The sequence below is a fragment of the Watersipora subatra genome, chromosome 2 (assembly GCF_963576615.1).
Source record: "Watersipora subatra chromosome 2, tzWatSuba1.1, whole genome shotgun sequence".
NCBI lineage: Eukaryota > Metazoa > Bryozoa > Gymnolaemata > Cheilostomatida > Watersiporidae > Watersipora > Watersipora subatra.
In genome coordinates this window covers 40,581,578-40,653,666 of record NC_088709.1, presented here as the reverse complement: position 1 = coordinate 40,653,666, position 72,089 = coordinate 40,581,578, and the positions used below count along the sequence as shown (strand labels likewise).

Here is a 72,089-nt window from a genome sequence, read left to right as displayed (position 1 = left end):
GTACACATAGGTGTATAACAACTACAGTCCATCCTTCATTTATGATCATCTCTACGGTGGAATCTCTACGGTGAAATCTCTACGGTGGAATCTCTACGGTGGAATCTCTACGGTGGAATCTCTACGGTGGAATCTCTATGGTGGAATCTCTACGGTGGAATCTCTACGGTGGAATCTCTACGGTGGAATCTCTACGGTGGAATGTTAAAACATAACAGTGAAAAATGAGTCAATATTTGTTGACACGTTTGTTGTTGTTATTTAAAGCACCACTGACTTCATCTCCCTGTTTGTTCAGTTGTCTGTGTTGCCTGTCGATAAACTTTACCAGTATAAAACTCTTTTGATAAATCACTCAAAGTTTTATTCAAGTGATGACAAAACAAAAAAATATTCACACTATAACACCAGATTTCTAGAAAACAATCTACCATTTATATCACTTCAGGTCAAAAAAACAATTGAATACAGAGTACCAACACAATGGAACAGTCTTTCAATAAATTTACTCAAAACTTCTGCATTTACTAGTTTTAGAGTTAATGTTAAAAGCCATTCATTAAACTTAGATTAATTCAGACCTGCTGTTTGAGTTTGGCAAATCCTGCGGGTCCAGCGTCTCGACTAGCTGCAGTGCTACTGCGCATGTGAGCCTCATCATGCCTTAACAAGTAGGAACTAAGCTTTCATTTATTTTGTTTAACTTGATCAATATTATAACTATATCTTTATTTTGCTTGATGTTATATTTCTACTAATTGATACACATACACGCGGCGCACGTGTGAAGTAATATCCAACATATCTATTAAAATATCTCCGAGTCTTACAGTTTTGAAAGTAAAAAACAAATGGTAGAAAATGAAACTAAAATAATAACAATATTTAATATATTAATTACATCAAATCGCTGTACATATGTATTACATATGTACAGCTTACACTGTACATATGTACAGTGTAAGCTGTACATATGTATTACATATGTACAGCTTACACTGTACATATGTACAGTGTAAGGTGTACATATGTATTACATATGTACAGCTTACACTGTACATATGTACAGTGTAAGCTGTACATATGTACAGCTTACAATGTACATATGTACAGTGTAAGCTGTACATATGTAATACATATGTACACCTTACAATGTACATATGTACAGTGTAAGGTGTACATATGTATTACATATGTACACCTTACACTGTACATATGTATTACTTATGTACAGTGTAAGGGTACTATCCATGTACGAATATATCTTTTGGCCTACTGCCAGCCATTTTACTGAAAATTACTGATTTTGCAACGTGATACGCGCACACTTTTTTCAATTTCAAGCACTATCTAGAACATTTTTTTACATATTTTATTTTGCCAACATGTTAGCAAACAGAACCGTATGCAAAAAATTCAATGCAGCTATATATTGTATAGTAACTATTGTAAAGATATAGTTTTTCTAACATGGTAGGGGCTTGCGGAAGCCCCTTACAACTAAAAAGTTACGGAGCAAGAAAAAGATGTTTCTTTGCAAATCTCCAATCAAAGATTATAATTTGCTTTGTGAATATAGACTAGTTTTTGAAAGAACTATTCGACATCCCTGCCAATGCGATCCGATCGTTAGTTATGGTGTTGATAAAATTCACTTAATACACAGCCACCGTGAATTTCGCACAAATGGGTCCATGGCAGTTGATCAGAGACTTGGCATAAACTCAGTAGAGCCTTAAAGGGGTTAATTACAGTATATTTAGGTAGAAGGGGTTGGGTAGAAAATCTGGAAGCTTGTCATACATGAATGGGACTTAAGCAACTTTACTGTGTTGTTTAACCTGTTTATTCATAAGCATTGAACATACATTCAAATATCAACTGGAAAATCCTAGAAGACATCTAAACTTGGGTGCAGTCCACTAATAAAACTTACATTGCTCAAGTGGAAAATTTTGCGAACTGCTCCTTTCCCACAGTCCTAGCTCAACGGATCAGTTCATGCACGGACAGCTACACAATAGGCAAAAAAGATCAGTGCAATCAGGTCCTTAGGCAATTGAAACAAAAACTCCAAGTGTGGATGACCTCTGTATGTTTAAACACTTTGCGTTGGTCAACTCTATGGCTGTGGGAGGTTATGCAATTTATGGACCAATCAATGAGAGGAAGGATGAGAGAATCTGCAAGTGTGGTCAAAGACCTACTTGTGTATGTTAACGTTGCTTGTTCGCTCACTAATAAACTATGTCTCCATTGTGCGGGTGGGAGTTGTGTGCACGCTGAGTTACCGTGCAATAAGCGTTTCAATGGAAATTCGCATGTTGCGGATTAATGCGTGTGCATTAAATCGCAACTCTTTTAAATTTGTTAAAAAAGATAAGAAATTCTATGTCAGATGTCATAGTGGCACACACTTGAATGATTGAAGTGTGGAAAATGTTCAAAATGGAATAGTTTGCACAGCATTTTATTGCCCATCATTCGCAAGTGCTGTTTCCATTTTTTGCAATCATGAAACATTCGATGAAAGTTTGCTATTTGGGTTTTGCTATTTTCGTGGATGAGGCCAACTTGCAAGTTACACACATCATGAAAACATAGTGCTAGGTAAAGTGATTCTAGAACCTTCTAAAATGACTGCGCAGAATCCATCATTGCTCTATACTAGTGGCTAGTAGAAACATCCAATAGGATTGCGAAGGGAAATTACCTTGGCAGAAACGCAAAAATGTGATCAGGTATGGCAGGCACCTGTGGGATAGCCTGGCTGAGCCACCCTTCTCTAGCCATCACCCATCAGATGCTAAATATACTGAAAACGCTTTGGCAGCGAGTGCCAGCACTGCCTATCAGATCTTTCAAAAGCTGCCTACGCTGATGCTAGCTAAAATAGATTGGGCTGATTTCTGTGACACCCTATTTGCAATGCAAGCAATCACTTAGATCAATAACACATGATAAACCTTAAGTTATTTTTATCTGTTCTCATCCGTTTATGTTTTATGTCTGCGGGTGGGGGGGGGGGCAGCTGTAGCGGTGGTAACACCTGACCTGCACACAACAGGTTGGAGCTTATTTCCCAAAACGACTACTGATGACAAAGCGACATCCAACATACATTACTTACCAGCACATACATATAAATACCCAGTTGCTGGAAGTAATGACCGTTGTCAGATGAAAGGAAGCTATGCCCATTGTCAAGGTTTGCCTTTGAGGGAACATCGACGACTGGAGATATGCGCATCCTCGAGGGCAAACTTCGACGGGAGATAAGCCTGTCAGCAAAAAATTTTTTCTCAAACAGGTTTAGGCCTACATACGGCAGTAAAAGCTTGGCTCCTGATTGGTTTTAGTAATTGAGTTTTAGTAACCAAAACCTACATCATTACATTAAAAATTAAATAGTTATAATTAGAAAGGAACACAAAATTCTAAATGACGTAGTAAAATTATGTTATCATTCAAAAAGTGCTGTTAAAACGTAAAAGAGCGCTCACTTAAAACTCATTGATTTGAACCATTTTTAATAAAATTTTGAGGTTTTGTGTTTCTTTCTAGTTATAACTATTATATTCTTAATGTAATGTAGGTTTTGGTTACTAAAACTCAATTATTAAAACCAATCAGGAGCCAAGATTTTACTGGCATATGTAAATCTGTTTGGGAAAATTTTTCGCCGCCTGTCATCAAGGTTCACTGCACTCAGTCAGCAATCTAGCCAGTCAGGATCACAGAGCTATTGTTTGTACAATACTGACTCTTAAACTCACACAGTCTCCGCTTGCAGTAGGCTAAGCAGAGACCAGATTTGAACTTCAAGGGATTCTTCCCACATGTCTGCGATTCAAAGCAATAATTTCATTGCCTTGAATCACAGAAGTTGAATTGCATTGCCTTCAATTTGGAAGTCAAGAATAAATAGATCTATTCAAATATTTTTGGTAACCTATGTTGCTGTCATCACAAATGTTAATTTATTTAAATTTTTCATGGATACTGTGCCATTTTAAGCCAATCCAGAATGTGTTTCAATTTTTAAGCATTTTCAAGGTTGCTCTAGTTGCAGCAATACGAAAGACACTATTCCAGGTTTGAATAACAAATAATTTAATGCAATAAACATAAATGTTTGAAAGATCTGTGTTTTATATCGAGTGTTTTTAACTCAAACACTGTAGAATAACAACGAGAAAATGTGACAATAAAATGTTTTAGGTTCAGCGTTGAACAAATTAATAAATTTTGAACAGTTTTCTGTAGCTCGTACCTTATGTCAGTAGAAGTTGTATTATCATGTTTTTACTGACAAAATTTATTAGTTTTGATGCATGAAACTAACCAGACATTTCACGTTTTGTGTTTTTAGTTTTCCATTCTGTCAGTTTAACATTATTGTGGTAGTTCTTTAGCTCTGTTGTACTCTCCTGATAAAGTCAATGTTATACCGAAAATCGTAACTAGACATATTTAACATTGTTCAAAAATCACAATTTCAGTAAATGTTTGTAACAAAAGAGATCTAACACCTTTTATGACATCTCTGTTAGAAGGTTAGTACAGAAGTTGTTTGTTAATTAAACTGATCAAAAACTATTTCGTCTGAAAGTTGAACATTATAGGCCTATATATACCATATCTTTTACACCATCAGGTATACTTGAAAGCCTAAAAGTTTTATTTTTTTAAATTACACGTAGATTTATGCAAACAAATTTTTTTAGTGAGCCCCTTAATACGATACATACTGTATGGATTGAGTTCCAAAATCTGTTGCGTGTCTTTGCTGAGTGCACTCTCAGGGTTGATACTCTGCCCCAAAAAGCCCATTAGGCTCGGCCCAAATCAAGTTTTAGGGGGGTTTTCAAACCATGGGGCACTGTCAGTGAATTATTTTTATAGCTTCTGAATCATATTGGATGTTTAGCAGGGTGTGGAACCTGGGCGCCCCCTAGGGGACTCCCAGTGTTTAGGGGGTGTATTTCAAATTGACCAACCAAGTGATTGGGGGTACAATATCCCAGTCTGGGCCTAGCCAGATGGGTGTTTCTTTCAGAGTATCAAAGCAATGCCGGGTAGCACAGCTAGTATAAGTGTATATAGTATATACTATATATATACTATAAGTTCAAGTAAATCTGAAGCCATTACTGTTAATAATGTAGCAAGAATTAGAGGCATTTTAGATGAAACTAGTGTTGTTACTTCCGGAACCCGTAATGCTGCACAATTAATAGCTCGGCTGTTTAATCCGGACACCGAGGTCAAGAACCTTGAGGGTTTCTGGAAGAAGAGTGAATATTTTATACAATAAAGTCGACTAAGCTCCCTGTTCTGCCGTTGTTGTTTTTTATTATTGTTTTAAAAAGCTTACTATAATACGGTGGGTGCGCCTTGCATATTAGTGAAGTAGAGAAACAGCCCAAGGGGTTGCGACTTCGCCAAATGATCCGGTGCACCCGTTGGTGCAGAAAATACAGAAACTGCTTTTCAACTAATTGCTTAATGAGTTTAAGAGTGACAGATAATCGTAACCTCCTTTTAACAACATGTGGTCGATTATGAGTGATGCAAAACTTGCACAGGGAAACTGTAAGTTGAAGACAACCATGTTCTTTTTCAACTTTGTCTCGAGTTTCCTTCTCTCTCTCTCTCTCTGTTGATTTGCAATACTTGAGTAACATTGATTATTATTCGCTACAGGCAAGATTATTTAAGTCTAAAATCATAGTTTAGATTTTTGCTAATTGTTTTAAAAGCTGTTTTCATAATTCAAAGTAGTTTTTGCTACGGTAAAGCTCAAATCACTCTACTGCACACAAAAGCAATAGATTAGGAGCAGATGATGAAAAAAGTCCACAAGCACAACTCCAGCGATGTCTTAGTTCTGGTGTAAGTCCTGTTTATCACGGAATCGATAACAAACCCGGACAATAACAAACCCGGACGAGCTTTCAATATTCTATCTGGTAATGATGATGGCAAAACTATCAGGAAAATCTTTGCAATTCAGATGACGAAAATATCACTAGATGATTGGCTATCAGTTCTTTTTGCTGCCAATTATTTTTCATGCTGCCAGGTTTTGAGTGCAAAAATCTGATAGAAAATATTGACGCCTTGAAGATATGTTTATTATATACTTGCTAAATATATAATCAAGCCGTTTTTAAGATGAATCAAGTAAACAAACCCACATAAATGGCCTTTGTTATAATGAGCGCCATGTCAGTCTGTCTGAAACCACCATTGAAGATTGAGAAAAAAGATCCCACTCTACAGGAGTTCAACTCGACACCACCGGCTTCACTGCCGGCACCCTACCACCTGCTCGAATAATTCACCTTCTAAGTTTTAGAATTATACTATCACTCTGTGCTTAAAGCCTAGTTCACACTATATCGCCATTTGTCGGCATTTTCCTTTCGGCGTTCATCGTCGATTATGCGAACCGTGAACCGATAGCATCGATGAAGTGATTTATTCATATCCATTTATGATAGTCGCTGCAGGGCTAGTATTTGATTCCAGCATGCAAAAACAAAGAGGTTTCTTCGCGAAAATTTAAAAAGAGAAATGGGAACACTACATCACGGAGTATTTCCTGCTGCAAGCGGGATAGGTTTGTGATAGCGTGAACATCGTTATCATCGACAATATAGTGTGAACCAGCCTTTATTGACACACCTGGTGAACTCTCACAGCACACTAGACTGCCAGGTGCTAGTAATAATGTATTTTGTACTGACAGCTTATGCCTCAGGATTGCACTAGTACCCAATTGACTAATAAAAACACTAAAATAAACTTACAACAAAAGTTTAACTTTAAATTAAATCCAATAAAATGTTTATTAGGTGTACAGCATGTCCGATTTTTCATGATGCTGCACTTAGACTGTAACTAGGAACCAGGAACCTCATGTAACCGATAGTAACTTGCCAACAACCAAGAATTTCAAGAAGCAACTGAGACTGCCATCATTCCTAGAGCCCCTAAACACTATCCGCCCGCCCGCCCGATGGTCATGCTGTGTTTTGCTGTTAACAGAAGCAATATAACGTACATTGCAAAACACTGATCCCATGACCTTTTGACCTTTTATATTCGAGCTTGAATTCATACTTAAATTCATACTTCATAATACTCACACTTAAATGTCTAGAATTTTAACTATAATTCACAGTCAAACCTTGACATACAAAGTTAATATATCTCAGAACTGCCAGAGTTGTAAAAATCATCCATGGTGTACCAAATATTCTTGAGGTAAGACACATTGATCAAAGATTAGCTGTGTCGAAATACTATAGCTACAGCAATATTGGCATGCCAGAAACTACAAACTAAATTTTGTATGCAATATTCAACCAATCATAACGAAGCACCAAAATAGTTAGTAAATTCTGCTGAAAGTGAAACTAACTAATATAACCGATTAACCAATAAAGCAGCTAAGACCAAATTAACCCGCATCAACACCCGACCTCCAACACTCTTGCTGCCAGGAAAGAAACTGCTGCTGTTGTTCAGTTAGCAAATGCCTATAAGAGGATGACAGATATTTTTGTTGAAATTAATGTCGCATCTTGCTAGCATGTTTACATACAATAAATTGATCTCATTTCAGTATTAGTTGTATTGACTGATGCTTAATAGTTGGCATATTGTTAGATGCCTAACTAGATCTTTTCTCAAGATCTTTTTTAGTTGGCATCTGTTCTAATGGCATTAGCAGTATGTATGTCTAGCTTGTTGGTCGTTGTTCAAAGTTCTTGTACAACTACCGAATCTTATTGGTTAAGTTTTTACCTTTTTGTAAGTTGTTAGAAATGCGAAGACTGCGGCTTTAATGATAATAATAATACAAATAAAACAAGATCATTAATAAAATAGCTCTCTTCGATCTTCCTTGGACCACATACCACCAATAACAATCCCCTTGTAATTTTATTAAACCTCCAATAGCCTTCATCTCATATTATCATTAGACATTACATCATCAATAGCCTTTTCCTTATAACTTCATTGAGCCATATACGTACGACCAATAGCTATACTTGGTGTACAGAGCCCCTCAGAATAACCCTTGCTGAACATTTATCCGTGAACCATGTCATACAGCCATCTTTTATTATCAATAACAATAAATAGTGCACTAACCTTACGGTTGAAAAACTCAGTTTTTAATCATGAGAAATTTATCCATAAGCTCAACCGCACACAGTAACAAGTGGCAAATCATTACGAAATGTTTAAAAACAGCTTTAACCCAACTGGTTTCTTTTGTCATATGTTAGTTATGACCACATTATGAGTCTAGACAAAAAAAAACATTATTTTATGTTTATAATAACAGTTGCTATGGAAACGATTATATAGGCTCAGTAAGAGCTGTAAATATGTACATTATGTAAATTCCTTCTCCGATTGAGAACGATAATCAAAACATTTTTGTATAAAACTCATCATGAACTGCGCAACGGAATTACTAATCGTACTAATAATACATCAATACTAATCATCGACATAGAAATGACTCGTTGTTAAATTCCGTTAAAATCAATTTTCTAGCCAAAAGTTTTAGTTTAAATATTAGGATGAACATTGCTTCCAACTTTTTAGATGTCATCTAATTAGATTACTGGTTAGTTTCAATAAAAACACTGACTTCAGAGCATTCATGGCCACTGTATCTAATTCCATATCATAAATGGACAAATTGTTTACAATTGTTTTAAGATAGATTTTTCTACCGTTGTAACAATATTATAGCAGGTTTGCTACCACTCGTTTTTTAACAAGAGTTAATTCACATCAAACTGTTATTTATCCATTAGAGTCAGCCGGTTACATCGGTTGAACAAGAATGATTCTTGTTCAGATACCAATTGGTAGCAGTGAACCAAAATCTAACTTCCTAGTTCTTTCAAACATCAACAACTTCTGCTACAAAAATTGAGATTGAAATCGACAATTTTTTTGCATCAAAATAAGCAAAAATCTAGAATGATGTGTTAACCACAGGTTTTTGTCATTTTATTGGGCAAGTACATTTTGGCGTTGCTACATAACTATAATAATATAAAAATCTAGAAAAAACGCCGTCTCTTGTTTCATAATCAGTTGTTATGACGGAGAGAAGGCGCCTTGCTAAGCTCTAGGATACATTCTGAGTAATATCTATGGTATGCCTCCCAGCAACACCATGGCAATGGCAGCGAATAATTCTTGTCTCGTTTATCATACACAGTTGAAGGTCTATTTACCTTAGAGAAAATTGTTTGTAAGGTATACAACGCCTGACCTCATAATAAGTGTTTATTGCGCCTAGCAGCAATGCAGGAAAATATGGTTTGACAGGACCAACCTAGACCAACTGCAGAATAACAAATATTCAATTATAAATATCAAAAAATAGTTTATTAAAAATTCAAATTGTCAAATACTGCCTTTCCAACATTAATCCTATTGATATCTGACAAAAAATTCAACATACACAAAAATTCGCCAAAAACAAAAACTGAAATTGTGTTACGGAATGTTCTAGAAGCTAATCTATTGTGACAAAAGATCATATAAACTTTAAAACTTGAAAAAAATTTTAATTCACAGAAGTTCCAGGTGAGCGATACTTTTCTTATCATTACGGATAAAAATTACTGTCAATGGGCACTTACACTCAAATAGCTATATACACCTACCTGTAAGTATAAGAAGGTAGAGCGTCAAAAAAGACAATATAACCTCCATCTTGCTGAGTCAGCTAACTCTTCTAATACTCGCTAGAAGTGCCGGCAGCTGCCGCCAACCTTAGTACTAGTTGTGCTGCTACGATCAACAGACAGTATTAGATCTCCAATGAGAAGTTATGACAAGTGGTGCCAAATCAAAAACAAATGCAAGAAATGAAAACATTTCACTTGGTGACAGCATGAAGAGCGCCTTTCAACGATTGTCTAAACGGTTATAGGCTGCCAATAGAATTGCATGTCTTCAGCCAATCGAAGTGAGTAATCTTCAAATCATCCATAGGGTTACGAGGTATGTATGGGTGTGGGGGGACTGAATGGTATATTATCACTCAGTAATGTCAGATTAACGGCAATCGCAAGACAGCCATTTGTTTTATGTACCATTCATGTGGCCTTTGTTTATCATTGACAGGAAGGCCTTGCAGTCTTCCTTACCTATTGTCTTATGCCAATTTGCCTATTTAGGGTTTTATGATTCAAAAGCCTTATAAGAGCAAAAATCTGTTCAGCACTTTACCGTTGACCCGGTCTTGATCCTGAACAAGTAACCCGGCAACACCAGACATTTTGGTTTAAATGTCTCGCCATTTACTTAATTTGGGAATCCCTGATAGTGCCATTCTACAATTTTGCAAAATAATCGATAGCGCTTTTACCAATCATATCCTGTATTATAATGACTCAAGTTCACTCTTTTCTGACAAAAGCTAAAGGTACATTGACTTAGATTTTTTCAAACCTGGAAGGTCGTGTAGTGAGAGTGAACTTGCCCCTCTGATAGCCTGTTTAACGCTGACAGACAAAAAGACGTCATGCCATTTTATTCTTATTATTTAGGTCAAAAGGCAGTTTTGTTGTTGCCTAAATGTCCGTTCCCATCCATAATCAAACTAAGCACCTGGATTTTTAGTTGCTTAAAAAAATAAATCGAGCAAAACTCTTTACACAACTTAATTGCATTTAAAGACAAGCTACGTGTCTCATCATATAATGCTAGTGTTTATGTCAGGAATACATACATGTCACTCACTTGGCTCACTAAAAGTGGAGTAGTCCAAGCCACATAAGATTAGTAGCACATTAACGACAATGTTAGCATAGTTACCAATGTTAACATAGTTACCAATGTTAACATAGTTACCATAGTTACCAATGTTAAAACTGTTAAAATTGCTGTTAACAATGTTAAGAGCATTATGAAAATTATTGTTAAGTTCTCAATTTGTTAGTTATATATGTGAGTATTCATTAGCAAGCTCTCTTGAGTTTTATATACAATACATGCATCCTTATAAACTTGTGTAATTAAGTAGATGTACACTTAAATACATGTGTACTATACGTACATATGTGTAGTAGATGTACACTTAAATAGAAGTATACTATCCTTATATATGTGTACACGAGCAGAAATCAGCTGTAGGTTGTCATATGTTAATAATCCTGGACATAATATACTATATATAGGCCCTATATACATATATACATGTATTTAGGCTATATATATATATATATAAATTGATTCCTCACCCCGGTTAACCCCTATGGGTGGTAGTTTCTGCTCTAACTAGGGTCTCCTACCAGAGACCTGGGAGTTTGAGCACTCGCCTCAAGATCTTAGCTGTTCCCAGTAGCGCACTTTTCTGCAACTCACCTGAGTTGATCGTTGTTGGTATTTGGGCAAGCCACATTTTATGCGCCGGTGTTATTGCGCCCAGTGCCCCAATGACTACTGGGATTACAGTTGTTCTTACATCCCAGCATTTTTCAATCTCTTCTCCAAGAGGGAGATATTTCTCTACCTTTTCTTTTTCTTTGCTGGCTATATTGTAGTCATTGGGTACTGCTATATCTGTTATAGTAGCCCTCTTGTTCTCCTTGTCCACCACCACTATATCTGGTTGGTTTGCTAGGACATGCTTGTCAGTCCGGATGTAGAAGTCCCAGAGGATCTTAGCGCGATCTATATATAGTATATATATACATATATCTATATATAGATATATCTATATAAAATTTATTCATGTAAAACCTTAGATAAAAAATAACTTCATTACTATTAGTTTTATGTCTGTTACGCAGACAATCATCAGATTGTCAGCGTATTAGTTGGATTTGGCAGCTTTAACACACTACTTTGGAATAGATATATCTATATATAGATATGTAGATATGTGTGTGTGTGCGTGTGTGCGTGTGGTCATAACGCATGACAAAGGCGTCCTTTGTCATATGTTATGACCACATTATGATTCTAGACCAAAAAACCTTATGTTATGTGTTACACTTCAAGCATGTGAATTCACATCCTATACTATAAATATATATGTATCTATATATATTATATATATGTATATATTATAGGCCTACATATATATATATGTAATATATGTATATATTATGCATATATATATACCCATATTATGGCAAGAGATAGGCCTATACAGTATATAATATATATAAATATGTGATATATAGTAACATACTATTATATTATATACACTAACATATATTATATATATATATATATATGTGTGTGACTAACTAGAATGTTGGAATAGGTTAACTGTACTTATCATTTTGCTGCTTGATGTACTTATCTGGAGTTACTACAGTACTATTTCATGCCTCTGCACTCTTCAGGTAGCTGGTAGTAAGTTACCTGAAGAGTTAACATATAGACCTACTACAAGTTACCTGAAGAGTGCGGAAACATGAAACAGAACTGTAGTGACTCCAGAGAAAAACACTAAGCTGAAAAAAGATAAGTAACATTAATCTATTCCAACACTTTAGTTATTTATAATACTCCACACTTTTTAGAGCCTAGAGCTCTGTCAACAGTAGGTCTGACTAATTATCCATTATATGTATTATGTATATATTACTTTATTGGAAATATTTTCATTTCAAACCAAAATATTTTTTCAAATTTTATCATACAAGAAGAATTCTTCCACGCTGTTATCACTTGGGTGGCTACTACCAAAAGCCAAAGACAGGTAGAGCATCCATTGTTTATGGAGGTATGAAAGGTCATAATGTGGATTGTGCAATGTCACAGAGCCAGTGATTTATAAAACATGGAGATACACAAACATCTGCAGGCTATCCAACTTAATTGCATGCAATGTGGTGCCCTGCACGCCACTGAATGTATACACATGGCCAATGTACCCTTGAAAGTACGAGCTGTACTTTTATTGAATTAGTTGTATTTTTATGCTGAGAATAGTGTTTTTATTTGAAGCGCCCTTACTGGATGAAATCCCCTTGAATGCTTCCTTTATTTCATTAAAACTGTTGATTGATGTAAGAGAAAATTGATGCCATGCAATGGAAATATTTATATTATGGCAAGGAGATATATTACAAAGTTGAGAATTTGACTCCCTGCAGATATTTAAATTGACAAATATTTCTTTGTGGATCATTGCCAATTTCATTTGGTTGTCTGCTCAACTATCAACTGATACAGTATGATATTTAAATTTTAGTCATCTATTGCTGCGTTTTCATGCTTCGGATAGGTTCGGAGTTGCCCGCTACCGGCGAATTCATATCCTACCGTTTCAGCAATTCAGAGTTGCCCTAGAGGCATATAACAATACAGCAAGATATGCAATGTATCCCTCAAAGCGAAACTTGTTAAGTAGGTTCGCTTTCGGGTCAAGGTCACTTTTCAATTCATGCGTAGTCAACTAGTTGCACTAACCAGGCCAGGATCCCTGATCACGACGCTGAAATATTTTCACGACGCTAAATCAATATAGATCACGACGCTGAATTTTTTTCCCACCACTGGGAGAGCTAAGCTGAGTATTGCCGATTTGGATCCATTAGCAGTGAACGTTTCTATGATGCCAAATAGTACTCTTACACCGAATGCCCTCACACAAATTTGGCGAAACAAAATGATGTCGAATGCATTCAGATTTCACAGTTTCTATGATTTGGAGTGGAAGCAACTCCAACTCATTCAAAGCATGGAAATTCAGTGATTATAGCATTTTCTGTGATATTTATGGGAGATGATGAGACATGACTATAGAATCATCGCCCTCAATGATACAAGATCTCCATAAGTAGTAAGTATTCTGACCAATCACTCTATAACAGACACGCTTGGTGAATAGTAAAATGCTAGAAAAGGAGTTGACCATGAGACTTCAACCATACCATAGGGTTATGGATCTATATGCAATCGCTCACTGTTTTAGATACAGTAGTAAGGATAACTCCGGTGTTTTAATATGTTCATCGCAGAAGTTCAGTCAAATACAGGGTGTTCTCACTCATAATTAAGAGATATACACACAATTTGAATGCAACCTATTAAGCCTAATTTCCATATATGTCGCAAAGCACCCACGACAGCACCTCAGGCTATTAGAGGTGAAATGGGAACTTATGCGCTGGGTACCGCCGATGACCTGGTAGCTGGGTACCGCCGGTAGCTGCCGGCGACAAGGGAAGAGTTTAGCGCTGTTCAAATTTCCTCGGAGAGTCGCAGGCAAAACCTTCCCGAAATGCACTGTACAAGTGACGGTCAGCATTATCGAAACGGCATGGCGGGCGAACATTTTTATGCTGTTATTAGCGATGCAGCTTTATGTGAATATAAGCCGCCGAGCCTAGCGTTGCACGCGTTTTGCTGCGCAATATTACCGCCAAAGTCTCGCAATAGATATGGGAGCCAGCCTATAAGCTTACATGAAAGTAATTATGTCATAATATCCTGAACATCCTTTCATTAAAGACTTCTGATAGTGAGCTCTTTACTAAGGCTTTGCGTGATTTTTCTTAGCCCAAGCTGACCAAGAAATGTAAGGTTCACCATTTTTGCAAAAAAGCAAAGAACTATAAAAAACACTTGTGGCCAACATCATCATTTTATTGCTAGAAATATTGCGAGTTGCACAATTTTATGACAGCCTTATGCGGGAACTACTAGGCAGCAAATATTACTAATACATAAATTCCATCATCGTAACAAATCAAAACATGACTATGTAGTGTGAGGTACTGCACCCTGGTATGCAAGCTTATGCAGGTGTACGTTTGACGTGAAGCGCAATAGCGATGAAATTGCAAGATAATGCAAATAAATCACGGCGCACACTCCCCAAAAGCTTTGTCATACGTAGCCGCGCGAGGGCACAGTGCCTTGCATCATACATACGACATTGACCTGAACCAGGCATTGATGTGTGTCAACACCAGGATGATTGTGCCAGAGTTGCATCAACCTTGAGTGAGTTAGAATGGCTTTTAGTCTATGATCTGAAATACATTTTACCAAAGACTTCATACAAACTTTTTTTAACCAATGAAATACAACATCGATATCCATTCCATTTTGACCTCTTATCACCAGATCTCTATCTCCATATCATATATATGCTAATTCTTATAGTAATTAGTAATAATAATGTTCCTCTGACGCAGGTTTTTGCAATTATTGAACAAGACAAATGACCCGGATGTGTGTGGTTTCAGATAAAAAATTGTGGCTGCACCTCAGTAATTAGTTGATCCGTATTTATCGATTTTAATGCTATTTTCAACTAATCCATTGCGGGAACAGGATATACCGCCATCTTTCTATGCTTGTATTTTTGGCGCTATTGCGAGATATGGTTGGCCAATTTATTGTTGCAGTCTTGCGATAACGGCCTTAAAAACGGACAAACATAGTATGCAGCATTTCACCGATATTGTGTCTGTGAATGGACAAAGTTTTTACAAACGATTTGCTTTTTACATCAAACAGACTTTAATGGCGTTAAAGCAACTTGACAAATCTTTCCTGTGTAAACGCACCAACTCAAGAATATCAAAGGAAGTTCAAGAGACTAAAATATGGAGAAAGAAGAAAGTAGGCACAACTCCAACCAATAACAATAAGATTACAGACTCAAGAGAAGTGCAACTCTACAAATTGTAGCAGCAGGAAGGTGTGGTAATTTGTCAAGTTCCAAAATAGTTGTAATCTATCAAAACTTTACGAGGCCACTGCAGTAGGGACAGAGATCTCTGTAGCGTCTCTGTCCCTTCTGCATTGGCCTCATAGTTTTGACAGATTACAACTATTTTGGAACTTGAAAAAGTTCAAAAAGGTTTCTTGACAAAAACAAAGAAGCTGGAAAACAAGGAGGTTAGTGAAAATACATCTTTTATTTTATTCTGGATTTTCCTGAAGCAGAAATCAATGTTAACAAATGAAGAAAAAACTCTATTTTGTAGGCTCCAAAGTTCCATGAGCATGCAATTCACAAATCAGTCCACCTGCTCACAAAACAAATATTATAACGCATAAATATTAAAATGTGTAATACTGTAAATGCAATGTGTAAATACAAAGTATGAAACTAGGAACAGAGGAGAACATACATACGTAAAATGCAATTAAAGTAGAACATATGCCATAAAATAAGAACAAACAATAATATAGTACAACTAAACATTTATATACTGTTTATGCATTTATGTATATAATCAGTACATGTGGAGATTACTTCAAGATCATTCTTTTCAAATAATGCAGTACAGTCAAACATGGATAACTCGTCCACGGATAGCTCGAACACATGGTTAATTCGAACGGTTTCTTTGGTCCGTTCCCACGTAATGATAAATTGCTATAGATAACTCGAACTCAACACTGTTAATTCGAACTGTTTTTTTGCCCAACGGCTACCGAAACGGTTGTTATCGCTTTAGAAAATCACTTTATTCAAAGCCATAGAGGTAAACCTCATCTTTTCGTAATTCATAAGCGTTGTTATTACCACCATCGGCAAAATAATTTTGTCAACGACTTTTCTAAAGGTTTGGTCAAATTTGATTTATACTGCTATACGATTAATAGCACGGGCTTGCCGGGTCACGCGCGCAAGGATTTTTGCCACGCACATACAAAACAAAAACAGCATGTTGTTTTGTATGTGTGTGGCGAAAATCCTTGAGTGCGTGACCCGGCTAGCCCGTGACGAATAGTTTTCCGACGTTGATTCCGTGTTGAATCAACGTCGGAATGTTGAAAACGTCTTAAAAATTGTTTTTATTAAACGTATACGTTGCCTTAGCTAAAAAAAACTATTCATCGTTTGACCTAAACACAGAATACGTGTGTACATTCAATAAGTATCCATTCAAAAAGCGTGAGTGATATACAATGTACCGTTAAACCTCGTAAAACTTTTAATTGAACTGCCTCGGAGTGTTGCTTTTAACGAATCTCAGGTAAAGTAAGGGATTTTTCTTTGGTAAGTTTTTCTTGAAGTTGCATAAACTTCAAGAAAAATTGGCAAAATTGATCGTGGGTAAAACGCTCAAAAGAAAAAGATGTCTTTTCTTTTGAGCATTTCAACAACGATCAAGTTTTGCCAATGTCAATCTAAAAAAACGTCCTGGCAATAACATCACCTCAAACAACAAACCAATCTCAAGTGATAGAAAAATCTATACTTTTTGATAAAAATGTTTTAAACTTTACATTAGAAGCATTTAATTTGAAACAAGCCATTTGTGCTTTTGATTTATATTATAGTTTGCATATGTACATGTATCTACTAATAAATAAGTAAATACATGGACTTGTGACAGTGCTCTGATAACTTGAACGCTCTGATAATTCGAACACTTTTGCTCAGTCCCTTGAAGTTCGAGTTATCCATGTTTGACTGTATATTAAATTGGATGCAATGCTGCAAGTATACGAGCAGGAATAATGCAGTATATTAAATTGGATGCGATGCTGCAAGTATACGAGCAGGAATAATGCAGTATATTAAATTGGATGCGATGCTGCAAGTATACGAGCAGGAATAATGCAGTATATTAAATTGGATGCGATGCTGCAAGTATACGAGCAGGAATAATGCAGTATATTAAATTGGATGCGATGCTGCAAGTATACGAGCAGGAATAATGCAGTATATTAAATTGGATGCAATGCTGCAAGTATACGAGCAGGAATAATGCAGTATATTAAATTGGATGCAATGCTGCAAGTATACGAGCAGGAATAATGCAGTATATTAAATTGGATGCGATGCTGCAAGTATACGAGCAGGAATAATGCAGCATATTAAATTGGATGCAATGCTGCAAGTATACGAGCAGGAATAATGCGGTATATTAAATTGGATGCAATGCTGCAAGTATACGAGCAGGAATAATGCGGTATATTAAATTGGATGCAATGCTGCAAGTATACGAGCAGGAATAATGCAGTATATTAAATTGGATGCAATGCTGCAAGTATACGAGCAGGAATAATGCAGTATATTAAATTGGATGCGATGCTGCAAGTATACGAGCAGGAATAATGCAGTATATTAAATTGGATGCAATGCTGCAAGTATACGAGCAGGAATAATGCAGTATATTAAATTGGATGCAATGCTGTAAGTATACGAGCATCAGGAATAATGCAGTATATTAAATTGGATACAATGCTGTAAGCATTGTAACGAGCATCAGGAATAATGCAGTATATTAAATTGGATGCAATGCTGTAAGTATACGAGCATCAGGAATAATGCAGTATATTAAATTGGATGCAATGCTGTAAGTATACGAGCAGGAATAATGCAGTATATTAAATTGGATGCAATGCTGTAAGTATACGAGCAGGAATAATGCTGTATATTAAATTGGATGCAATGCTGCAAGTATACGAGCAGGAATAATGCGGTATATTAAATTGGATGCAATGCTGCAAGTATACGAGCAGGAATAATGCAGTATATTAAATTGGATGCAATGCTGCAAGTATACGAGCAGGAATAATGCAGTATATTAAATTGGATGCAATGCTGCAAGTATACGAGCAGGAATAATGCTGTATATTAAATTGGATGCAATGCTGCAAGTATACGAGCAGGAATAATGCTGTATATTAAATTGGATGCAATGCTGCAAGTATACGAGCAGGAATAATGCTGTATATTAAATTGGATGCAATGCTGCAAGTATACGAGCAGGAATAATGCTGTATATTAAATTGGATGCAATGCTGCAAGTATACGAGCAGGAATAATGCAGTATATTAAATTGGATGCAATGCTGCAAGTATACGAGCAGGAATAATGCTGTATATTAAATTGGATGCAATGCTGCAAGTATACGAGCAGGAATAATGCAGTATATTAAATTGGATGCGATGCTGCAAGTATACGAGCAGGAATAATGCAGTATATTAAATTGGATGCAATGCTGCAAGTATACGAGCAGGAATAATGCTGTATATTAAATTGGATGCGATGCTGCAAGTATACGAGCAGGAATAATGCAGTATATTAAATTGGATGCGATGCTGCAAGTATACGAGCAGGAATAATGCAGTATATTAAATTGGATGCAATGCTGCAAGTATACGAGCAGGAATAATGCAGTATATTAAATTGGATGCGATGCTGCAAGTATACGAGCAGGAATAATGCAGTATATTAAATTGGATGCAATGCTGCAAGTATACGAGCAGGAATAATGCGGTATATTAAATTGGATGCAATGCTGCAAGTATACGAGCAGGAATAATGCGGTATATTAAATTGGATGCAATGCTGCAAGTATACGAGCAGGAATAATGCAGTATATTAAATTGGATGCAATGCTGCAAGTATACGAGCATCAGGAATAATGCAGTATATTAAATTGGATGCAATGCTGCAAGTATACGAGCATCAGGAATAATGCAGTATATTAAATTGGATGCAATGCTGCAAGTATACGAGCATCAGGAATAATGCAGTATATTAAATTGGATGCAATGCTGCAAGTATACGAGCATCAGGAATAATGCAGTATATTAAATTGGATGCAATGCTGCAAGTATACGAGCATCAGGAATAATGCAGTATATTAAATTGGATGCAATGCTGCAAGTATACGAGCATCAGGAATAATGCAGTATATTAAATTGGATGCAATGCTGCAAGTATACGAGCATCAGGAATAATGCAGTATATTAAATTGGATGCAATGCTGCAAGTATACGAGCATCAGGAATGGTTGGCGATCTTAAAGATGAACTTAAATAAAACTTGAGTAGATTTTATCAGAAAGTATCAGTATTTTTCTATCATTTGCGATTGTTTTTGATGTTTGAGGTGATCTGGCCGTCAGGATGTTTCAAGATTAAAATCGATAGAACTTGATTGTGGTTAAAATGCTATACTCAGATCAAATAAAAAAATACTCAGATCAAGCGAAAGCGCGATTATGACATTTATAGTTGCCAAGAGACTGACAGAATAGAGACGCATAACACTGCAACTTGAATGGAATAACTGATATCAATCACTGTTTCCATGAAGTGCATCATAGGAATTTGGAGTTGTGTGTAAGTTGTGTTATCGTGTAAATTAAGTGTTTCTATGGACATTAGCATGATGCGGATTGGCTCCGGTGCCTTGATGAAAAAAGGTAAGAAACTATATGTTATAACTTAATAATTAGCGGTGCATGTGTTACCAACGGAAGTATTGAAAATGTTTAAAATTGAATAGCTAGCATAGTACTTTAATGCCCATCATTCGCATTTGCTGTTTCAATTATTCGCAAGCATGATGGATTCGTCAAAGTTTTCCAAATCTCAAAACTCGCTTAGCTTGCGGACTTATGCCATTTTCATGATGCTGTTAACTCGCAGATTGGCTCAAATTTGCGCATCATGGAAAAATAGTGAATAATGAGAGAGTCAAGAGTCAGGTCAGCACGCATTTTTTTCCTGAGCAATTTTAACTGTAATCAAGTTTTGTCGATTTTAATCTTGAAACATTCTGACAGTCAGATCACCTCAAGCATCAAAAATAATAGCAAATGATAGAAAAATACCACTACTTTCTGATAAAATGTACTAACATCTTGTGAAAGTTTAGTTTTAACCTGGCAAAAAGTAAGGCTATTTTAACCTGCTCAAAGCTCTAAACAACATCACTATAGCAATGTCTATAAACCTTCAACGTAACAAGGAGCAACTATGTAGATAGGAAAAGCCTTACCTCAGCCATATATAAGGCCCAGTTAGAGTTCCACATAGGCCTACATTTATTTGACTGGTACTTTCTGGTTACATATGCACAGTGCTGTGAGCGATAAACTAGTCTCAACAAATCAAGTACAAAATCGTTTTTATGACTTTCTACGCTGCCAATGATAAACCTCGTGTTTGATTGACTCGGCACGCGAACTAAAAATGTTAATTTTAATATTCTTCACCAACTCACTGTAGCTGCACAAATATTTTTAAATCTTTCTCTTGCAGTCGGTCGTTGCAACAATGACTCTTATAGTTTATCACAGACTTTAATGTTTACTTCTCTTACCATGAAGTTTAGTTTCCTCAACTTGATGTTACACTTAGCTACATTTTTGGTTGTTTGTTTGACTGACTCAGAATGCTAAGCAAAAGTGTTAATTTTATTATTTTTTGCTATACAACTGTTACTGTACGAATATTTTCAAATGAAGTATAATATTTGTATATATTACGAATACATTACAAGAATATAAGAAAACTTTGTGAGTCTTTTTAACATAATATGGCTGATCATAAAAAATAGCCACCTTAGTGATGATAGCTTTAACATCTTTGGATAGACCGAATTTTAAAATATACATGCATATTAAAGGAATAATTAAAATTGTAAAGTTTATAAAACCAACTGGCATATAACGATATATTAACAAATATGAAAAGATCTTGATTATAGCTTGTGTGGCCACAAATGCATATTATCAGCAGATTGATAAGGCTCTAATCAACAAATCAATTAGAGAACTGACCCCCTTATAAATACTTTATTAACCAGTTGAAACTAGGTTGTGACCAATTTACAAATAGTTTGTGGCCCGTTAAAACCAGGTTGCGTTCCACTTAGAAATAGGTTGTGACCTTGTTAGAACCATTTTGTGAACCAGTTAAAAATAACTTGCGACTTAGTTAGAAAGTTTGTGACCCTGTCAAAAATAATTTGCGGCTTTGTCAAAAATAATTTGTGACCTTGTTAAAAATTATTTGTGACCATGCAAGTAGTTTGTGAGACAGGTACAAATAGTTGGTGACCCAGTAAAAATATTTGGTGGATCAGTTAGACCTAGTTTGTGGCTCACTTAAGAGTTTGTGACCTTGTAAGAAATAGTTGTGACCCAGTTAGGAATAGTTTGCAGCTCTATAAGAGGTAGTTTGTGGCTTTGTTAAAAATAATTTTTGACCTTGTTAGAAATTATTTGTGACCGAGTCAAAACTAGTTTGTGACCCAGCTACAGATTGTTTGTGACTCAGTTGAAACAGTTTGTGGGACAGTTAGAAATAGTTTATGACCCAGTTAGAAAGAGTTGGTGGCCCAGTTGGAGTTGAATAAATTTTGAAAAAGTTGCTGGCATTGAAATTTATATCAGTTTGCATGAATATCATTTTGGTTCATTTGTCATGTTAAGTGGTCCAAGGGGTCATGAAATTATACATAAACTAAATTTGTAATAGAATTGCGCCTTCAAAAGTCTCCTACTACATTAGCAACCATGCATGTTGGAAATCTGAGCCGAATTAGGCCATCCAGAATGTACCATATGGTGCCAGCCACTTTTCGAACCAAACCATTACATAGAGGTCAGTCTATCTCCCGTAGATCTACCATTAGATCTGTATGTAAACAAATGAAACAACAGAGAATAAATAAGACATATAACTAGCGCAATCATTTATTCATTTGTTTAAAGGAGAAATCAGACAGAGCAAGAAAATATGAGTAACATAAGACTACACAGCTAAGTTTTGGACTATGTACTTGCTTGCAACCTCATCAGGTTGTACATTCTAAATTCTTGTATGAGACAGAAAGCATACAGCCATGAATTGGTACTTTTAGTGTATCCACAAGGTAGGATTCCTAGCCTAAGAGTCTCATCTACCAACCGGAGTGTAAGAGAAACGTAGAGCACAGTCTAATGCCTCTTTCTTTTGCCGGGTGTTGCGGAGGGAGTATGAGCGACAGCGTGAGTCGCATACTTTTCATTTGATGCCGCATTTAGATAGTAGAGGGCGAGAAGAGAGAAGAGCAAGCTGTCAAACAAGATAGGAAAGAGTTATTGACAGAACAAACAGCTAAAGAACACAGGATGCGGCTGTGAAAGTCACAACAACCAGCTTGTGGTTAGATGATAAACAAATGATGTTGCCGAGTAGTATTCTCCCCCTATTGATATTTTGAATGTAATTATTTCAGATAACTGAGACATCCCCTTTAACAGATTGCTTCCTAGTCCTGTACACACAAGCGGTTTACCTGCCTAGTCCTGTATACACAAGCAGGATACCCTGATCCTAGACAGCTTTCCATCGACTATGAAACATTTCAGTATAAATAACAAAGTATATAGTACTATAGTAACAAAGAGTTGACAATGTAAACAGACTACGATGAATAACTGGAGAAGGTAAATCATGTCTCCAACAGTGCATTAGTTTAATGTAAGTTTATCAGCTCATGAGCCTAATATTATAATCGATTAGAATTGATGAAATGTCTATCTTGACTACAATAGGAGTAGTGTCATTTCGTATGCCCATATGTCCGAAGACATACTAAGAGCGTTAGGAAAAAAGATTGCATGACACAGGAATCAAACCCAGAACATCAGATTGAAATCCGAGCCTGCTACCATTTGAGACACAGGACCACATTTCCACATTTAAGAATAATTACGCACATAGTTACTACATATGATGATCTCTCACGGTGTATAGGACTGTCACCATACTAGTCTTTGCTATAATAAGAGTCGCGTCAATCCATCTGTTCAAAGTCAAGGTTGGAAATTGGGAAAAAGATTGTATCGTACAGGATTTGAACTCGTGACTTTCGGCTTGGCAGGCCGACACTCCAACTCCTGCCTCAATCAACCACTGGCGATGATTTTAAAATAATTGTGGGGATAGGTATTCGCCACGCTTTCGTGGCACACCTGGCTATCTCTCACAGCAAACTTGATTGCCAGGATACTAGTAGCATATAACATTCCGCAACTGTATAAAACTGCAATTATGTCTTTAAATTATTGAAACTCCTAGCAGAAACATTCAAAGCGTGGAAACCCAAGCCATTTTTGTGATAAAAACATTTATCTGGAACTTTCCTGGAGAGAACTGACACACTAACTCTCTCCCAAACAGATGCACAGCTAGTAGGCCACTCTCCCTCCTCTCTCCCCTCCCTCCCCTCCCTCCCTCCCTCTCCCCCTCTCTCTCTCTCTCCCCTCCCTCTCTCCCTCCCCTCCCCTCCCCTCCCCTCCCCTCCCCTCCCCTCCCCTCCCCTCCCCTCCCCTCCCCTCCCCTCCCCTCCCCTCCCCTCCCCTCCCCTCCCTCTCTCTCCCTCCCCCTCTCTCTATGTGAGAAAAGAAGTGGTACAAGCCATTGCACTTTGGTTTTTGAGGGTTTTTGACAACCACGTGAAATTTCTATCAATAAACATAACCAAAAAACTGATTTTTGTAGTAACTTAAAAAACAACTACGCTATACAATTACGATATAAATCTACCTGAACACTAAACTCTTACAAGTCCCATGTCTAGCTTGAAATATTAATGATGGACCACATCTTGTGCAGACTAAGTTAATTAGAGAGTCGGCCAAGGATTACCAGTGGAAGCTCTGGTTGCGCCTGATATCAGTAGTGCAAATGGGGAACACAGCACAGGGGAGACAATGACAACTGTGGCCAATTTAGCTAAGCCGCTTCAGGCGACGACCTTGAGCAAATCTCCAGATTGTCACTTGTACGTTATTTTTTGCCAAAGATAAATAAATGGAGAGAGCTATTAGACAACCTACTAACTTACATTCTATTGGTCAAGGTTGTACGGATACACAGATGTCACTTTTCTAATATATTTCTAATCAAGATTTCATAGCTGAAAGAGTAAACCTCACAAACACAACATTCGACTACCTCAAGAATGTCTTGGCTACACTAAAACTTTATGTTACACCGGAGAAATTACTAAACAGACAGCACCTGGGCCACAATTTGGCAATTTGAGCATGTGAGGGCAATTCTTTTTAAATTTCAAACCAGAGATCGGCAGCGACAGCACTAGATGTTTACGGTGCTTTCGGATGGATGCGCTGAAGATTACATGCGAGACGACAATCTATCATTTGATGAAAACAGCAATAAGAAATCACTTACACTTAGTAACGAAAAATTTGGAGTTACCCTCTACATGCCGCTAGCGATGACATGCATTACATGCTAGCATTACTCTATTGATTAGAGAATTATAGCCATCAGACGAATGACAGAAAAACATTTGTAACATTGACTGAGCCCATTTGTTAGACAACAGGCATGCAATCGCTTATCATACCCTATAAATGTCTGCTAATCATGAAGTCAAGAGCGAAACTGTTCATTGACCCACTGAGAGATGTAGCCTTATCTACTACCAACTAGGACTACCTGATTTAGTAATCTTTGTAGCATTTTGTATCTCATTGAAAACTACCATGAATCCTCGATAAATTGTTATTAGAATCAGACCATCAGGGGTATGTGTATCCCTATACGTATACCCCTTACACACAGGAAATCCCCTGTCTTGTAGTAATACCTCAATTGTACAGCGGCACCCATCATTCAATTCAGTATGAGGAGAAAATTCTTGGTAATGTTTAGTTTATGTTCTACTGGCTACAGCAGGTACGAACTTCAGAGGCGATTAAAAGGCTAAACGCAAAACGATGAGCTAGCTAGAAGTTCTGTGTTTACTTGAAGAATCAACCGCGATCTGGACACTTGGAGGAGAGTACAAGATGGTTTATGACACGCTAAGCTTACTAACAGACAGACTCCTCAGTAGGCTCAAAAGTTGCGTTCAAACTAGAGTGGAAAACGTCCAAAATTTGAAAAGCCAGCGCTATTGACAACGCGAGCATCATTAATTGTCAGTGTAGACAGCCAATGTCGTTGTGTTAGCATAAAATGTGGCAGGTCATAATGTCTGAAACAAGAAATGCAACAGTGTCTCATTTTGAGGTCTAAACCCAGTATGGTGGTCAATCAGAGCTCACATTATCACTGTATTGATAACAACTCCAATAAACTCAGTTCAGATTATTTGTGCGATTTGTTTCCACAGTTGTAGCCCACTTGTATAATCTATATATGTATATAATCTATTTCAAATATTTATTACATTCTATATATTTGTGTGTTCAGTTATAGCAATAAAGTTTTAGGAATGAAAAATCCACTTCACACTGGATTTGAACTCAGATCCTCCAGGTCTACAGACTGGCGTACTTAACCACTAGGCCATACGGCTACATTGCTATACAATGCAATAACTGTGGTCATATTCATTACATCAGTTAAAATGCCACGCTTGAAGCCATTACGCAAACTGGCTTCATGGCTTATATTATAGTAAAGATTTAGACAAGCTTAAAGTACTCGCTTAAGTTACTCAAATTAGCCATTTTGCTAATTTTGCCATTGACTAATTAGTCAACTTGGATAGTGGCAACTACATTACCTGCCACTGTTTATAAGCTGTTTTTTATTTCCCCTGCAATCCGGCATTTATCTGGTTTAATATAAATGACGGAATCGACAACACCAATGTAGAAGAATTGTTTAAGAGAGAGTAGGTTTGGAATAATGAATGTAGACAGCATTTTGTGCAAAAGGAGAAACAGTTGAAGGAGTTTGTCACAATTGACGCACAATACAGCATCTCTTTATATTCTGAAAACTCTTAGTACTCCTGTAGCACGACCTATTGACTAACTTAAACGTAAAAACATTGTGCACAGTGATGTATTGATAGTCTTCCACAGTGTTACTACATGCTAGTGTAAATGTGGCTTTATTTGAGTAACAAGCAGCCTTAATATTTGAATGTAAATTCCCTTTTCACTTTTCACATTTGGTCATGTCTCTATTCAAACTGCACACCAGTGAAGTGAGAGACTGCATTTTAGTCCACAGTAAAATATCTTCTAAAGAATACATAACTACAAGGAACAGTGAACAATCTCTGTGTTCTTATAATTGTTGTGGTAATAAAACAACTGTGAATGAAAAATAATTTCTTGAATAGAGTAAATTGTACACTTTTTGGCTAATAAAACAAACCATTTTCGATTTTTGGTGCCTGTAACCCTCAGGCTTGTGAGTGGTGTCAGAAAATCAATGTGTTTTGTTCCCAACTGACGAAGCCTAAAAGCACTCATTTGGTCGCTTTACGATTTGTGAAACGGCACTTTGAGGCATCGTGTTTTGCCGAACGTACTTCCAGTAGGTAAGCTGTCAAAGAGCCTGCACAAAAACCATTGGATAATTAGAGCCATCTTCAGCAAATCAGACAACAGCAACTGCCAGTACTTACTAATGTACAACCAGCACCCTTAACTTTCGATTAAAAAATCATTACAAAAATTTATAAGTAGTGCTCTAATACATTAATTGAAACAATAGTGCAGTGAAGAGGTCCAGACTGCACCCAAGCACTCAGATAATGCCCTACTCTCATACCATCTAATGTGTCTCTCTAGTACAAAAGGAATTGGTTTACAACCAGAGTATACACGTTATGTAGAAGTTGCAACGCCAGCGCTTAATGTACTATGTCCTTGTCTGCTTGTACTTGTAGTACAGTGATACTAGCAGCATGCCGAACTATTCACCCCATTGTAATAAACTCTTGTTTTCATATGAGGCAGACAAACGGCTATTAATCAGGTAAAAAAACAAACAATATCCTCAATCGCTTACCAAGTCGTGACGCATACTCTGTGTACTAAACTACAGGAGAACATCGCCAGAGCCAGGGAGAACACGACTACAAAAGTCAGACAGAATTTATCAATCATCAACAACAAAACTTGACCTCTACTGCGGCTATCTTCAAAGTTAAAAACACAATGAAGTAAAAATACAAGCAACAGAAGCAGCATCATACACAACACATAGTAGACAATACTAAAACATAGATGTAGATGTTGTAATTATAAATACAACATGATGAAACTAAACGCTATCACTCTGAACACAACTACAGGCCTAGCAACTAAGTACATACAATGCAATTGATGTTATAGACAAGGTGTATATTTCTAAGACAATAAGAATAAAAGGCCAGATAATTCAACAAATAGGGTAGATAACTCCTATAACAAGGTAGATAAATCAATATAAAATCAAACCTCTACATGTGAATTTAATTCACTCCGAAACCTGCTTCGTATAATAAAACCATCAATTGTTGAGGCAATTATTCCTATAAGAATGTACTGTAGTTCATTTAATTCGTTCCACAGATCAAATACCTATATTCAGTGTTGGCACAAAAGACTTGCTTCCTATGTTAAAACCATCAAACGTTGAGGCAAATATTCCCATAAGAATACACTGTAAATCATTTAATTCGTTCCACAGCACAATCACCTAAGATGACTCCTCAATAGATACTGTAGGTAATTATATATACACATAGCAATATCAATACATTATGAGAAATATAACAAATAAACTGATAAAACAGTAATCAATAAAAATAAGTTGATATTATTATTTTACCTGAGGGGCAGGCAAACACAACTATAGGCTTGGTGATGCACAGCTAGAGGTAGTGATAGAGATATGCAGGGTAACTTACTTTAACCTAGCTTAGGTGAAGTATAAACTAGCCCAGCTTGCATATTTTTATGCCTTTGCATTTTCAACCTTCTTACTTTTACTAAAGATACTGCGGTGCTTCGAGACATTTCGAACACCTAATGTGGGAAACAATTTTAGGTGTCAAGTCAAATGTTTAATTGAATTTGGCGTCACATGTAGGAAAATTTCTATACTACTGCATTTGTAAGCAGAGGTTCAACTGTAATAGAGTAGACAACTCCTACAACTGGGTAGACAACTCCATATAACAAGATATATATAATTTTTATACGTGTAAGGATATACTCGCAAATAACTCCTATGGGCAGACAAATCTTAAAAAAGACCTTAATCTACTTATACACTTATGCTACAATGATATGCTGCTAGCTCCTATACCTGAAATCTACATACAGCTGATATAACGTAAAACTTCTATTTGAATGCAACCCTTCCCTGTAGTGGGATTATATTAGAGGTAACGGTTCAAACAGAGGCTGACGTATTTTTCAAACGGCTCATCAGAATTTTTAGGAAAATAAATTTAACCCTTTTACAGGGAAAGCGAACGTCGCCTATGTTTTGCACTCCCCTTCGGGTGGAGCGATTATTAACACTTTTGGGTGCAATAAATCTGCTGTAACTTCTTGTCTCCAACTTGTCTAAAATCTCTAAATAAATATGCATTGTAGAGCTAAAAATATCTGTCAATTGATATCTATTGCTTTCAACTACCTTACGATGATCTAATAGCCTGCATTAAAATTTGATGAAGCTTTTAATTTTTTATTTCATTCTAAATGTGAAGGCATATTTTCACTGCACTCATCGATTTGTTTGTTACAGTTTGCAGCCAAAACTGGCTTCTTATATGCAATAGCAGAGGAGTTATAAGCGTCAATCCATTGTAAGCCAAGTTATGATAACCGCTATGATGCTATCAAATAATATGCTATAAGTCTGAAATTTGTAAGTGGTATAATAACAAACTATCAAATGGAACATTCATATGTTCAAGAAAAACTGACATAAACAAACCGTAGTTATAATACATGTATGCAGAAACAAAAATTAAAATTTTTGAAACAAAAATATCGTTAGCTCGACAGGCTGCGTTCTGATTTTTGTATAGAATCATTTCACCTTCTTCTGTCTGTTCAATACCTTCCAGTGTCTGCTAACCTCAACTCTTCTTCTGCACTGCTGAACTAGTCGATGTTAGCGTCCAAACAATTTTTTTCGGCAGAGCAAAACATTTATGCATTGTTATTTGAGAAACCTTTCGCGAAAATAATGCAAAACTTTTAGACGCGTGCACACATGGCACAAGTTATTGTCTGAAAATAGTAGTACAGATTCCATTGAAATTGTAAACCGTTTTTCATATACGTCGAAGTATCAAGACTGCATTACACAAGGAACTACTATTAGTCTTATGTAGTTATTATATATTTCTATGGTGTTGTTTTCATTGTTTAAACTAAAACAACGAAAAGATTTGGAGTTGGAAAATGAACTTCGATATGAACAGAAACAACTAAAGATTTGATAGTTATTGATGTCATGTAACAGAGTCATTTTGTGGACACTTCTACTGATCAATTTCTATTAGGGGTTCGTGAAAATCAAAGAATATCAAAGTGGCGGTCAAATAGAGATGGTATGGTGTTCAATTAAATGGTGGAGCTCTATTTTTCAATCCTTCTATAATGGCAGTCAAATGACGGTGCCTTTCGAATAGCGGTCTTGCGGTATATAACGTGAATACAGTCATATACGGTCGTATACATGTGGGCATATATTTTACCTTTTTGATAATAATTGAATTTCTAACAGAAATATTTTTCAAATTATGCCATACAAGAATCATAAAAAACCAAAAAAATAAAAAAGGCAAATAAAATAAAAAAACGTAAATTGTTTAACATTTAGCGTTTAAAATACTTTTTTGCTAAGAGAATGGATATTAGGCGGAAGATAGTTAAAGCAGCTAGTGATGATACTTTCAAAATAATTATTAGACGTTGTATGCAATTTGTTTCTATCATATAAGTTGAAATGAATTAAAAACCTGTAATTGATATGTGAAAAAAAGACACAAACTAGGAAAGATCGTGAAGCCTATAATTGACGCATTATCACTGCCATAATATAGTATATGAGTTTTACACATATACATACACTATTATATAATCTTCATTGTTACTTGTTGGAGGTCATAACTTAACTTTGGTGGCAATACGGGGACAAAGAGGAGAAACACCAAAAGGTCGTTCACTGGCCAATGAGTGAATGAGCAATAACAAAAGAACAAGAAGGATAACTCACCATCTGGAAAGAGCTGCGCCTGGAAACCTTGCTCAAATAAAGTGCTCTCCAGGTTGTTGATTGCCTGTAAAACAGCTGCATTTAAATATGCTTAGAATTTATAAAGATATATTTGACAAAATAGTGGTGGGCAGTTGATATGCAGCTTGATAACAAAACATTGTTTAAACCATATCAACTAGGGTTGCAGAATACTGGCTATCAATAGACAGAATACTGACTATCAATAGACAGAATACTGACTATCAATAGACAGAATACTGGCTATCAATAGACAGAATACTGACTATCAATAGACAGAATACTGGCTATCAATAGACAGAATACTGGCTATCAATAGACAGAATACTGGCTATCAATAGACAGAATACTGGCTATCAATAGACAGAATACTGGCTATCAATAGACAGAATACTGGCTATCAATAGACAGAATACTGGCTATCAATAGACAGAATACTGGCTATCAATAGACAGAATACTGGCTATCAATAGACAGAATACTGGCTATCAATAGACAGAATACTGACTATCAATAGACATAGTAACAAATGGAGGAGACAGCCACTACGCATGACCTCGCACACCTGAAAACAACTTTCCTCAATAGGTTATTTCTAGCTGGCAACGGAGTACATTTCTACTGCCATCTGACTACTGTTGACGTAAATGTTGCTAAAATTGGGCTGAGGCCACATTTCTAGTACTGAAAATTGGACTTTTGCACACAGTGGACCCTCGCCATACGAGTTTAATTTGTTCCAATGTTGTCATCGTAGGACGAAAACTTCGTATAGCTTAGAGCTTCTGTTAGCATAGTTTAAGTGCAATCACAATCATAATAATATTATTTATCAAGCAAAATAATTTCACATTACTATTACTAGAGAGAATAATTCTGAATTAATTTGAAATTGCCTATCTAGTAACCTATTTTACACAATCGATAGCTAACTTTGCTGATGTTATGCTCTCTTCAACAGTAAAGATGAGTGTTACTACAGCAGATGCCATGATTAGATGGGACAGACTAAAATGTGCTGTAGCGAGGTTCTCATATTCCAACATCTTTCTATCTTTCTATCTGTCTTACGGTAGTACAGTAATACTTCAACTTACGAGTGCTCCAACGTACGAGAAACTTGAGATACGAGCCAGCTTTTAAGCAAGTTTTAGCACCAACATATGAGCCATGTTTGAGATGCGAGCACGTGAGTCAGTTGCCAAGTATGCCGGAGGTGTTTTATGAGAACAGCATCACTCTGTATTTTTCAACTGCTCAGGTTATACTTTTGTACCGTGCTTTTTGTGCAATTTTCAGTGCAGAATTATGTGAATTAAAAGTACTCTGCGTTGACCGAAAGTTTGCCAGTAAAATGAAAGATGAAATGCAAAACAAGCAAATAATAACAATTGATATTAAACGGAAAATTATTGAAAAATATGCAAAATGTGTATGCGTGATTGAACTAGCTCAACAATATGACAGAAATACATCCACAATTATCAAACCGAAGGATTATATTCAGGGCATTTAATTCGCAAAAGGACTGGCCATAGTTTCTAAACGGCGTAGCGATCTTCACGACCGCTGATGGAGAGACCGCTCAGGCATTGGATAAACAATTGGCCGGTGACAGCGTAACTAAAACGATGCTATATGAAAAGGCCGGTGCTATCTATCAAAACTATAAAAATAGACATTCGGACGAGTTGGCTAGTGGTCGTGCATTAACCTTTTGTGACTACACCGGCGTTCGCCCTAATTGCAACATGTTGAAAGGGCGAAAAAGGCAAACGTCTTTAGATATGATTATCTTAAAACGGCCGGTTAGTCGTGAAAGCGAAACAAAGTAAAAAATAGCTAACCAGCGAGAAACTTCAAACTACGAACGCCGAAGAGATTTTAAATACGTTAAGTTAAAAATGAAAGTTTGCTTTTAAGTTTGCTTCTACGTTTGTCTTTTAAGACATTGATAAAATCCGAATTTATCAAAGTCAACTGTTGTAATGAAGGATAACTTATATCTCCCTCTCTGGCAAATGCTAGCGTTAGCTGCTATTGTATGTATTTAATTTTACATTTTAATTAATCACATTTCCTTGCATTATTTTTTAATTGTTGCTTTTTGAAAGCATTTGGTAAATTAGGACAATAACCAACATGTTCTTTCTGTTAAAATACTTTGTTTTGAGTGTTTTATTTGCATTTTTAGAGTATGGAAACCAATCAATATATATTTAATGGTTCTATATATAAATAAATTGCACCAACATGCGAGTAAATTAACATACGAGGTCAGTCTCGGAACGCATTAAGCTCGTAAGTCGATGTATGACTAAGTATTTTCCTATTTCTTCCTTTTCCATGCTAGCTACATTCTAGTAATTTAAAACCACGATGTCCAGTATTTAAGCATGCTGATCTTCTTTGGTTGACCGATGGATGTGTGCCACTTGACATCATCTCCATATGTTAATGGTCTCTTCATAAGCAACATAGTGGAATTCAGTTAACTACTTATCCAAACTTGCCATCAAAGTCATACGATTTCTGCCTTTAGTCTTCACTTCCCAAAACTTCTCCCCACACTTTTGAGGCGCTTTTTCTCCATTTTCAGAGCAGACATAGTCAAGTAGTACACGACTTTGGGTGAAATTCCCCATGCAAGCAAAGTAGTTTTCTAGTTGCTTTATCTGATACATTGATGGCACCTTCCTTTCATTTTATGATGCCAGCTATCCTACCACAGAAATGGTCCACAAGCTATGACCTGATTATTGGTTTAGACTGCCATAGTTTAGATTCCCTTTCCAAAACGGCTCAAATGTGATGTAGTTGTGAGAGATGGTTTCTGTTTACACTTTCTTGCAACCTTATTCGTCGAAATATTTTCACAAATATACTTCACGCATTCAATAAAACCATGTCTATTGTTCTTACGCGTCTGTTTTATCGTCATCGTAATGCTGTCACTTTTAGCAGTGATATCTTATAACTTACCATAAAAATTCGTTTAATTTTTTAGCTTGAAGGAGACATATCATTGTCTGATAATCATGACGAGCCTGTTGGTCACTTGTGATAATCAAAAAGTGCTGCAGAAATTATTTGCGAAGTATTGAGTCACATGATCAGATTACGACTTGCCGATTAGACCAGGCCGAAACAAAACTGTAAAGTAGCGAGCATCTATATTTGATACGGGGTCTTCGGTAAAACCCAAAGTGTTTGTCATAAACTAGTACTATGATAAGTTTTATATTGAGCTTTGTATTGGCCTTTCAGTTCACGTGAGAAAATACGTGACAAGACGATAACCAAATTTTGTGGTTACGTCATCGAAATAAAGAGATTCCAATCTACGACGGCTTTTCGTTTTTGAGCTTTTAAGAGCTTGTAACCACATTTCCATATATTTGGCACTTACAACACAACAGAGACATGGTGAATCTTTTGATACCAAATAACTGTAATGTGAATTTTGTTGCAAGTCAACCTTTAAGTTTTGCCAATTTTAACCTGAAAACGTTCTGGCAGTCACATCACCTAAAACAGACAAATCTCAAGTGATAGAAAAATCTCTAGACTTTCTGATAAAAATTTTTAAAACTTTACATTAGAAGCCTTTTAATTTGCAACAATTGCAACAATTTGCCATCTATGCTAGTAAATACATGCACTTGCGAGAGTGCTCTGATAACTTGAACGCTCTGATAACTCGTCCCTTTCGCTCGATCCCATGAAGTTTGAGTTATCCATATTTGAATGTATTTGTTAATACTATGATGTAGTAAAGAGATAAGCAACATTAATTTGTAAAAACCAGCTTAAGCGATCGAACTTAAAATAGTTTACAGACAATTCAAGATATCAATACGCATAAGATTTCTTGAAGAATGAGTCCTTTTATAACTCTATACAATCACAAGGTGCCGACTTTACTGAGAGTTGTGTTGGCTTGTGTTGAGCTGTTTTCGATGATCCTTAGCATAACATAACTGACTATTGCTATGTTAAACACCACATATGACAGCTAATATATTTCAGTATGTGATTAACTGAATTAACTCTTATCATGTTGGCTCAGTGCAATCTTTACTATAATAAGAGTCGTGTCCGTCCATCTGTAATAAGCCTTGATTGGAGGTTGGGAAAAAGATTGCATTGTACTGGATTCAAACTCATGACATTCAGCTCGCTAGACCAACACTAACACCTGCACCAATCAACTGCCTTACAGCACTTTAAAGTACTTGTACGTTTAGTTATCACACCTAGCACTCTCTCACGGCACACTAGACTGCCAGGATACTCGAACTAAATGATTACATGGTAGTGCTGAAATGAGTTTACTCACTGTAAGACAAAATATGAAGAGCCATGATCCGATGAATCCACCTCCGATTGTTCTCCACTCATTAGCCGCTATTTCAGTTTTGAACATCTGCATAGCCCCGAATATGAGCACGCATAAGGATAGGCTTATGACCAAGGATACAGAACTCGCTACAGCTGCAAGTGAGAATGAAGGCGTCATGAATTGTTTCACGTTCAACACAACCAGCTGCGATTTTGATTCATCTTGAAATATTTTGTGACTAATTTAAAGAAATGCCCATCTTGTTAGACCATTTCTGAGCATTTATACATTATGTAAGCGCTTATACGCTTCACAAATTATCATTTTTATTACTTTAAAGTGTGGTTATTTATTTATTTAAAGTGTTTTAGTAGTGCTTAAAACACAAATTTCCTATTGGCACAACCTTCTTTTGTTTATACAATTGCAGATAAAAGGGTGCTCTGATATACAGCTATATTTGTTAGATTTGCCTGATCTCTTAATTTTAGCTCTCTTTAAAAGAATTTATACCTTTTTAGAGGAATATCTATTGTGAATTGTCAGTGCTATGGCTATAATATACATACTGTAAAACTTCTAATTGAACATCACCTCTATTTGAACGCCACCTCTATTTGAACACCACTGTGAGAGAAGGGTTGATAAATAGAGCGCTAATCTCTAATTGAACGCAATCTACATTTGACTGCCACTTTGACAATATTTGATCTTTAAAATACTATAATATCAATTGATCAATGAAAAAGTGTCCACAAAATCTTATTAATAATGAATCATTTACAGCAATAGCAATTATTTCTCTCGCTGTCCAACTACAAAGATTTTTGTTGTTTTTTTCTCGTTAAAACTTGGAAAGCAACGCCATAAAAATAAGTAATAACTGTCTCAGGCTAATAGTAGTTCCTTGTTTAACGTGGTCTTGCTACTTCGAAGCACACATATAAAAAAGCGGTTTACATTTACGATGGTAGGTGAGCGACCAATTTTAGACTAAAGGTTGCGTTTAGCGAGCAAAATTTTACACATTTTAGCATTTGTGCTAAATGTAATGCGTAAAAGTATAGCTCTGCCAAAAAATTGTTTGGAAACTAATGGCGACTAGTCCATCAGTGCAGAAAAAGAATTGAAGACAGAAGACATTGTGGAAGGTATTGGACAACCAGGAGATGTTCGTTCCATCAAAACCAACAATCAGAACGCAGCTATCCGAGCAAACAATGTAAACATTGTTGTTTTAAAAATGTTAATGTTTGTCTTTGCATGTAATATAAGTATGATTCGTTTATGTCACCTGTTCATGAATATATATATTTGTAGCATTTTATCGATTTATAGCATATTATTTAATAGCATATTTGAGATCATCTTAACACAGCTTACAATGGATCGACGCTCATAACTTTTCTTCTATTGCACATTAAAAGCTAAGCTGGGTTGCAAACTGTAGCAAACATATCAATGAGTGCAATGATATTTTATTCAACATTGTTAAATATAGATATAAAGTAGAAATGTTTTTAAATTTCGACTAAAATAAAAATTGAAAGCTCCAGCAAAGTGCAAAGCAGTACACAGGCTATAATATCATCGCAGGTCAAATGCAAGCAATACATTTCAACTGGTAAAGATATTTCTCGGCTTGTCAATTCATATTTATTAAGAGATCTTTGGCAAGTTGGAGTTATGTTAGCAGATTTATTGCATCCAAAAGGTTTAATATCGCTCCACCGGAAAGAGAGGGCAAAACATAGGTGGCATTCGCTTCGCCCATAAAAGGGCTACATTCATCTTCCTAAAATTCTGATGAGCCATTTGAAAAATACAACCCCAGCCTCTATTTGAACGCCACCTCCAATTGACTGCCACTACAGAAGAATGGTTAAAACTAGAGTGCCATGGCATTCAATTTGAGGTTTTACGGAATGTAGGCCTACTATATTTATATTTGTGAGATTCATGGCCGCGTCAAAAAAAGGAGAGCAGTGACATAAAACGGTGAGCTGTGACAGTAGGCCAAATGCTGAATGTGACAGTAGGCCAAGCATAACCAAAACTACATTATTGAATTTAGATTACAGAAAGGACAGTTCTTCGCTGCTATATTTAACTAGGTAGTTTAAGCTCAGCCTTGCTCGATCTACTAAGCTTAGCTACAAGAAAAATGCTCGGTTTAAAAAACTGTTCTTTTGTAATCTGTAGCTGCTAGCTACCATCCAAGGCCCATGAGCGGGTTGTGCAAGTTTGACAGCACTATTGAAATATGGTGAATACACTTTTATTTTTGCAAAAACCAGTCTTGTTGCATAAAATCGTAAATATCATGATCCAACATTGCTACACCGTATCAAATCTTAATAATCTATTTTACAACAGTCTGTTTTGCGGGTCTTATTTCAGCACTTAAAACCTGGACCGAAATACAAAATAAACTTCACATGGTAATCCTTCTACACATATGTATTATTTTATCACGCAAAATTGGCGTCACTACAACCAATGGGCTAATAAATCGTTTCTATTAAATCAAAGTTAAAGTTATTTTTTTTGTGTAATGATCAAGCAAATACTTACCCATATTTTAAAATTCTACTAAGCTAAATAAAAACTGGCAACGTCGATGTATAGCGGAAACGGAAATGTAGTTGCGCCGCAGAATGTCAGCATAAAGTGTCTATTGGGCAGTTCCAAATTCATAAACAATAAATAGATGCACGTGGAAACGTGCGTAATTTGTGCATTTTATGTAATTTGCGCAAGCGCTGCTGGTTTCTAGAAACGAAGCCTCTGATCCATCGGCTTTGCTAGCTATAAATGTTAGAATACAAAATATAAACACCATCTCGTGGAATGCACGCCGTTGATAAAACTCAACAAGGTTCGAGCGACTGACAAAGAAGGCATTCGTATGCTTGAAAACCAACAATCCTGCTCCATGAAGCTGTGAACTCGCCAAAAAGTTTTTTTTATTATCAGAATAAGATTATGAAACAAAATGTTAGAATTGGAAGTTACTCTCTCAAGTTTACTTAACAATAAGTTGGAGCTCAGCTTGGGTAATATTTTTATTTTTCTGGTGTTTTTATCGACCAATGTAGAGAATCTATTTGTTGCTAACTCAATGTGCTATTTTATCGATGCATTAGTCAATTATTTTTAAGTATTTAAAGCAGAGGTGGTTTTTAAATTAACGACCTTCAACTTATGACGCTTTTTATTTCCATAAAGTAATGCTTGAGAGAATAGAACTTCAATATGGGACGAGACTGTAGGCTTTTGCTTAAGGAGAGAATGATAAGTCTGAAATTTTTTGATATTTCAACTGAGCTATATTTGTGACTTGGAAAATTGGATTTCGATGAATCGTTGTTAATACAACTTTTGTCATGTACCCTGCACCTTGTGATGCACCCATATAATCCTGCCTTTATGTTAATGGTGTACATTAGTTCATGTGTTTTAGGGTGTCCATTTTGCCATTCTGTGTCTGTACTACAGCAATATGACAAAGAGATTACGCAAATTGAAGTCTGGTATAGTGATGAGGTGAGGTTATATGACCCTTTCATTTCAATTTAGTTGAGCTTTTGGTACATATTTGGTCACACCTTGCTTCTTTAGTCACTGGGCCATAGTTTCTATTTTGTTTGTCACTTATAATTATATGATAAATTCATATATAACCTGCAGCTATGATATTGGTAGATATAACTGCCAATTCCTAATCATTAAAAGATTGCCGCATACGGATCGGTGTCAATTGAAGCCCTTAAATTCATATAGCCATTGTTTGTTTGTTATAGAATCCGCTAGGAAATGATTTGGTGCTGAATCTGTCAAACGATGGAATCAAGCTAATATTTGACCCCTACAGTCAAAGAGTCAAGGTATAGTTATTCATAGTTTCTATTCTTTTACTCTTAGTGCATTAGCTATATTTTTCCAGCTCTGTTTGAGCTGATCTAACACAGACATTTTTCAGCTCTTCTTGGCACTCCAGGGCACTACTCACTATGCAACTTAATTCACTAATTGCTAGAGCAGAAAGCAAAAACTTTTCGGCTATGCATTATCTAGCCACTTGGTCTAGCTGCACAGGCCAACTTTATTTTTTACTATTCTAATGAAAGGAAAAGTGGATTTTTCAATTTCATTTTAAAGTATGGCTGACTAACTTTTAAACTTTCAACTCTGACTTCAACCTTGCGTAGTCCAGATTGATGTAGTACCTGGTTGTATTAATTTGTGTAACACAAATATTAATTGAACATCTGTGATTGAATATCTTTATACGATGGGACTACCTGCATACTTCCAACACCACCAGAAATAGACATGTACCAATAGGTTTGATCAAATCCCAGACCTCTGTAATGTTTACAACCGGAGTTACCTTAAATCCACATGTTCTACTTATCAATAGGGGCCTAGTTTATGACCAATCAGGAGCAGGGTACCTATTGCTAAGTTTAAAAACAGAAATTTTAGTTAGAGATCTGTTGCTAATCATGCATTTTCTAAAATTATCAATTTTCTGCATTATTTGAATTTTTGCATTATCAATTTGAAGATAGTTCTATTGTTTGGGTAAAGGATCTAACTTCTCCAAGTTTTAAAAGTGCTGATTATACTGAAACGCGTTGTTACTAAATATAATTCCGTGACATGTTTACTCAGCGTGATGCTGTAGAGAAGACCTCATGCACCTTTTATTTGAATGAATTCAGCTACTAGGTACAGACTTTGTGTCTGAGTCGCTTGAATTATAATTGGAGATATTGTTAATCCTTGCCCTTTGGATCACTTGGCAAGAGTAATAGCGAATTTTACTGTTCTCTACTGATATGTACCCTCAACTCTATAATGAAGTACTTTATAATAAAAACTTGGTTTTATCTTACATTCACTGTAAACATATCACTGCAGTTGTTCTGATTCAAGTGCAATAAGGATTTGGATGCTATAAAAAGCATCTAGCAGTAAAACAAAGCCTACTAAAGCATATAAATGTTTGTCTCAAAATGTTTCCATTAATCAAAAAGCCATAAGATTCCCTGCATAAATGGAACAATTCTTTCTACGAGTTTCACAAATACCTAAGCCTGAGTTGTTCTCATCAACATATTTGCTTCCATAAAATTGCTTTCAGTATGTAGATTGTGGTTTACTCTATTCTTTTTCAGTTACCTATTAAGATCAAACAAAGGTCGCTTTTATCTATTGGTGACATCTTTTTCTTGCAACTGCCGATGGTCTAACAGTAGTATCACTTTTTTCTGCTGTTAGGTGGTTGGTAGAAACGGTCACATCATGCTCTCGTTTGCTACCCCATCCTGGCCATGTAATATTTTAAAACATCTGATAATTGTAGCAATAGTATGCTGGCTCTCTCCACAGCTACTCATAGGCGCAAAATCTGATCAAGTTGCAAAATATATGTCTTATTCCTTTTGTAGATGATAGAAGTTTATGAAATGGACAAAGTTTCACTGCGATATCAGTAAGTCAAACATTAACATATGCAATTTTGATATTTAAAGTAATCTATGATAAATTTAATGCATAACTTGCTTACACAAACTGCTACCCTACTTACGTACATTCGTGTTGCACACGATGGTAGATACAAATGGTGTTGTGTGTACCTTACTGTTGGTACTGTACACACAACTGTATTTGGTACGCATTGTACTGTACCATACTGTTGAGCAACCTGTTGCTCAGCAGGTTGCGTTTTGATTATTGTTTTTGCATGGAACAGTTTTATCTTCTGGCTGTTCAATATCTTCCAAAGTGTCTGCTGACATCAACTCTTTTTTTGCACCGCTGAACTAGTCGATATTAGCCTTTAAACAGTTTTTGGCAGAGAAACACTTGTACGCTTTGCTATTTGAAAAACTTCTTCGCAAAACTAATGATAAACTTTTAGCCCATGCGCACTGTACAAGTTATAGTGCGACACAACCTATGGACAAATTTCCTTAACGCACGACTGCCAGAATGTACGTACCAGAACGTATCTTATTCGTAAGTGGGGAAGCATTTGTATAGCAAGTCATGCTATTCAGTCTTTTGTTTTTTGTTTTATTAATATTGTTATGCTGCTTGGTCCGCTGTGATTTTCAATCTGTTTTTTTTCCCATATGTTTCAATCATCAAAGAGAAGATTCAAAAGGAATATGGAACTATACAGAATTGTTAGTGGGTAAATCTAGCTGGGTTGAATCTTTTTAATGAAACTCTCAGTTGTTAAAGAACATAGACAATAGTAGATCATATATAATATTTATTGTGTTAACCTATTTTTCATTGGAAACGAATGTACAGTAATCTTTCCTACCATGCTGGGGTTACCTTGAAGACCCACTCGCGAATAGAAAGTATATTTTTTAAAAGTATGAATCATAATTTTAACACTTCCGAACACTTGAACTCATTTTTAAATTGTCACAATTACTACACATCTAGGTACATGTAAGTACAAGCACATTTCCTTGTGCATGTGGCATACTTGTGTGGGATATTGTGGATACAACTCTGAAATTCCAGGCCCGTATTCCCTGGGGCGGCTGGCCGGCTGAGCCGCCCCAACTTTCCGCAGCTAAGTACAGTCAAACTCGGATAACTCGCCCTTGGATAAAATGTAACATTTCATCTAAAACACAAGGTTAACTCGAACGGATTTGTTTGGTCCGTTCTTACACAATGATAAATTGCTTCAGATAACTCGACCTCAACATCATTTATTCGAAAAGTTATTTGCCCAACGGCTATGGAGACGGTTTTTATCGCTGTAGAACGAACATCACTTTATTCGAAGCCATAGAGACAAACATCATGTTTTAGTAGTTCTTAGGCGTCATTATTATCATCATCAGCGGCAAAATATTCTTGTTAACGACTATTGTAAAGGTTTGCAAAATATCAAGTTTCACCAAACATTCGCTTGGCCATGTCCCATCAAAAGCGTGGAAACCTCCGAATGAACTTAAAATAAAATCGGCTAAATTGATCTTTGTTGAAACTCTAAAAAAAGATGTCTTTTTTTCTGAGCGTTTTAATTGCGATCAAGTTTTGCCTATTTTAATTTAAAAACGTCTTGTCAGTCACATCACCTAAAACAAAACAAATCTCAAAAATAGAAAAATGTTGATACTTTCCGATAAAAATTTTTAAAACTTCACCCGGGAGTCCCGACTGTGGCCCTACATATGAGAAACCTGTTGGGGGCTTACACCACCCCTTCATACCACCAGGTGTTCATAACTAGTCGCTTCACATTAGCCGCCCCAACTTGCAACTAGTGAATACAGGCCTGTGAAATTCCATGAGAAATTAACCAGAACTGAACGGTGGAGCCATGGGGTGGAGCCATGGGGTGGAGCCATGGGGTGGAGCCATGGGGTGGAGCCATGGGGTGGAGCCATGGGGTGGAGCCATGGGGTGGAGCCATGGGGTGGAGCCATGGGGTGGAGCCATGGGGTGGAGCCATGGGGTGGAGCCATGGGGTGGAGCCATGGGGTGGAGCCATGGGGTGGAGCCATGGGGTGGAGCCATGGGGTGGAGCCATGGGGTGGAGCCATGGGGTGGAGCATGACTGAATCAAGGAGGCAAAGTCAACACTAAATATTATTGAACCAATCAGTGTTCAGATAAAAAAATGATGTAATTGATTTGTTAGGTTGTCCAATATCTTCGAATCAGTAAATTATTGTTGTTTGCAGAAAAATGTGACGCATTTCCGCTCTCATATTTGATAAATGTTAAAATGGTCTTACGCTTGCCGATTGACTAACGCATGAACACACATTTGTGAGGATTTAGATCTGACTCACTTGAAGGTCCTGCAGATGTGAGCCAAGATAATATCAGAAGTTAATTTGAACATTTACAGCTGGTTTGCTAGAAGCCTATAAATGTGAATGCATTTTTCATTTTAGAATGGGCATTGTCTTATCATCTATTCATACTGCCTCACATCTATGTTTGCAGTTTGTTTGTAGAAATATTTCATCTCATTTGCAGTGGGAAGCTTTTCAATTCCCCGTCAGTCTCTCCGACCATTCAACAAATCAGTCAGTCATTTGGTGCAACGATTCCATGCACCCCAGTTCTTGACGAGAACAGACAGATGTATGTTATGAATTTCAGGGGTCTAGCCTTCTATTTTGCTTCAGGTAAGGCTACCCCCATCTTAAATCATATAATTTCAGTCTCAGGCCATTTTCTATGACCTAAGATCACGTTATGCTACTTTGAACCACTTTATACTATCTCATGTTACTCAATACTATCTCATGTTACTCCATACTATTTCATGTTATTTCATACTATCTCATGTTACTCCATACTATTTCATGTTATTTCATACTATCTCATGTTACTCCATACTATCTCATGTTACTCCATACTATCTCATGTTACTCCATACTATCTCATGTTACTCCATACTATCTCATGTTACTTCATACTATCTCATGTTACTCCATACTATCTCATGTTACTTCATACTATCTCATGTTACTTCATACTATCTCATGTTACTCCATACTATCTCATGTTACTCCATACTATCTCATGTTACTCCATACTATCTCATGTTACTCCATACTATCTCATATTACTTCACACTATCTCATGTTACTTTATGCTCACATTCTGATGTAGCATCACGTCTCCTGTTCCTCAATCTATTAGTGGACAACTCCTATATTTTTTAGTAATTCTGATTGACAGCATCATCATTCTTTTTTTTGTAAAAGGCTTCAAAAACTTCAGTATTTTTTATAATTTATACTTTATAAAAATTATATTTATAAAATTTTTATTTTTTTATAATTTATCAGCCACTAACACTAAATAAGATGCTGTTGTCTGTCATTTCATTCACAAATACATATTAGCTTTTTGTTATTGCACATAAAAATTAACAAAGTGAAAATTGTCTTTCAATTTTCTTTTTTTTTCAAAAAATATATCAATGACTTTGAACATCGGGTGTTTTCAATTATTTGCAGTGAAAGTAGAAAATCATCCAATTGCAGTCTGTTTAATAAACACCAAAACCTTTGTTAATTTTGTTGTTTAACTCGTTTGTTGACTTATATTCACATTTCAAATCAACAGTAATAACATTGTTTACAAATCAGTTTTTACATTTTGTACACTTCACAAGAGGCCAACACACATGTAGTGTATTATTATTTTACGCGGCCAGTCGTATTCTACAGCTACTGAAATATTGGGCATTACAGAAAATGCAACGGCGAATGTTGGCTGGGATGAGGACACAGGACCTTCATATTGGGACATGAAAGTTATTAAGATGCAAATATATAGAGGTAGCAGTGCCAAGACAGCTCAGTAAGTCACAGGCTAGCTGCATATTTTATGTATGTCTTCAGCTCAAGACTCTAGGAAATGAGTCTAGTCTTTTTCAACTAATAAGACATTAACTTCGCTGAACGATGAAGTCTCTATTTCATTTTACACGCATTCCAACTTCTATATGTCAAGTTAATCTGTGCCAATATTTGCCTAGTATGTCACAACCGTCATATTTTGAAGTAAGTGATCCAAGAATACATAGTATTTTTTTATTCGTTCTAGAACCTAAGAAAGTAGGAATAATTGGTTTATATCCAGCATTAAAACAAATGCGCTATATATAGTTATGTACAAACTAAACATAAAAAACTAGATTATAAGTGAAAATGAACAGGGTAATCGATAAGAAGTCAGTTGTTACTTTAATGGCACATGGATGGTTACATGCGCAGCATGTAACCATCCATGTGTTATGACACATCTCAGTGTCTATCATCGTTCATCTGTCCAGTTATAACGATAGAGTTGTAGGAATGGTAAATGTGCTTTCTACCGATTTTGAACTCGACACCTCCTTTTCTAGAGACTGTGAGCTTACCTATTAGACTACATATCCAGTTGGCCCCAATTGAGCTTGGTAATTAATACCGTACAGGATGAAAATATCCGATGGATATAAAAATTCGCGATTTCGCGAGCAGTCAACTCCGCGAATTATTAAATTCCGTGAATAATTAGTTCTATTTCTTATCACAAGGGAGAATAACTACTGCATCAAATTGAAAACTAGTCGCTAGGCTAGTTTTTAATATAACTACTAAACGTAGGTGAGTTCCAAAACATTTTTAAAATCATTGCCTAGGCTTTGAGCTAACACCATTGCCAATGCATCACATTTATTTACAAAATTATTCAAGGTTGTCACAAGATAGGCAGAATGGCGTCATAGCGAAAATAGTCACTAGGCAGAAGTACTAAACGTAGCCGAGTTCCAAAACTTTAAAATCATTGCCGGGGTTCCGAGTTTTATTGCCATTGCAACAAACTTTACAAAATTATTCAAGGTTTTTACAAGTAGTTCGGCATGGCTTCATCATCGCAAAAAGCTCTCCTAGTCTTTATACATTGAAATCAACTTCATCAATCTCGAATACCGAAGTTGAGGACAATCATGATTCTGATCTGGACATTATGGTATGTATTTGATGTGCTGTGCAGATACGTTTTTCCATTATTAACTGCATTAGTTAATTCTTTTGTTTAAAAACTGATCGCTTTCATTAAATACTTCAGCTATTGTTTTTGTACTTTCTTGACACTTGTTAAGATTTCTTTCTTTTTTGTGTTTACTGCAGATTGAGAATAAAACAACCTACTCCGATTACGAAAACTAAAGACAAGTAGTAATATTCATCAAGGCAGGAATATTGGCAGAGAAGCAACCAGTCAACCTAGACCCCTTCATTGACAACAACTCCTTGATATCGCTGCAGCAAACATGATTAAATCATATATTTTATTTCATGTATAGATATATTATAATTTATTACAAACTTGAGTGTACAAATAAAATTTTACAAACGTTGAATGGAGTAAATATAAACAGTTTAGTCTATATTGCGGTTGTCTAGAGCAAAAAAATTAAACTGAGACTCTTGATAAGTGAATACTAGCGTGTAATGGCGCTCTCCGACTAGTTATTTTGGTAATAGCAGCTCTACATCGCTGTTACTGTCTTGGGTAGATGTTAAAGACGATTCTCTTGCTACTACATGGCTAGTAAGGAAGTTATCATCAGAACTCTCCTCGTAGCTTACTATTGCAAAGTTCTGCCGGCTGGCCAAAGATTTGTGCTCGTAAAGGCGTTTTTGCTCTTTTTTTAAATCAGATATATTCTCCTCGTAAGTAGCTGCGGTCACTTCTATCTGAATTTCCAGACTTCCCTGAATGATTCGTGATCTTCTAAAAATGACATACACCACCCTTGCAATCATTGTTCTTCCGTGTATGATGAAAAATCTCTCTCTCACACTAAAACAAATAATGAATTGGTAGGGATGGAAAACATGAATATTGCGTTTTACCGAAGAACCAAAGTAAGATTCAACTAATTAAGTAAATGTGAAAAACTCATTACTTACCACAAATTGTTGGTTCATCAAAGGCCTCCAAATCTGTGAATATTCGTGAAAACTTCTGAACGCAACAAAGAATTTATAGCTTAGTACGATCCACCCGTAGTTGTAAGCTAAATAGAAAACGGAACGCGCAATGCGCGCAGCCGCGCATGCGTAAGGTTAACTCTATTGCTAGACGTAATAGAGTTAACTTTTCCTAGAGAGAGGCAGTTTTCAGCCGCGAATAAATTCATCCGCGAATATGCATGAAAAGACAATTTTCGCGAAATATAACTCCGCGAATAAATTCATCCTGTACGGTATGATATCGAATATATTCATTACGATTGAAATACACGTAACGACGTTGCGTCCCACACAATGATTACCAGCTGGCCTCACTATATGAATGACCAGCATTGTACGAGTAGTAAAAACAGCCTATAGACAGATGCAAGTAACATAATGTTAAGGTAATGTAGTAGGCAATGTAAGGCAGGTAATGTAATGTCTATAAGCTGTGTTTTTATTACCCACGCAACTCAGGGTATTCATTTAGTATATCGTAAAGTTTGTGGATAGAAGGGGTCGTAAGACGAGTGTATTATTATATGGTTCCCGATAGTTTGTACTGTGATTCCTAGTTGCAGTCTTTTACACAAGTCGAGGCCATTATTTAACATAATAAATGTGTCTGTGCTTACGGTTTTCATTGTTTCCTGCATTCACAGCGGGACTCTAGGTTGGTCAGCAATGATTTTACAATGTTTTATGTGTTTTCATATCTATCAACTTGGTAAAAGCGTATTTGGCTTAAGTTTGTATCAGGCTATGACAGAGATTCCATAGATGTCTACATATGGTATAGCATGTCAGAAAGATAAAAATCTGTGAGATTATCAAAATTAAACATTTATTTGAAGTTTTAAAGGCCCTGTTTTGTGAGAACTTTTAATTAATGCTTTCATGTTATTGCTATTGTATATTTTTTATTATTTATTTCTTTTATGAGAATCCAAACGTTTTTTTTTTCAAATCACAACACTAATAGTTTTTACATTTTAGTGTTTGTTCGTTAAGGTGTTGCCTTTGTAAGTTTTCTTACACTTTAATTTAATTCCCAAGTTGCTTCAAATACAAGACTTGTTAAGACAAGTTGCTTCAAATACAAGACTTGTTAAGACAAGTTGCTTCAAATACAAGACTTGTTAAGACAAGTTGCTTCAAATACAAGACTTGTTAAGACAAGTTGCTTCAAATACAAGACTTGTTAAGACAAGTTGCTTCAAATATTGGCTCTTTCCCGTTGATGTTTTTATAGAGAAGACTGAATTTTTCTACTAAAATAACTAATAAAAAGCAAAACTTTATACAAGAGGCGTGTGTTGAACACTTCAGTGCACTTTAGCTTTTAAATCTTACTATTTGCTAGCAATACTGTAAATGGGTTTGTGAAAAATGTAGATTTATTAGCATAAGATGAGGATTATTAACAAAACTTGGCTGATGAGAGAGTAGGAAGGATGCATATTGCCAAACAATTTATAACACAGTTAAGACTGTTTGCTGTTATACTGTTTCTAAGAAAGTAAGTTAGTGCTACCATATAGTTGTGGTTCTCTTGTTCTGGGATATGAGTGAGTGCTCAAGGCTATATTAGACGTATAGAAGACAACATTCAATATTCTTAACAATAAAATTATTATTAAAGCCGAAGAAAGACATCCTGGCATTCATAGTTTTAATAGTAGAGAAAAAGATGAACAGCTGAGTGCAAGAATATCATACCAGGAGCCATTTTCAACTTGCACTTGTCGTCATACAGAACAGCGGTCTTTGTTGTCATGGAGGAAATATAATCATTAGCGTGATTATATCTCCTCCATGGTGTCACCAAAGTCAGCATGATAACCGCATGTGATGCTTGTAGAAACCCTTTATCTATTACTAAACATGCCAGCATCTTAGCTGACACATTTCTGCTAACAACTAATAGTGAAATGTCCTTCATGTTTCAAACTATATCTGGATTATACCTAATAACAGGCTGACCAACCAGTTCGTCTCAGTGTTCATTTTGGCCCTTCTATGAATCATGATCATCTATTAGTGTTCTCATTGATTATGTTATAGTTTAATTCAGCAATACGGGTTATCTACAGTATGTTTAGTGGATTGTACTTGTAAATATTTCATGCATGACAATATTACTCCGTGTAACCTGGTAACTGAATAGTATCACCCAGTGTTTTGTATAGTTCTGGACCTAAACCAGCATTCACTCTAAGTTTAGCAAACTGATAAAATTGCACTGTGATCTTTAGAAAGTTGTTTGCTCCTTTTTCAATACTGCGGAATAAAAAAGTTTTTTTAGTTATCAACAGCTGTTGCTCGTGATATAGTCACAACTCATTGAATAAATCATTGTATAACTCATTGAATAACTCATTGAATAACTCATTGAATAACTCATTGGATAACTCATTGGATAACTCATTGGATAACTCATTGAATAACTCATTGGATAACTCATTGGATAACTCGTTGAATAACTCGTTGAATAACTCGTTGGATAACTCATTGGATAACTCATTAAATAACTCATTGAATAACTCATTGAATAGCTCATTGAATAGCTCAACTAAATTCACTACTCATCACAACACATTTCACTATCAGCTAAATAAATCTACTTCTAGCAGTAGTTCTTTAAATATTCAGTGAATATGTCAAAGTTAATAGTTAAAGTTGAGTCGTCCCAACTAACAAGTAGTCAGTAGCATGGGTCACACAGAGCAATTGAACAATTTGTCAGAGAAATGGAGTCTATATGTGTGTTGCATATGTACGTTCTTGTAGCTTCTTTTCTTATTGGTAATTTGAATAATACGATTTGTTTGCAGAAAATAACTACATCTACATCAAATCAGTAATTGTACTAGCTATACTGCACAGTGCTGCTGAGCCAACTGCATGCTGTGACTATATATGTTATGACAAGCTTCTTGCTCCAACAAAGATACATCTTTGTTACGTTTACAATTTGTCTGTAGTCATCACATCTGTTATCTCTTCATAATACTCGCAGGGCTCCAGAGCTGCCCATCAACTTGTACACAGGTGTTGCCTTGCTCGAGAAGGCACAGGTGCAACGATCCAACAACCACTTCACTTCCTTAGATCTCACACTCAAGGTAGCCCCTGCCAGACTAGATGCCTCTGAATACACGATTCTAAGTCGACAGATTGTCTTTGGCTTGTCATGTCAAGTAAGTGTTTTCACTACTAGCAGCTGGCCCCCATATGAAACACTGCACGTGTCGTACAAGGCATGATTGAAAATAAAGCGCTTTATTTTGTCTTTTAACGATTGGACTTGGGCGCAAATGGAGGCTTGATGAGGCTCTGCAGCTGACACTGTTCTAACTAGAATATCACTTTCAGATATTTCCTTTCACTACCAATTAGTTAAGTAGCCTGAGCTCATTAGAAAACTAATGATTTACTGAAGGCCTGGCTCGCACGATGATGTAATGCATCACTGGCGTGTAATAATAATATGTATATGTTGTGGCTACACACACCGACCCTACTCAACAGTGCATCAGTGCTAGATATATAATATCCTTGCTTGGATTTTATAGTGAAGTATCACCAAGGTAGTTGTATTGCAACATGGATCATCAACAATTTGTGATAGCAACAGCATTTGTGCAGTCGTTTGCATTGCCTCATCGTGCTGAAAAAAAGGTTATAACGCTGAAGAAAGGACAATTACAAAGATATTTCAAGTTCATAATATAGATGGAACTAAACGAAAGAGGATTTTAACATAATCACGAGAAAGTTGTCGGAAAGGTTTTATAGGTAACCATTTCAAACTTGCATTAATGAGTTTCGTATAATTATATGTTAGAAATGAGATTATCAAGTCCACATATGAATAGCTGTCTGTGTTATGCCCTTTCCTCTTTTTGGTTTAAAACCAACATTACACACGACTAGCATGTGTTGCAAATGAATACAATTGATATGAGGTCGTAATAATAAGCTATTTCAACCAATCAAAAATGCTTTGGTGCTATGCTCAAAGCAACATGCTCGTTTTGACACGACTCATCAACAAGGCACTGGCCTCATAAAAAGGTGCATTTATTCCATCGTAGTCAGGCCTTCATATCTACATTTATATTACTGCTATAACTCTTATATAATAAAATATAGATTGCAAAACAATCGGCTGATTAAGGTATTAGCCTTTTTAAATAAGTCAATACATGAATAAACTAAACCCTCATTCTACCACTACGATGCAAGCATTAGTTTTTGACCATTTTCATTACGTAATTAGCAGTCCAGTAATACCTTGTCAAATAAGTGCACCAACATATGAAGCAATTTGATAGGTGAGAAAAGTTCAAGCAAATCTTTTGATTAAAATTTTGAGCAAAATTCGATCAAAATTGCTTCGAGATATGAGGCGATTTTGGGATACAAATGAGATGGCATTTTGCATGCTAGGTGGCCAAGTAAGCGAGAGGCCGCTTACGAAAACAGCATTGTTTTGCCTTTCTCGTCAGATCAGTTTGAAATAGTTTTAAAAAGACCAGCTAAATGTGAAGGCGAAGCGAGTCAAAAGAAGAAAAGTAAAAACTGAAAATTAAAACAAAATTAGAAGTAAGTTCTTATTTTAAGCGTGTTTATAGTAAGCTGAGTTTATTTAAGTTAAACATAAAGTTTACTTTGTTACGTAATGTCGCAAGTCTCTCTCACACTGCCGTTCGCTGCTTCCGTCTGTCTTGCAAGTAAGAGCTCCCTACAGTACTGTTTTAACTGTTACATTTTATTGCAGATCACTTTGTGAGCTTAATGTTGTGAATTGAAGCAATTGAAAAAACTTTTTATTGTATTATTATCAAAGGTTGTTTCCGAAGGGCGGGGAATGGATTACTTTATATTTGGTTATTTTATATAGGAAAAAATTGATTTGAGATATGAAAAAATTGACATAAGAACTTGGTTCCGAAATGCATTAAACTCTTATATCAAGGTATGGACTGTAGCTAAATTAGTATGTAAATTCAGAACAGGAAAATATTGTGTTGTTTCGTTGACTCAGAGCTCCGTATAAGAGCACACTTCTCAGGATAAAGGAGTCTGATATTCAGGAGGTTTTGTGTGTGCGCAGGTGTCTTTAACTAGAATGCAGTTAGGGTTGCATAGCCTGTGCACATATGTTCTTTTCATTACATAAATCTTCTGTGCACCTTTTCTCTGTTTCCAGCAGAATATATTTGTTGTTCCGTTTACTCTGCTAGCCAACCAATCAATTTTGCAGTTTAAACTGTCACTTGTGCCTGTTTCTTCTTGCTGTTTCTTCTTGCCTTTTGTATACAGATTTTGCTTTGTTTTGACTTGTACAGATGGTTTGAGTTTCCTTCTTATTTCCCAGTTGTAAAACATCATTGACATTGGATTATTGATAGGCGAGGGTTATCAGCCTAGCACCTGTCCAGGCTCTTCTATCCTAGCTAGCTTAAGCAACCTGACAGCCTCAATTGTCTTTCTGGTTAGTCTGAGAGCAAGCACCTATAATAACAGTTGTCTGCCCATGTCATAGACCATGGTAGCAAAAAACACCAGGGCTTTTGGTAGCAAATCACTACAATAAAGCAGTAAATTTAGTGCCATCGCGTGCATTAGTACAATCTTGGAGTTGTGCACTCTTTTTAAAAAAGTGTACAACTCCAAAACTGTACTATGCACGCGATAGATTTCCTTTTGTGCAGTCTTTTTAAAAAGAGTGCACAACAGAAAAGGAGGAAGTCCTAGTCTTAGTCTATTATTTTTGCCGGCCATTAACCACCAAGTAGCATTTTAGTACAGTGTTTATATACTGCTTAACAGTGGTTTCAAATACTAGTTTGACAATATTGGTCCAGGTAAACTAGTAGTCTAGGTAAATATATTAAGCTATTAAGTGAATTGAATAAAGCAATTTTATAAATTTGTTCAGGTATGCGGCAAATTAGTAGACACTATATATGGAATGCAGTAAGGCAATAGGTTTATATCCTGACATACAGAAGGTAATTACAAAGCATTGCTAACAAGTCCTTTATAATGTGTTGGCGTGTATAGAAGGTATCCAGCAAGGCACTAACAAATGTTATTAGTGCCAATTCAGTTCTGACCTGTTAGTTGGTAAAACGATGATAAAAGATTTATTATTCATATCATAAAGTTAAGCCTTGGGTGTGCTGCTGCTGTTCCAGAATATCGATGGTCACAGGCTAGGCATGTATTTCCATATTCTCTTCACGATGCTTTATGCACACTGGCCATGTTATACACGCTCACACTCCCTGTATGTTGACCATTGAAATAGCGTATTTTTAATACGCAAGGCCATTGTTACTTACCATTTTATGATGTGGGAGATCGTCAGGTGTGCTGATAAACCACAAATACATATGTGTGTAACTATTTGGAAAAGCTAGAAGGTGGTCGATTATCTCATGTTATCTTATACGTTAGAGTGTTTGGTTGGTAATCTGAGTGTCATGAGTTCGAATCTCATACAACGCATTATTTTTCCAACCTCCAACTATGGCTTGGAACATAGGCTTCTTCTCGTCTGCTACTGTTTACTGGTAGAAAAAATGTTGGCTGCTCACAGTATTAGCCAATGAGGCATAAGTGATGCAAAGCACTCGTAACGAACAATCAACCTGCTGGACTTGTGGCCAGGCTATGAAAAGCACATATTAAGTTTAGGGTTTTATCTATCACTTGTAGACGTGAGACAAAATTGCTGAAATTTGTTTTGACTGATCGTTGTCTCTGCTCCAGCTTTGGGGGTCAGATATTAACTCAAAATTTGCCATAGCATTTTAATACCAGTTTATCTTTTGTCATATTATTTATGGTACACATATATTGTAATATAGCTCCAAAATGCATCACTAATGATTCATTTTTGTTACAAAAAAGCATTTCAACTAATTGCAAATCTGCATCATATTCTAACATTCTACTCCAATCATTAATCTGTCTAATTCTTTGCATCTTCTTACTCTGATAATCTGTTTATTTTACGTCAATCCTTACAGGTTTCAAGATTTTTCTTGGTTTATATCCTCGTTTTGTCCATGACAGCTACTCATTTTCAACTCTTTTCAATTTATGTGCTATGAAAAAATTGTCTATGGCCGACCTCAAGCAAAAGATTTCATTCATGTAACAGCTATTTATACCCAAGACTATTTGACAGGAAGTAGCGAGCAGGCTGGGAGCACCGACTCGGATATTTCATAAAAGTGACGATAAGATGAAGATTCATTCTAGTAACCCCCAGCGATGGACGACCACAAGAACTGACTGCATCTATAATTACTTCTCTCTTGGCATGGTATCTGCTTATTACCTCCCTTGTTTCCACTCAGAATTCCAGTCTCTCTCTATTAATGTTTGCTATCAGTCTTTATTTTCATAGATCTAGTACGTGGTATCAATAGGAAATTGTGACTAGTCGCATTATTTTCAATAGAAATGAGGCATTTTATATAGTGCACAATGAACTCCCTAAGGGAAATTTGTCAATGTAGCTTAGATTTTTGGGAAGCCAAGTCATTCCTTATAAAAATGTGATGTTTGTAGGGTGCAGTTGCTATGACCTCCCTAAACATCAACAAATAACAATGCTTAAAATCCAATTCATCATCTTTGAAGACAAATTTCTCGGTTTGTTGTGTTGACTCTTTTGACCAACATCACCTTCGAAAAAAGCTGTATCTCTGGTTAAATTGCTTCGATTTCAATTCCAAAAACAGTTTAGACAAACTTAGAAATTTCTCTATCACAAAGGGGTGAAAACAATTTTTGGGTCCAACCACATTTGTATTGAAAATGATATGACCTGTCACAATTTTGTAAGTTGTAGCTTAGTGTTAGTTTGTCTTCTTGAGGGACACCTTGTCACTCTTCGCTGTTGTATTTTATTGTTGAATGAACTTAGTCTAAGATAGCAGAGCACAGCACTATTTACCAGACAGCAGTTAATGAGGACAGCCCGCTTTATTTTTTTGTGAAAGTAGGAATCTACAACTAAATGTAATCAGCTTATCAGAGTCAATCGAAAAGCCTACCATTCCTCTAAACTAAATTACATAATAGTCAATAAAAATGTTCCTTCATTGTCACTTAATCTTTCGATGGAAGATAAACGGATTAAGGTGTAGGAGATGGGTGGGCAGGTAGACAGCCCTATAGAGATATAGAACTAGTCTAATTTAGACCGAGTAGATCTTAAAAATTATTTATCAATTTTCCTGGCTAGCCTTCGGGCTTTCACTTTTTTCTGACATTTATTTTTTCTCATTTCATTTGCTTCTCGGTAGCTGTCAGATGACTTACAGGATTTTTTACTGAGTAGATCCAAAGATGTTTGCTCTTGTTTGTCTATAATTTATTGTTTTAGTTCTAAGCAAAGTACGTACTACCCCATCATTTGTACGCAACAACTACCACCCACGTTAGTCTCCGATTAAAAGTCTCCGCTATTAAAACTAAAAAAGGATGGTCTGAAACTATTTAGTATTATCTGAAACAAAATTATAAGAAGGATAACTGTATACGTGTGTACATATTCACGAAGACTGATACTTCAAGAAACTTCGGATGTCGCATGTTGAATGTGCTTATCGCGTTACGCTAGAGATAGACATATTTACTGATTTTGCATTTACATGTAAATATTGGCATCACATAAAGTAATGATTAGTTTTTATGCAAGTATGTGTTCAGCCACCCTTTGCTATCATTTGCTCATCCAGCATTATTTTATGGAAATAATTTTGTATTTTCTGAAATATTTTTCATCAATTTTAGAGAATTTTTAAATATGTCTTTTTTCCTTGCATAGACGTGGGTACACTGTCTCTCTTGCTACTAATAACTTAGCAAAACAAATATTATGTTTGTAAAGTTAGGCCTTAACTACATTTCTTAATATTTTTAAAGATTTGCGGTCAGAGTTGATCATCAAAACAACTTTAATTTGGCTCAACGATCATTAATAATTCTTATTTGAGAGTAAAAGAGATTTTTTACATGATTTCAAGCAGAGCTGTTAAATTTAGAATTAAAATTTGCTAGCTTTTTAACTATCTGTTTAACGGCAACATTAAATTTGTGTATTGTTGAGGAGTTATGCTCTCTTCACCCTATGACCTAATCATATACACAGTGATTCCTTTCTACTAAACAGGACCTGATATTTGATGGATACTGTTACAAGTTAAAGAAGCTCGTGCTACACACCAACTACCCAGGCCATTATGACTTTAACATGTAAGCATCTTAGTTTTATCAATAAAGGAAGAGCTGAATTGACATGGTATGAGAGAGTATATATTGACTGTTGCAAAGAGTTAGTAACTTGTTATGGCTGCCGAAACTGATGTCTGGCAGCCATAACAATAAAAAGCACCAGTACTTGTAATTCCATTATTCAAGGTCATTCTAGCTAGTGTTTGTTGGGAACAATTATGTTATTGCTCTTTTCTCATTGCCTAATACTGTTAGCATCAAATTGACTACTTTGGTATGTAAAGTCTCACCAGGTTGGCTGAGCTAGCTGCATTGTCCTAAATTTTGTGGTGGATCAGAGGGCTAAAACATTCCTGAAAGAGTAATTTAATTGAAGCAGTTATTATTATAAATTGTGAGCTTAAAAAATGCATCTTAGGAGACATATCAGTCTGCATAGCTGGACTGTAGCCGCTCAAGCGTCGGCCTAATGAAAATTGTGTTCCAAGGACATTACTGATAATTAAATGGAGTTGTCTACTCCTGTAGTCATTCTCCCAAACTGCGTGGACTTTGTTTGTTACCAATCTTTTAAGTTTGTGTTTGTTATCGTGCAGAGATTCTCATGATAAACTCAGCCTGTGAGCGCAATGGCAGTAGTTTTATACGGAACTAGCCGAATTCCCGTGTTGCACTGGTATTAGATACAGCTTATAGACAGTGGCGGGTGTTGTAGCTGCCTGCCATTGGCCTGGCACGTCGCCAATGACTAACTTGAATGCACTACTATCGCTACTATCCGTATTGCAGGATCTGCGTTTGGGAGTTATAAATTGCATATTAATAATAATAATAACATTTGGTCTTGGCCAACGTGAACCAGTGTTTTGGAATATCTAGTGAAATTAAAGAAAATTTCGGATTCAAGGATGAGAATTTTTTAGCATTGCCTGTGGCTCTTGTCTTTTTACTTTAGATATACGAGGTGCAATTTCACCATCCCTCTGTCAGAGCACATGGAGCTGGAGCACAGAATGGCAAATCCATACCAGTCAGATCAATTGACGGTCACTCCATTCACAAAGGTACGTCTTGTGACCAGTACGTCTTGAGCAGTACGTCTTGTGACAAGCTGTAGTTGCTCACCGCTCGACGGGGGGACAACTACGCAAAAACAATGGCTTGTCAAGACAGGCTACATGTTTCCATGTTATTGTTAGTTCTGTACACACAACTCTGGTGAGAACTCACCCTGAATAGCTATTCCATCCAATTACAGTCTTTTTTCTAAAATCAGAATAGAAAATTAGGTTACTCAGCTCAAGCCTACTTACATAAATTGATAAAGTAAATTCCTTTTTTGAATAAGTAAACCTGTTATGAACCAGACAGTCGGTGGGACCTTCAGCAGCAGTGCCATTTAAAATGGTTAACTGTGTTGCTGTAGCTATGATTATGTAAATATGACTATAGCTGCCTGTGGCACTGAGTGCTCTCATTCTAATTGTTAGTAAGTTCACCCGTGTCATGGAACAAGTCAAGAAAACTCAGGTATGAATTGTACTGTCAAAGTTGGATGAAATGTATAAAATGTTTAATCAAATCAAGGTTTCCCGCTGTCCGACCTTGTGTTTGCTTACCAAAATCAATCTAAACTATAAGCTTGCCAATCTACAACTTACCTGTGTGTAATGTGTTATTACTAGTTGTGTGGATAACTCCTGTCATCTGTTTATGGCACCTCATGTAAGACTACTAATTTTTGTGATCATCTGAGCGGTCATTGTAGGGGTACTAATAGTCACTGACCTGCTCATTAGGAAATCTTAGTTGGCAAAGACATCCTTAAGTTTAAAGATGTGGTTGCGTCAAATTTGAGTTGATCTTAAAAGAAAGCATTTTTTTCTCTATCAGTTGACATGTTGTTTGTTGTGTTAGGCGATCTCGTTGCCAAGATAGTTGAAGATTAAAATCGAAAAAATCTGATGGCGGTAAAAACGCTCGGGCCAAAAAAACATGCCCAGACTTGCCCAAAATGATGTCACGCGTGATTTATCTGTCAATATATCTCGTATTCACATCGGCTATTTGCGGTAAACGTCTAGTCCTACGCAGCTCTATTGGCATATATTTTATTTTGTATTTGCTCATGCTGGTTAGAATAAATTTTTAAAAGCCATTCAAATGACAGAGCAATTCTTATTGTAAACGCTGATCATTACGAGCCTATCTCACTTTGCTTTTTTCTCCCAATGAAATAGTCTTTTTATTTTTACTATCTTTTTCATTGACAGAAGTACTTTGTTTTCAATCACGGTTACCATAAAACCTGTATTTGAATTCCCCCTTTATTTGAATGCCCCCTTTATTTGAATGCCACCTTTATTTGAACGTTACTATGGGAGAATGGTTGAGAAATAGACCGCCACCCTTTAATTGACTGCCACTTCTGTTTGAACGCCACTATTTGACATTCTTGATCTTTGCAAAAACCATAATAGAAAGTGATCAGTTGAAAAGTGTTGAAAAGGAGTAAAGTGTCCACAAAACTGTGCTAATAATGACTCGAATACATCAATAACAATTAACTCGTTTGTTGTTTCTGTTCGTATCAAAGTCCGTTTTCTAACTCCAAATCTTTAGGTTTTTTTGTTAAAACCTGATTGCAGCACCATAGAAATAATTAGTAGCTGTATCAAGCTAATAATTTCTTTTTAATGCTGTCTTGATACTTCGATGTGTGGGAAAAAGTTTTGCTCAATGTGCTACTACGTATTTTGAGGCTAACATTTTGGGACTACCGGTATTTTGATTGCATGCGGTTTCTCTTTGTTCGCGCTTGAAGTCTCTATGTAAAATGTCATCACGTAAAAGTTTTGCTCCGCTAGAAAGTTGTTTGGATGCTAATATCGATTAGCTCAGCTGTGCAAAAGATGGGTTGAGGTCAGAAGACATTGTGGACGGTATTGAACAGTCAAAATAACATGAAATGGTTTCAACCAGAAGCAACAATCAGAACGCAACTGGCCCAGCAAACGGTGCTAATATTTTTGTTTTTAAAGATGTTAATATTTGCTTTAAAATGTTAATTTTTGTTGCTGCATGTATTATGATTGTTGTTTGTTTATGTCATTTGTTCTTGAATATGTATTTGTAGTATTTAATAAATTACTATTATTATAAAACTTATAAAATTTGCTGCTTTTAGTATATTATTTGAATGCATGATGGCGATAATCTGAACTTAGCTAACAATAGGTCGATTTTATATTTGTGGGCCTGTTCTATCGCACATAAAAAGCCAGTCCTGCCAACATATCAATGAGTGCAATGAGTTTTTATACAACCTTGTTAAATATAGTTGTAACATGAAAATATGCTTTCAAATTTAAAATGAAATAAAGAAACTTTAAAGCTCCAACAAATTGCAGCACTGGCTATAAGATCATTGTAGGTTAATTGTAAATAATATATATCATCTGGTAGAGACAGGTATCAGCTTTCTCGTGTGTATTTATTTAAAGGTCTATGACAAGTTGGAGGTAAGTTAGCAAATTTCTTGCATCCAGAAGGGTTGATGTGAAAGAGAGTACAACATATAGGCGACATTCGGTTCCCCTATGAAAGGGTAAAATTTATCTTCTCAGTATACTGATCAGGTGTGGGAAAAATTCAACGGCAGCGTCAATTTGAACGTCACCTCTAATAGAGCGCCACTCTAAAAATAGAGTTGGCAAATAGAGCGTCATGGCTTTCAAATAAAGGTTTTATGGTACTTTTATATACCCTAGGACACTTAAGTATTCGCGGCATCTAACTTTCGCGTTTTCGCGGAGTCATCATCACGCGAAAAATTCATGCGCGAAACTAAACTATCATAACGAACTAGCGAAAATTCGAAATTAAATAGCTATGTTCTACACAGGCCTGTATTCACTAGTTGCAAGTTGGGGGGCTAATGTTAGACGACTAGTTATGAACATCTGGGGTGTGGAGAAGGAGGGGGGGGGGTGCTGTAAGCTCCCAACAGGTTTCTCTTATGTAGGGCCTCAGCCGGGCCTCTCACGTGAAGTTTTAAAAAATTTTATTGGCAAGTATCAACATTTTTCTATTTTTTGAGATTTGCTTTGTTTTAGCTGATGTGACTGACAAAACGTTTTAAAATTAAAACAGGCAAAACTTGTATGCAGTTAAAAAGCTCAGAAAGAAGACATCTTTTTTCTTTTAAGCGTTTTAACAAAGAGCATTTTTGCCGATTTTATTTCAAGTTCATTAAGTAGGATATGGGCAAGCAGATGTTTGCTAAAACTTGATATTTTGCAAACCTTTATAAAAGTCGTTAACAAGAATATTTTGCCGCTGATGAAGATAATAATGACGCCTAAGAACTACTAAAAGTTGATGTTTGTATCTATGGCTTCGAATAAAGTGATATTCTACAGCGATAAAAACCTTTCTATAGCCGTTGGACTATGAAATTCCTAAAAAGTTGGGGCGTCTTAGCCGGCCAGCTGTCCAAGGGAATACGGCCCTGTAGTTCATTGATATCCACAACAAAATCGTGATATTAGAAATGCAGATAATTTTGTGTGTGATGGAGCTCATTGGGAAATTTCTAGTAAATTCGTTATTTTTTTATGAGCAATATTTATTCGTTAATACACCGAATGAGCAGCATGGCAAAGCAAATTAAGATAACAAGTTTTTTTGGAAAAGCCAAGGCAAACGAAGAAGATGATGATATCAGTTTAGTCACCGAATTTGTAACTGATGAGGATGAAAGTCTGGTAGGTGAAGTCATACAATTAAATAATACTTATTGTAGTGATGAATTTACTGCCAACCAAAAACGATAACAACCCTCACCAGGTCCAACCATGTTATACAATTCTGGTTGTGATGTTGGTTGTTATCTATTTTCTTTTTTATGAGACATGTACTGTATTTGATTTTTGTTTAATTTGAAATATTGTGAACTCAAAACGTGCCATGGCCATCGCTTGCTATAAATACTTGAGATCTGATATTGGTACCATATCGGTCACGACGGAAAGGACCGAGACGTCATTGATAGTCCAAGAAACAAATGGCAGCAAGCGATCACGTTGAATTATCGATTTCTGCCATACATTTATACCTGCGGGTTACAAATACAAACTAGTCGCAAATATAAAAACTTTTTTTACTAGAGGACCGGACCTGAGGAATCTAATTTGTTTGTTCCACTGTATTTATTTTCACATCACTATATTTTCGCACTCATCAGAGCTGCGAAATTAAGTTGCAGCGAAATTTTACTCTGTGTGCTACTCACGAAACTAAATACTAGCGAAATATAAGTGTCCTAGGGTAGTAGAATATTGCTGTCGACAAAGCTGTCTTGGGACTTGAAGGTTCATGTCAGCAGCACTTCACATAGCACCGACCAATCATGGTTTCCTTCCCCTTTTGCAGCAGGTCAAAAGTAATCCGCGAATTTTCGTTGTTATAGTAATAGTATTGGTTTCCTTTTCCCATTTGCTTTTTGAAGAGTTGAACATTTCTTAGCTTAAACTCTTGTCTCTCTGAAACTTTTGAAAAACTCAACTTTGTGATTATCATTAAAAGGAGAGCTTTAGCTTGTGTTAGCTAGAAGAGCCTTGACAGAATAATCACTAACATAAAAATGAGACTCACTTTGCCGTTTTAGAAAATCATGCTGAACATCAGGAAATCATGCTACAGAAATGATTTCCTGATATTTGTAGAGCATTTCTCATAAGCATTTATTGAAAGTGTAGGTTTACTGTTGTTAGATTGACTGTAAAAATATTTAGCAGTTTGTTGCAATAAATAACAAGCATTGTCTGACATTCATAATAAGAATGCACCCATGTTATCTCTCTCTTGTTCACCTAGGATTTAATAGTGGCTTACAGTTGTAAGGTTCCTCGAGTAAGCATTCTTTGTAATGATAATTAGTGATGAGATATTTGTGTAGGTGCCTCTTTTCAATAACATAACGTCTCATATGATCGGTTACTTCCGATTTGTAGAGCATTCTTTCACCTCGTCCGAGCTCAAATCTTCTGGTGTTTCTTTCTAAAATCTCACAACTGAATTTGCTTTGCGTTTGCTTGTGTGCCACAGTGATTTTGTAATAGACACAGGAATTTAGGTATAGTTGGTACGATGCTTAGGCGATTCAAATAAAAACTGTTTTATTATTTAAAATTCTATTAGAACCAAGTGAATCACTGGAGCTAAGAAGAGCTAAAATTTCATCGCTTTTACATTTGCTAGGAAAAAGTTCAATTTATGTATTGTGTTGTTCATTTTCTTGTTTAATGAAATTCGTCTCACTGTGGAGCGATTTCTCAAACAATTTATCTTTGTAAAGTGTCTTATCATTCAATGAGACCATAGGGTATTCAAGTTTGCTGCATTTTAGAATTTGTTAGCTAATAGGTGATTGTTAACCTAAAAAGGTGGCTGAACCTTCCTGACCTATAGCTCTGTTTTACAGTGGGTTGATATTCAACCCTTTGGGACCCGACCTAAATCGGTATCTGTGACACGAAAAGCAACTATCAACTCATCAAACCCGTTTGAGCAAACTACCTGCTATGGAGTTCAGGACATGATATTTGAGGTTGGTTGACTCACTGGTTAATATTACATCTGAAAAGTAACACCATAGCAGTTCATTCATAATCAGGTGGGACTACATATTAAAATAAGTCATTTTTTAAGTGATTTGGTTTGCAAGATAACCAATCCTATGTGCCACCTTTTTGTTTGTCAATAAGTTATGCCGGGCGGAATTCTATCATCGTTTTTGCAATGTTATTTAAAATGCTTTGAATACAATGCATATATAGCATGACAAGCTTTCTATTTTAATACCATTTATTAGCTTTTAAGGTGCTATGATTTCGCACGCTGAACTCAGGTTTTTGATTAATACGTACACTACTCTATGGATAAGTACACTATTCTATGAATAAGTACACTACTCTATGAATAAGTACACTACTCTATGAATAAGTACACTACTCTATGAATAAGTGCACTACTCTATGAAAAGAATAAGTACACTACTCTATGAATAAGTACACTACTCTATGAATAAGTACACCACTCTATGAATAAGTACACTACTCTATGAATGGAAATAAGTACACTACGTTGGGAATAAGTACCCAGATACTGCTAATATCCTTTTGGTAATAGTAATTAATCTTTGTGTGGCAAGTGACAAGTTTCTTCATGCAATAGTAACTGTTTCACATTTAGATTAGCGTGTCACTTATTTTAGATTCGTCTCCCTTGCTTTTTTATGCTGTTTTATAAGGTTAAATGAAACTGACCTTTTGCTGCTGCTTGTGCAAAATTTCCTAAAAGATATTCTAAAATTAGATATCCTAAAATTCCCTAAAATGTATAAAAATTTGCTGATCCAATTTCTATCTATCTATATATGTATTTCTCAAAGTTGGTGTGTGCATGTATGTATGTGTGTAGTTCCAGCTATAGCTATTAAACTCTTGCAATATAGAATCCATATCGCCGAAGATTCAATCTCAGACCCTCTGATTCGCCAGTCCAATGCCTTATCAATTCAGCCACACGAGTTTGATGGAATCATTAGGCTATATATGTCGCTGTATGGGAGCAAATACGCTACCGCTCTCCGTCACGACGCAAAGTGATGGTGTAACGTCATGAGAAGCTGTAGCTCTTATTAGTAAGCTTACTCAAATTATCCATTGGCAATGTACCAGGCTAATAGCAAGTGGCAGGCATCTCTTATTACCTGTCATTGTTTATAAGCTGATTTTTATTACCCGGGCAATGCGGGTAACACAGCTAGTAGTGATATAATTTTTTTTTTAATGACAAACGGCAGCAGGCAGTAACCTTAACTTCTCCAGCAGTGCTTACTTGACTAATTAGTTACAATTGAGCTCCATAATTATATTCCTAGTGAGATTTGTTTCTGTGAGTTCTGTGTAGTTGTCGGATATCTTAAACAAAATTTGACAAACTCTTCGTGTAATAAAGTGACTTGGTGATAATGTGCTGCCCATAACTTTGAAAGTTAACTAACACGACAAATCTTTATTGCATTTACACTAGCAGATAACATTAGAGATTAGAGGATGTGTTTGAAAAATATTTTTGGTTAATTTTGATCAAATACTAAGTTTTATTAATAGTTTTACGTTTGTGAAAATAGAAAGAAATATTTGCAATTTTTGCAAAATATTAACTGGAAACAGCTATATAATTATACTGGTTGAATGCCCGGCTTGCTTAGGTAATAAAAAAGACTTTGAACAGAAAATATTTCTATTTAACATACAAAATTTCCCGTTCCAACTTTTAAACTTCATATCATGAGAGAAGTGTTTTTGTGCAGTTCACATGAATTAAAAGGAAAAATAAAACAACTATAAAGGTTTTGAATCTTTTTCAAACAACTGTAACTTTTAAATTTCATATCGTGAACGAGGTGTTTTGGTGAGATAAATTAGGAAGAAAAATAAAACTCTAAAAGTGTTTAAATGTAAATGTGAAGTCATTAGCAAGTAGGACCTAATGACTAAATATTATCTGTTTTACTATGATTACAATAAAAAATTATTCGGTGTACAATTATATGATTTTAGTTCGTTTCAGTGTTGCATCTTAAGGCGAAAATATCATATAGAGTGATAAAGAAGCCCACAGTAATCATCTAATGCAAACACCTGATAAAAATAATCATTATTAAAAGATATGAACAAAACAATATGTTAACCTTAGTAATTATAATTACCTACAGTAACTTTAGTGCATTTTATGGTATGATCTTCAAGAAAATGTAACATTACAATGTACTACGCGCAGAATGTATCGTGGAGAGTTTTTACCTTCAAGACAGATGTGCAACATAATGCTGAATCTATCTTAAATTAATTAGCCTACTTAAAGGAAGTTTTAGTATGTATTTTAGTTAACTTCAAACTTTCAACTAAAATTGTATTATTTATCCATTCGTGAATCTGTTTTTACCGCAATGGATAACGCTAAACTCGCCATGGCGAGCAACGTATATCTTTTAATAATATTTAATCAGTACACAAATCGCCAAATTTTAACTTCGAGAAAAAAATTTGTTGATAATGTATGGGGGGAAAAAATTCACCATAGTATGGCAGGATGAAAAGACGTCATGTTTCATAGAGTTAGGCAACAAATATTTTATGACAGGGGCATGGTAATCTGTAGGCGTAATGTATCAATGTTATTTAGCGTGTGAAATTGGAAAAAGGGTATAGAGTAAGAGCAAAGGAAACGTAAGAGCCTTCGCAGACTTGTGGTTAAATGATTAGTTTATAAACATGTGGTTGCAATCTTTGTGATCTCAAATCCAGCACGGGATGAGCTTATCATTCCAAGATTCTAATGGTGCGTTTACACTGGCCGATTTTGTCACCGATTTTGTCGTGCACAGACAAATTTGATGAGTCGGTGTCGGTAGGTGTGAACAGAAAGATCGGTGTCGGCACTGATCTGAAAGTCGGTGTCGGAGAAACCCAGCAGTGCCCGGTTGCACCAACAAATCGGACACTCATCAGCCAATCAGAAGCTAGGAGCCTCTTATTAAATGAGCCTAGACTTTAATGACATTGCTAAGTTAAAGAAACGAAAGGGCTAGGTTTAATGAGAGGCTAGGAGGTTGTCATTAAACTTTCCCTCGTTCTCTTTTTGATAGTGAACCAGCATGGCTAGCAACGATGTGAACGCGAGAGTACCAAAAAATCAAGTTAGTTCTTTAATTTAAATTAATTAAAAGTGAATAGCCAGTTGTACGACTACTACTAGTACTACTACTAGTTCTACTACTAGTACTACTGTAAAGGAATTTGCCGGCCCATCCTTGGCACGATCTAGATTATTTCATACAGAAATAAATTGCGTGTGATTTCATTCAATGTTTTATTAGCGAAGGAAATTCACTAGCCGAGGAGCGTACGGCCATTTGCTCTGTCTACTAAGTGAGCGTTGCTCCCTTATATACAATAAAATTGCCCGTTCCGGCTAACGGGACCGAGTGAGAGCACCGGCTAACAATGTTTAAATGGCCAATAATTAGGCCCACTAGTGTGTTAATATGACAACATAAACGACGACAATTGATTGCATAACGAGTAACAAGGCCAACAATAAAAAGAGATTAAAAAGGACAATAATAAAATATTTACAGACATATAAAATATGTACAAACCTATAATTACAAGAAGTGTAAAGTGTTGGCCCGGCGTCCACCACACTACTACCACAAATATACATTCACCATTCAATCTTCTTCATTATTCATTTTATTTATTATAATTACTCGGACGTATAATAATAATAATTAACTATACGTACAGTTCTTTGCTCGGACTTTCATTGCCTCATCATTCATTCATTGCTCGGCATTCAGTAGTTGCTTCTAGCGGTAGTAGTAGGAGCAGTAGTAGTGTAGTACTAGTATATAATTTTCCACATCAAGCGCGTTGATTTTCATGTGTACTCGTCTTCGCGTGGTCGGGTGAAGGTCAGAATGGCGAAGCGCTGTGATTGGCTGTTGGTACGACCAAAATCGTTTGATCGTTGCAATGTAAAGGGGGAGTCGGTGTCGGCACCCATACGTGAAATGTCTGAGGTACCTGTCTGAGTCGGGGTATTGGCACCTAATCGGAGTCGGTGTCGGCCAGTGTAAACGCACCATAATAGCTATAGCTGGACACACCGAATCACAGACAAACAGACCCACACACACTGAGATTTACATATACAAATCTACAATGCTCATTTTTTTCTACAAGATTATCTAAAAATTGTTCAATCAGAGTCCCTGTTCATGAAAGCAGAGAATGCATAAATAGGTCTTAAACAAGTGACTTCCGAGAATAGCTAATTTTTATGGTTAATTTTTGCAATTTCATATTTGTGTGAAGGAAAAGTTTTGTGCTCGTACACTCCATAAGCTATACCCACTAGCTGATTGGTGTGATTCTATAACCACAGCTCTAAAGTTAATGCGGGCTGCAGAAATACGACAAAGACGTTTGGGATTTGTAGAATATGCTTCTACCTTGCGTTAGAATTAACTCCCATATTGGGTAACCAAAACATCTAGCGTGGCCACTAGATTGGAAAAAAGGATTAGATTAGCGGGCTCATAGCAGAAGTTTCGTCTCGTGTGCTCGCCTTGATTAATCGTTGGCATTAACCTCCAGCTGGCAGAATGCGTCACGAGTGTTTTTGTCTCCAAAACCGGTTTTTCGTTATTATAACATCAAAATCAAAAACCATTTATCAGTTAAAAAGATCATTGCTGAAAAATGTAATATCAGGTCATATAACAATATGACTGTGATATTATGTTTTTCAGCAATGATTTTGAAAGTGAATAGATGTAATTTTACAAGGCTGTTAGTTAACCTTTAACCTTTTTAGTTAGTCAAGTAGATGGTCAGCTACAGATATCTAACTACAATTATGCACATTTGTCATTAATCTGTGCATGCTGGATGATTACCGTATGAATCGCCTGAAAGGTTTGTCCTGTAGCAGTTTACTCAACATGGCAATACTTTTCTGTTTTGATTTCATCTTCCGCAAATCTGGTCAGATCTTTCGGCATCATTTAAAACTCTGTTTAATTACTCTGCTGTTGCAATTTGTTCTCAAGGTCCGTGATATATTTGTTTGATCAGTTGGATAAGGGCATTAATTGGCTGCTAGTTGGTCTGGCATTCTCATCTTCCTACTTGCTGATGCCCGTTTGAAGACATCTGGCTAGCTCTGTCAAAGCCCGTGATGTTTACTCACCTGCCTGTCACCTGCCTGCAGAATATTGCGAGCTTTACCTGGTTCCGCTTCGCTTGTGCAAACATGATTAACTTGGCGCCTTTATTGTCGATAACGAATTTACTAATTGTCATTACTACCCTGGATAGGGGTAAAACAGAAATTTTGAATAACACTCCTTAAGCAATCCCTTAAATAGATCACTTCCAGCCTCCACCCCCACCCCCCCCCCCCCCATCAGCCGTGACTCATGTGCAAAAAAAAAGTCATGTACGCCGCTGTTCGTATGATTATAATACTGCCTTTTTTCAGCTGAAGATTGCCTCTTTTTGAAGCTACAAATGCAACCCTTCAAGTTATTGGCAATTCCATATACCTTACTTACTTTGGTGGAAAGTCGCCATGAATGGAAATTGTGTTTGCAATATTTTACTACCTACTTTAAAGTAACTTGGCACAAACTTGGGTTGAATTCAAAAAATTAAACTTGTTTCTTTTTACGAATCTCCGACAGCGCTTGACATTAATTTTACTGTCACTTGAATGAAACATCAAAACTTTAATCAGTTCGGCCGAGTTGAAAAATTTGCATGAAACAAAACAATTAAATCACTCAACAAACATTCACTCATCCAGCTATAGGTTAAGACTTTCCTTTAAAAGTACTTATTCAGTACTCGACATAATTTTGACTGTCCATTTAGCGCAGAGTGGTAACTATCTTAGTCAACTTGGTAGGTGTTTGTAAATTTGTACAGAGGAATATTGTAAGATGAAATAAGAAGCTGAATATCTGGTGAACCTACTCATATAACTCAAAGCAAGTTTTATCTTTCTTCTTAAATTCTTGAGTAACACTCGAGAATACGTTTCACTGTCAACCTTGGCACGAAATGTTAACAATTGTATTTAATTGTTAAAAAAGTTAATTGTGTTTAGTTTACAAAAGTGTTTGCAGTTGCACAGCGTATAGCCAACTGAAAGTAGCAGCGCTGTTCAACCTTCTATTCGCATACCAACTCGCAGCTATTGCATTTACGATACGAATAATTTTATAACGAAAATGTGGACAACTCCTGCCACTCAGACGAGACACCCTACGCAACATATTAGTAGTTTTGATTGAGGTTTAGTGTATGAAATGCAAGACCTTAAGCAGTTCATATAAAAACTGTATGTTCTTTGGTTGTCTGATGTTATAACCTAAAGCAGACACTCCTATAACGTAAACTCCACACAATGTAAAGTCTTTATGTTTTGTAAGTTTTTGCTTGTTACTACGTAATAAATGATAGAAAGTATGCACATACAATGTAAAGCGTTAAGTCAGCGGAAGGTCTCAAATTCAATTTGAATAATGAGTATCTCATAGTCAGCCTTAAAAATATAGCCTTCTCTCTTGTCGTTCTTGTGAGAGAAAATGACATAGATCTATATTATATATACTCGGCAACCGAGCTGTCTAGTTCACCTTGGGAGAATGTCAGGGGTGTCAATAAAGCGCAGAGATTCAGTAGCCAGACAATTATTCAAAATTGTTGCAAAAATATTAGAGTATCGGTTGACCAATCGGAATGTCATGTGACCAATCTGAATGTCATGTGACCGATCTGAATGTCATGTGACCAATCTGAATGTCATAAGTTAGAGTATCGTCGAAAGCGATCTTTTATCCTAGCCTGGAATCCTGGAGATGAATCGACGGACAGATAGATACCGCTGTTATTATAGTAAAATACAATTTATTTATTTTATTGTACACATATGAAAAAAAATTTTGCAGAATTGACCTCGCCGTCTAGAAAAAACATGAACAAATAATTGTAAATTGACGTTGAAGGTGTGCGCTCCCCTTAACTTATTGTAAAATTACGGTAATCAGAAGCCCTAAACCGAGTGAGAGTGATAAGAACAAAGAGAAAAGTTGACAATACAAACCAATAATACTACAGTTACTGTATAATCATTAAATTGAAAAGTTAAGTCAAGCTTTTTCCTTTTTTGAAGGTTTCAAATGGGTGAGTTTTGCAGATCTGAAAACGGATTAGGCAATTTATTTGTATTTTACTGTTCATATATATATATATATATATCATATTTATGAACAGTTATCACTGTTTACATTATAGGGATTTTATATATATATATATATAATCCCTATAATGTAAAAGTTCCCGGAATGGATTATTTATGTTGTAGGATCATATAGGCTACTATAGGTGTTTTTCAAAACTCTGAGTTTGAGATATATTAGGTATGTCCTACTGCTCCAGAGCTTATGCTTTGTCTCCTGTGTGTAACAGTTACTAGTCTGCAGGAGATTAGTCAGCAGATTTCATTGATGTTGTTTTTCTATTAGTTTTCTGGGAGCCCTTTGGGCACTTCGTGTTACTAGCTATTTCAATAAAATGCTTGCTTCCAGATTTAAATAGTTAATTCCATTACAATTAAGTGACTCTTTATAAAAGAAGGTAATTCCTTATATTGTCATTAGAATAATGATCAATGAAGACAATAATACAGTCATGTATTTCATTCTCTGTACACGTCAAAGTTAACAAACGAATAGTATGGAATGGATACTAGGTTTTTTCTTTGATAACTAAAAACTAACCTCTATTCAGGTGAATAATATACATCGCTAGAGGAAAGTGTGAATTTATGCATAGTGCAGAAGATTTCTCGTTTGCATTTCCTGGCTAGGAGCTGCATTTTTCTAATAGCATTTAATTGGTTTCTTTACTAAGTGCATATGACAAATGAACATTCAAATTACTCTGGTTGCTGATATGCGTACGGTTGCTTATACGCGTACGGGTTGCTTATATGCGTACGTGTATGTATACCCTGCTCAGGGCAGTCATTAGCTTTGCTGCCAAAAGTGGTCAGTTCATGCATACTAACATTCAGTTGTTGCAACGATCAGCACATGAGCTACAATTAAATCTTGTTATTCATTGTAGGTGATGAAAAACAAGCATATAGGCTCTGTCGTTATCTACCAGATATGACTACAGCTTACCATTCGGTGTTCCAAACAGCATCTATGCATATCGATGTCTGTGACTGCCAGTCATCCCTTATATTATCTCTTCACCAGTCAAACATTTGTGCTTTTCATTCAATTGCTTGTGCGGTTTTATTTGTATTATATCTAATATATTTATATCTTATATTATTTCCTACTCGCCTATCTTGGTCATAATCTGGCAGATATTATACAATTCTATTGTCACATCTGACAATATATACTCAGGTTTTGCCAAAGCATCTGCTACAACAAGCTAATATATATAAGCTGTGTTCTCCTCTCCATAACTGTTATAACAAGCAGTATATTATATATAAAAAAGACTATGTAAGATGCTATTATTACAAATAGTATATATTATGCAGTTAGACACCGCTGGTCTGGTCCGCTTTGTGCAGTTTTGTTATAATTTTAATTATAAAGAAAAATAATAAAATAGTTTACAAATTTGAAGGATATTTTTTTATGGTATCGTGTGGTGTTAGTAAGAGAGGTAAGTAGTTATATCTCTCAATATCTGTTGGAAGGCTCGCATTGATGTCTCTTAACACCTACAGAGTTTCTTGGGGACTCCTTGACAGCTTTTACTACGGAGTTTTGTGCCACCCATGGGCAGTAGCTCAGAGTATGAGCAGTGTCCCCTACAGAAGTAATGTCTACCAATGAAACCATTGGCTAATTGTTAGCTCCTTAGACAAATGAGTTAGGCATTACATAGTACAAACAGGTGGAAACAGTAAAAGGGCAATATAAGTGTGAGAGGATTAGCCTAAGGTCATTCACATCATAGACTGGGTTCGAAAGCTGTGTTCACACAAGCCAATTTACAAACCAGGTTTTTGTGGCTGAGCTCTGAACGATTTTTTGGAAGCTATCACACAAGCTGTCATTCACACTAAAACTCATTTGGACTGAGGGTGGGAAATTTTGCCAGTTTGTATTTGCAGGGTCAGATAACTTTAGTTGATACATTTTATCGAGTCATACTTTACATTTTGTTGACTGTTTCTTAAAATGTTTTTCATGGATGTTTTTAGCAAGTTTAATGATCCATTATACTTATCCATTATTAGTGATGACCTAGGCAGCGCGAGTGATTGCACTCCTTAGCTCATCATCGATAATAATGGATAATTATAGGAGGCGATCTTTTGCTAACATGGTCTGCTTCAACTATTATAGCAATGGGATAATTATAGAAACAGGTGCTTCAATTATTATGTCATCGCTATAATGGTTGAATGAGAACAATAATTTTGTTGAAAGGCAACTCAGGGGTACCACTAACAGAATTATTACTCGTGTTTGAAGCTTTGACAAAAAACTTTCCATAAATATGAAACAAATATGGCAATCG

The 72,089-nt window shown here is 36.0% G+C and overlaps 2 protein-coding genes across 2 annotated transcripts; one reads left to right on the top strand and one right to left on the bottom strand.

Moving 5' to 3' along the window:
- Positions 1–22,456: 22,456 nt before the first annotated feature.
- Positions 22,457–37,768, bottom strand: LOC137387636 (keratinocyte-associated protein 2-like). The gene is made up of 5 exons (XM_068074116.1): positions 37,697–37,768; positions 35,120–35,274; positions 30,760–30,823; positions 27,547–27,613; positions 22,457–22,833 (listed from the first exon to the last, which is right to left on the bottom strand). The coding sequence occupies exons 1-5, from the start codon at positions 37,698–37,700 to the stop codon at positions 22,716–22,718; spliced, it is 408 nt and encodes a 135-aa protein (XP_067930217.1). The 5' UTR covers positions 37,701–37,768; the 3' UTR covers positions 22,457–22,715.
- A 231-nt stretch (positions 37,769–37,999) lies between these two features.
- On the top strand, positions 38,000–71,173 carry LOC137387869 (phagosome assembly factor 1-like). Its single transcript, XM_068074385.1, has 12 exons — positions 38,000–38,178; positions 38,586–38,668; positions 38,926–39,009; positions 40,579–40,622; positions 43,148–43,299; positions 44,377–44,485; positions 49,655–49,835; positions 53,840–53,977; positions 55,835–55,917; positions 56,852–56,960; positions 62,381–62,506; positions 70,665–71,173. The coding sequence occupies exons 1-12, from the start codon at positions 38,118–38,120 to the stop codon at positions 70,710–70,712; spliced, it is 1,218 nt and encodes a 405-aa protein (XP_067930486.1). The 5' UTR covers positions 38,000–38,117; the 3' UTR covers positions 70,713–71,173.
- The last annotated feature ends 916 nt before the right edge of the window (positions 71,174–72,089 follow it).

Bases quoted from the DNA above. Each gene is read 5' to 3' on its own strand.
- LOC137387636 (XM_068074116.1), bottom strand. The intron at 30,824-35,119 runs GTGAGTAAACTC...GCTGTTTTACAG, and splicing joins TCTTCATATTTTGTCTTACA to GCAATCAACAACCTGGAGAG. The intron at 22,834-27,546 runs GTAAGCGATTGA...CTTGTTTGACAG, and splicing joins AGAGTATGCGTCACGACTTG to CTTGCTCTTCTCTCTTCTCG.
- LOC137387869 (XM_068074385.1), top strand. From the start codon at position 38,118: ATGTTAGAATTGGAAGTTACTCTCTCAAGTTTACTTAACAATAAGTTG. The intron at 40,623-43,147 runs GTAAGTCAAACA...TCTCATTTGCAG, and splicing joins AAAGTTTCACTGCGATATCA to TGGGAAGCTTTTCAATTCCC. The intron at 56,961-62,380 runs GTACGTCTTGTG...TCTGTTTTACAG, and splicing joins CGGTCACTCCATTCACAAAG to TGGGTTGATATTCAACCCTT.